At 38.5% G+C, this 72,089-nt stretch overlaps 3 protein-coding genes across 4 annotated transcripts; 2 read left to right on the top strand and 1 right to left on the bottom strand.

The window, feature by feature from the left end:
• Positions 1–33,448: 33,448 nt before the first annotated feature.
• LOC112164843 (la-related protein 1A) lies at positions 33,449–42,799 on the top strand. The gene is made up of 14 exons (XM_024301166.2): positions 33,449–33,880; positions 34,735–35,272; positions 35,399–35,570; positions 36,189–36,279; positions 36,422–36,493; positions 37,284–37,780; positions 38,308–38,377; positions 39,323–39,427; positions 39,498–39,838; positions 40,025–40,168; positions 40,332–40,395; positions 40,974–41,119; positions 41,305–41,409; positions 42,105–42,799. The coding sequence occupies exons 1-14, from the start codon at positions 33,689–33,691 to the stop codon at positions 42,265–42,267; spliced, it is 2,700 nt and encodes an 899-aa protein (XP_024156934.1). The 5' UTR covers positions 33,449–33,688; the 3' UTR covers positions 42,268–42,799.
• A 6,804-nt stretch (positions 42,800–49,603) lies between these two features.
• Positions 49,604–55,448, top strand: LOC112202650 (protein ALTERED PHOSPHATE STARVATION RESPONSE 1). 2 transcript variants are annotated; one of them, XM_024343652.2, is made up of 6 exons: positions 49,604–49,828; positions 50,657–51,820; positions 52,168–52,239; positions 53,320–53,534; positions 53,726–53,949; positions 54,373–55,448. In XM_024343652.2, exons 2-6 carry the CDS (start codon positions 50,716–50,718, stop codon positions 55,061–55,063), a joined length of 2,307 nt encoding a protein of 768 aa, XP_024199420.1. In that variant the 5' UTR covers positions 49,604–49,828; positions 50,657–50,715; the 3' UTR covers positions 55,064–55,448. The 2 variants fall into 2 exon arrangements, with proteins under 2 accessions (XP_024199420.1, XP_024199419.1); XM_024343651.2 differs by having other exon boundaries at positions 50,649–51,820.
• Positions 55,449–63,035: 7,587 nt separating this feature from the next.
• On the bottom strand, positions 63,036–64,979 carry LOC112166977 (NDR1/HIN1-like protein 13). Its single transcript, XM_024303914.2, has 2 exons — positions 64,611–64,979; positions 63,036–64,050 (listed from the first exon to the last, which is right to left on the bottom strand). The coding sequence occupies exon 2, from the start codon at positions 63,969–63,971 to the stop codon at positions 63,192–63,194; it is 780 nt and encodes a 259-aa protein (XP_024159682.1). The 5' UTR covers positions 63,972–64,050; positions 64,611–64,979; the 3' UTR covers positions 63,036–63,191.
• Between the last annotated feature and the right edge of the window lie 7,110 nt (positions 64,980–72,089).

Below are 72,089 nucleotides of genomic sequence, written 5' to 3'. Positions count from 1 at the left end.
AATCTCAAGTTCAAAATAAATAGGAGAAATAATATTACTCGTAAACCGGAACAAAATCAATTTCCAAAATCATCAACAAGGCATTCCCAATGCCAAAACCGAAGTCGATAACTAAATAAGCATTAACTTCATCGAAATCCCATTTCGAAAATCTTTCTAAAAAAAACTCATTAAAAAAAATAAATAAATGGGAGGGAAATAAGCATTCCAATGACGTGACCCCGCTCGCCATAAAATCTTCAAATAATCATAAATCCAAATCCATTTTCGAAAATAACCATATGCTCGAAAAAGTAAATTGATAAATAAATAGAGCATAATCAAGAAATAAATGCATGCATCATTTACTTAAAAACAAAAGTCCACTCACAGTACTATTCCGACGATCACGTATACGAGTTCCTTCATCGAGCAATAGCTCGGTACGTCGTCCTGTATACAATTATATTCCATGAATAATTCTTCAACAATTTAATACGATTCCTAAAATCAATTCCTAATAATTACATCTCCCATTCTCCTCGGATTCAGCCCAAATTATACCACTAATATCAATTCGTTAATTTAAAGGTTCCAAGGCAGAACCAAGAGATATCCGATGGTCGGATTCTCGTAATTCGATAATCGAAACCCTAAACTTCAAAATTCATAATTAATTCCAAGCTTCTCCAAAAATTACCAAACTTCACATACAAGCTCTACGCAATTTATAGGATTTAATGGGCTAAAAACCGGAATTAAAACACTGCCCTACACGCCTCCATGCGCCATCCACAGTGGTGGCGCGTGGGGCTCATGCGCCGGTGGCCACCACCTCCAATGGTCACCAAATTTTGACAACAGCACCTACTCAACACACTGATCATTTTTCTCAACTACAACACATCCCAATTTTACCTTTAAACAGTCGAATCAGGCCGGTGAAGAAAAACCCAGAAAACTCCAGGAACCCTAGAAATTGCAAATCGTTAATTCGACCTCTACACTGTAAATTGAAATGAAAGACCTTAGGGGAAATGATCTATGTCAAAAACCGAACCTTTGACGCTAATTTGGTGGCCGGAGACGGCCAGAATCGCCGGAAATCGACTGAAATCCCAATCTGCTACAGTAACCTTCACAGCTCCAAATCGAGCTCTTCCAGCCAAATCGCTGTAAAACACCACCACAGACGTGACAAGGGTGAAGAGGCGAGCCAGCTGATGCCCGGATTCCATCGTGGGGTGGCCGGAGGAGGAAGAAATCGGAGGAGAAAGAATCGGGCCGAAGAGGAAGAAAAGGTCGGGGGAGAGGAGAGAGAAAAGGCCGGTAGGTTTCCAAAAATGGAAACTTACCACAGTAAATTGGCTATTTATAGAAACTTATTACATGAACAGTAACTTTAGTATTTCGCTTATAACTTTCGCATACGGACTCCGATTTTTACGTACCACATATCCACGTGCTCGGTTTAACGTCCTCTACAACTTCCATGAAGAACATTTTCTCAAATTTTGACCCAAACAAAAAGTCAACAATTTAGGGCCACTAAAAGTATCGAAACGACGGTAAAAGTGAAAGTTATTGTCGTTTACCGTCCAAATGACTAGTAAACAGGTAAATTAAGATACGGGACGTTACAAACCAAGTCACTGATTTTGGAATGAAACCTACTTTTACTCTTCCTCTCTCTCTCTCTCTCTCTCTCTCTCTCTCTCTCTCGCTCGCTCACTCTGGCTCTGATTCTTCTTTATTTTTTTTTCTACATCTTCTCTTCTCCTCTCCCTTTTCCTGTCTCCTCCACTCTCCTTTAGTCAGCCACTGCTCCCTTCTTATTTTTCCAAAATAAAAAACAACCATATAACCATAACAATGGGTACCTCTTGAATCGAAGATGTAGAGAAGAGTGAGGAGGCTTCAGTTCAGAAAACAAAGTAGGCTTCGGTGTAGCTGTTATCAAAGAGAAATTGGCTGACGAGGAAGGCGATCTGGACTAGGGTGACAGTACACTTTCCCAAATTCTCCGATTTCTTGGCTTTAGATTGCTTCACCATTATTCTGCGATTGATGATTAGGGATCTGAGGAATGGGTTTCAGTGGAGAGAGGGTGAAATCCATTGGGCACTTAGGTGAGCAGCTGGATGAGGGTTGGCTATGGATGAAGAGGAAGGTATCTGTGTTTCGGGAAGAGAAGGAGACTGACGAATAAATCGTGTTTTCATGGTGTCTTGTATACTGAAATAAATGAAGTAGGATATACACAAGTTGCTAGCCCTAACTTAAGTTGTCAAACACCGGGCAGTTGACTCTTTTTATTTTGTATTCATGAATCACACAACACATAAATGAAGTTATGTTTTCTGATTCTGCACACTTTAATTTTGAGCTGAGGCAGCAAGGAGGGGAAGTTCCCGTTCTATGCAATCAAAGTTTCAATTTTAAGGGGGGAATGAGTGGTTTTTGGAGGCACATCCAAACCTGCCAATATATCTTCCTTGATCAGACAACACAAAAACAGAAACTGTTGTATGACATTTTGCAAGCTACACTCATACAATAGATATAACTATTCTGTTGTACAATGTAGTACAAATTTAAAGCCAAATCTGAGTCATGGTAGGAGGGAAATCTGCCGCTCATTTTTTTTTCATTCACACAACGGATCATTCTTGTAAGTGTGGTACAATTACCTTCTTGCTAAAAAAATTTGAATTTTAATAGCCTTATACAAAGAAAGTTTTTAAACGTGTTGTATGATTCACTTTCTCTCATCACACAACGATTGTTTTTTCTTCGTTGTGCAAAAAGTGTTGTGTTTAAGTTATTGATGTAGTCATACATGGTCCCTTGTTCTCCCTCTCCGTCTCAACATATTGTGGGCTGCAAATGGTTGTTCCGCATTAAGAGAAACCCGGATGGCTCAGTCGAGCATTACAAGGCCCGCCTTGTTGCCAAAAGATTCCATCAATAGCACGGGATCGATTATGGTGAAACATATAGTCCTGTTATCAAGTCTGCTACCATTCGAACCGTTCTCTGTGTCGTTGTGTCTAGGGGTTGGCCTCTCCGTCAGCTGGATGTCAAAAATGCATTACTCCATGGCTATCTTCAGGAAGACGTTTACATGACTCAGCCTCCTGGCTTCGTCCATTCCTCTCGGCCCTCCTATGTCTGTAAACTTCACAAGGCACTTTATGGCCTCAAACAAGCACCCTGTGCTTGGTTTCAACGCATGAGCTCTTTTCTGCTTTCTGTTGGTTTTCGACATAGTAAAGCTGACTCATCTTTATTCATATATCAACATGGACAACATACAATTTTCTTTTTACTCTATGTTGATGACCTTGTCATTACGGGCAGCAGTGATCAGCTTCTTCAAAGTTTTATTAATGCCTTGGGCCGTGGATTTGACCTTAAGGATCTTGGTCCCTTTCACTATTTCCTTGGTTTACAGGGCCTCATTCCAACGACCTTCACATCAATCAACTCAAATATGCTCATGATATTTTAGAGAAACATGATCTATTACTCAGTCAACCAGTAAGCACCCCAATGTCGGCAAAGGCTGTTCTCACCACACATGATGGTGATCTTCTTGAAAATCTAACTGCCTTTCGTGAGATGGTTGGCTACTTACAATACCTAACCATTACACGCCCTGACATTGCCTTTGCGATCAATTCTGTGTCACAATTCATAAGTCACCCTCGTACTTCGCATCTCATTGCAACCAAACATATTCTCCGCTATGTCAAAGGCACACTCGGCCATGGTCTCCATTTTAGTCCTCAATGCCAACCTGCCCACCTTTCTGCTTACTCTGATGCAGATTGGGCCGGCTGCCTAGAATCTCGCCATTCCATTTCCGGCTATCTCATTTACCTTGGCAATACCCTTGTCTCTTGGTGTTCCAAAAAGCAACCTACCATTGCTCGCTCCAGTGCAGAATCTGAATATCGATCCCTTGCTCATTCCAGTGTCGAGACAACTTGGTTAGGCTTCTTACTATATGAACTTGGTGTCCATATTTAGTACCCCATTCTGCTTTAATGTGATAACCTAAGTGCCACATACATGGCTTCTAATCCGGTTTTCCACGCTCGCACCAAGCACATCGAGTTAGATTATCACTTTGTTCGTGAAAAGGTAGCTCTTGGGAGTCCTCTGGTTCATTTTGTCCCTTTCATCGATCAACCACCTGATCTTCTTACTAAACCACTTCACAAGCAGCGCCATAATCTCCTGTGTACCAAAATTGTGCGTCTTGAGCCGCCCAGTTTGAAGGGGGGTGTTAGAGAAAATCACTCTCCTCCATTGATTTCCTCTCCACAATCAAAACTGATTGTGTAACTATAGATTAGTTTTGAATATTTGTATTTATAGCATTGAATTCTGTTGGTAACAGTAGAGCAGATCTTAGCTATATAATGGTACAATTGTAAACATACAGATCAATGAAAATCATATTCAACAATTACCATCACCTCATGCAGCGAAAGACTAAGAACAATGAACGGAAAAAACAAATCATGATGGAGTGCATACAGTAAACTCTAAGCTATAAACCATAAGAACATGTTCAATACTATTGCATGATGATAGGAGCATTTTAATGCGATGTTTTAATAGTTATTTCCTCATATTTTACTTAGTTATTTCCTTAAATAAATAAATTTTAATTTAGTTTCTATTTTCTAGGTACACCGGAGAAAATGACAAGGAAATGAGCTTAAGTCTACATGAGAAGGATGTGAGATGTTGGAGATGACAAAGGCAAGGCACAAGGGATGCAGAAATGAGCTGAAATGAAGAATTGGAGTATTCCTGGTCCGACTAGGAATCCCAGTCAAAGTATGAATCCTGTTGAGGCTAGGAAACCTGAGGGCACTAGGAGACCATGTGGCTTCAAGATGACTCAAAACTCAAGATTCTTCTAGAATATTTGGGAATTTTCAGCAAAATGAAGAACCCTAGATATTATAGGGGTCTTGGAGGTAAAAGGAGTAATTTTGGGGGATAAATACATGATTTGTCATGAAAATAAAAGAAGATTCTGGAAAGTGAAGTTTTGAACTTATCTTGGAGAAATTCAAGGGATTACAACAAGCAGAAAGGTTGAAAACAGGTCCAGATACATTTCTTGATGTCCACATTCATTCTTGGCAAAAATTGAGCAGATAAATCAGAAAATAATCATGCAATTAATTCAAAAATAATCTCCCTAGAATCAAGATGATTATTTGAAGACTTCTGATTGGTTGGATGACATAGCAAAGCTGACGTGACATTATTTGATTGGTTGACGCTGTGTGGCATGAGCAGATAATTCCTAGGAAATTAATTGAAGATTCATGAAGACTTGTAGACTAAGTTGCCATCCTCCTATAAATAGGAGCATCATACACACGACTTCACAACACCACTTCTCCCATAATTCTAAACAACAAAAATTCTCTCCACTCTCTAGTTTCAAGTTCCGCGTTTTCAAGCAAGGAGAAGAAGAAGGAGCCGTGAAGATCAAGCCTCCACCAATCCATCTTGAAGCCGTGAAGATTTGAAGACTTGCTTCCAAGATTCAAGTCCAACATTCAAGCTCTCCATCTCCATCTCCATCTCCACTCACGGTGTAATTCATTTTTTTTCCTTGTAACCACTTTTGGTTTTCCTTGTTAGAATTCGTAGGAACTTATTTCTAGTTAACAATAACATTTAGGGCAAAGTTTAAGCCCAATTTCTATGTTTAAATAAAATTTTGAATTCTATGATTGTGATTCTAAGTTGCTTATGTGAGTTTGTTCGATTGAATTTGCTTGATTGATATCTTTTATATGTTGATCTTATATGGTTCAAAACATCCAGGGTTTACATATAATTGGTGCTAGATTTAGGTTAACAATTCACCTAATAGTTTTGTGAACCTATTTCATAAGTAGTAAAGGCTTTGGACAAAAGTCGAAATCAATTAGGGAGGATTGCAAATAGATGAACTTTTTCATACTAGGTTGCGCAATTTATTTGACATCCTTTCTTTGTTCTTCATGCATTGAATTTGTTCTTGATTAGCTAACTTTCTAGACTATGATTGCATGTTCAATAGGTTTAATTTAGGTGCTTTCACTTATATTAAACATTCAAGGAAAGTAAAATATGGAAAATCGTTTGCTTTTAACATTTCACATGGTCAACTTCTTTCTCATGACATAGATAATCAACTATAGGAATTGTGATTGGATTTCATTCATATGATTGTGGTTTTGATCTTTGTTCCTTGCGTTCCACCCTTGTATATATGTTTTTACATTTTCTTTATTTTATTTATTTTAACTTTTGTTTTTATAATCCTAAAACCCCCTTATTTGTGTTTACTTTTATATATTCTCATTCTTTGTTTTATTTTTGTAAATAATACTTTATACTTGTATTAATTCTTTATTTGTCTATGCAATTACATGTGTACCCTTAATCCCCGGCTAGAACGATCCCTATTTATTCTATACTGACAACTACATTTTGCAGTGTTAAATTGCGCGCTTGCTTTTAGCGATGTCACATGAGAGAACGATGCCATAGGAAACCTGAACATGTTGATTTAGAGGCATGAAACCATACCAAAACTCCCAATATATAGATGCAATCAACATTCATCCAACACTTATTTTGAATCACCCAGAAACTTGAAAATTAACAAGTAGTACTCAAACCTCCCCTTAATAGATACATTTGATGACAAAAGGTAATATGCATGAAAATGACCATGAAACACACAATTAGGTGAGATGAGTCGCAGAAGTGAAAGGAAAAGAAAAAGCAAAGTATTTAGAGCAAGTGATTCGATAACTTCTCGGAGACAACAATGAGCCAATCATAAGTAACACTACACAGTAATCTTGAACAACAAGCATTTAGACACAGACTTGGGCTAAAGCATCTCTTAACTTTGTGGTAAAGTGATCAGAAGTCAATATGGGGCTTCAACTTAAACTAGGATCAACCAGAATTAGAGTTCACCGACAAACATTACTCTTCTTTTCTCAAGTCCTCCTTATATCACCGTGTGGGCACTTTTTTTTTTTTTTTTTGTGGTGCGACTCATATAGCGAGCCTTATGTCAGTGGCTCCCAAACCAGTTGATTTTAGGGCACTAAGTGTAACAAGGACACCCCAAATGACACATCAACTCGAGTCATTTAAAAGCAACGAGATAAACCACTGGGAGACCAAGCCATTCTTGTTTCTTCCCAATCCTCATATCATTCGTCACGACCGAGACTTGTTTACTTTAGAAATAGTCTGGCCAAGCTCCATATTGCAATGAATATTTTTTTTTCAAGGAGCATAGAATTATGAACACCAAAAAGAGCACAGTTTATGAAGGACTAATCCTAGATCACTTAGAACAAGATGTTACCCCCACAAGAGACTTAAGTGTGCAAGTGAATATAGCAAAGTTTGGAAGAGTGAGCCAGCCATAATCTTTGACTAAAAACCTGAGGTAGAAAGAAGAACATATGGTGCTCTGCAACCCTGACCCATGATTGAAAATGAGAGCAAGAATCAACGATCTCAATCTAAGGTCAATTTTCCACCAAACACTTCAGGATTGAAATCTCACATGCAATCCTAGTAGAGACAAATGCATTTAAACTACTGACATAGACCTTTCCACATTGAAGTCAACAGACATGCTGATGAACACCCTTCAAGTTGAAGTTCTTTCATGAAAATCCCAAAAAAAAAAAATTGTATTTCACTTACTGATGCATCTATGCTAAATGAAGACACACAGTGAGTATGCAATTGCAATAGCTAAAAATGGACATATTTATCGAGGGAGACTAATCAGACTATCAGTCCTAAGAACACACACCAATGGCATTTCTACGTGACTTAACACGAGCATTGTGATAGTTTACTTACCTGGAGGATGACCATATAAACTTTGACCATTTGCTTCCTCCAAAATCTCTCATTGCTCCAATTGTTCATAACCACATAATCTGTGACCTCTTCATGCCCCTTATCTGGCAATCTTGATCTTGATTTCTATTATAACACTTGTTCATCATCGATTTCTTCACAAGGTCATGAGATCGATTAATTGATAGGAGCATTTTAATGCGACGTTTTAATTGCATTTCCCTGCACTTTCTGCGTTATTTCCTTAATAAAACTCTGTTTAGGAAAGTTTCCATTCTTTGATTGGGAAAGTTCCTATTTGTAGAAAGTTTCTATTTTTGTAGTTTCTATTTATCATCTTTAGTAAGTTTCCATTTTCGGTAGTTTCTATTTTTCATTTTTTTTAGAAAGTTTCCCATTTTCAGTTTAGGAAAGTTGCCATTTTTCATTTTAGGAAAGTTTCTATTTTTCTTATTAGTTTCTATTTTCAGGACCTCCGAGCTAAAAAGTGGAAATGAACTCACAAATGGAAAGAGGAGCTTGCGAAAGTCAAGGGGAGCAAAAATGAAGAACAATGAGCCACAGAAATGAGCAGAAATGAAGAAAAGAAGTTTTCCTGGTCCAACCAGGAAACCCTGCGAAAAGGAGGAAAGCTTACCTATGAAGTTTCCAACGTTATCATGAAAAAGAAATGGAAAAATGAAGTGTTATGACGTTGAAAGGTGACAAGGCTTGAAGTTGAAGCAACAAGGCCCAAGAACTCTCAAGACTCATTGGATTTTCGGCAAATTGGATCAAAGGCCCATGAAGCCCATACATTTAGGGTTTATGACGCATGAATAAACCCTAGGGGAGTGTTGCCGTTCAAAGCAAGAGAAAAACAAGGAAAGTGGCGTAAAAATCAGAAATTAAAAGGAGATTTTCTAGGGAGATTTTCTAGGGCTATTTTTATGGAAATTCATCAAGAGATAAACCCTAGAATATCTTTTGCCGTCCAAGCCAAGAGGAAAAGAAGGAATTGCCGTGCACCATGAAGAAGAAACCCTAGAGAATTCGGCAAGAGAGATTCAAGGGAGAAATAAAAGGAAAGAGAAAAAGGTGGAGACCAAGAAAAGCTCAAAAGAAGTCTAGATACATTCCTATATTCCCTAAAGGAATTTTGGCCGAATTTAAAGTATAAAATCAGAATATTATCAAGGGAATTTCGGCCAAGATTGTTAGGGAATTAAATGGAATTTTGTGATTGGTTGGACCACCTCATAGGGCTTATGTGGCAAGCTATCATTGGAGGAAACTATGTGGCATTTTCAGAATAATTCCATGGAAAATAAAGAAGAAATACACGGCTTGGAGACCAAGTTGGCCGTCCCCTATATAATCTCTCCTCTTCTCAACGTTTGGGGGTTCCCACTTTTACGTTTACACTTTGAAAAAAATCAGAAAAACTCTCTCTAGCTAGCCGTGCTCTTCTCCATCCTCTAGGGCAACCACGAAGTTCAAGCAAGGCCAAGGAAGAAGAGGACAAGCCGTGCACATCATCCATCACCATCCTTGAAGATTGCTTTCGAAATTCAAGAGACCATTCATCACTTCATTCATCTCATCTTCATCACGGTGTAATCCGATTCTCCTTGTAACCTTTGCTTTGTAATTTTCGTTGGTTATACCTTAGTTGACACAATTGTTTGAACAAGTATTTATTTCTGGAATTTTATGATTAATTGTTAATTTTCAGATTCATATATTGCGATTTATGGTTGCTTTTGTGTGAGTGTTTGATTAAATTTGCATGATTGAAATCTTTTGTATGATAATCTTGAATGGTTCGAAACATTTAGGGTTTTTATGTGAATGTTGCTACGAATTTGAGAACATGGATCAACTTTTTGGTTTTGTGTTCTTGAATCAATAAGTAGTAAAGGTTTTGTACAAAAACCGAATTTAATCAAAGAAGATTGCAATTAGGTGGACTTTTCCATACTAAGTTGCACATTTGAGTTGATAGTCTTTCTAGGTGCTTAATGCATTAAACATGACATGATTGACTAGCTTTCTAGGGTTTGATTGCATGTTTGATAGGAGTAATCTAGGTGCTTTCACTTAGGTTAATTAGCATTGAAAGTAAAATATGGGAAATTGTTTGCTTATGAACGTTTCACATGATCAACTCCTCTTGCATGACTATGATGAACAATGATGAACTTGATTTGATTTTAATTATATATTTCGGTTTGATCTTTGTTCTTGCATTTCATTTGTATTTTTATGTTTTTGCATTTTAATTATTTTCTTAACTTAGTTTAATTTTCGAAAACCAAAATCAAAAATATTCCCCACTTTTTCGTAAATATGTCTATATTGTGTAAATAATATACTTTGTTTTAATTTTAATTGTTTAATTGTTTGACAATGACAGGTGTACCCTCAATCCCCGGAATAGAACGATCCATATTTACTTTATACTACTAATGACATTTCAGGGTTAAATTGGTCGCTCAACAAAAGCGACATCATTAATCTGCAAGTTGAGTGTCTCATTTATCTTTTATTGGACCTGCATCACTTCAACAAACACCCGTGAAGCATAGTATTGTATAGATTAGCATGGCCAAGATACACAAAACTAATTAGTTAGCAATGAATATTGATCAATAGAATACACCATGACAACCAATTCCATCATCTACCCACTCATTAACAAGGTAAAGGAAACAGAGGCGGACAAGTTCTAACCCAAAATCATCTTGACCTTGTAGTATCAGCCTTTCAAGTTAAAAGACAAGATAGAAGCTTACTTAAATCATATGATTGAATGCATTATAATAAACCCATGATTCTTGAAGGAATCAATCATAAAAAACTCAAGCACTTAGCAAAGAGGCTTGTCAGAACCTACCTGTTCAAACCTGCTCAATCACACTTTTATTGAATAAGTACTTGAAATAAATACTTTATTTCTAAGCAATAATGAGATGGAAAGAGACAATAAATTTCATCAAGCAAGTGACCATCAAACAAGGATAACCGAACAAGATTGTGCAGCTAGCAGATTATACACCATTGAAACATTAAAACTTCTTTGAACCAAGCTCCCCCTATGCGAATGCAATATGCAAGAAAGTAAAAAATGAATGCAAGATGAACTAATGAACATAACATCTTTTTAAAAAAAAAAAATAAATAGAATGCATACAATTCATGCTAGCTAGAAAAGACTCTTTAAGAAAAACTAAACTTAAAAGACAAGAAAAATCTTGGAAAAAATAATAATAATAAAAAAAATATTTAGACTGATGTAGTCCATTCAGAATTGAAGTCCTGTATGCAATCCTTAAAAAAATAAACAGCATACCATTTACTTATGCATCTACACTACATGGACACACAAAAAGATTATGTTACATATGCAAAAACACATAGGGAAGTTCAATCACCTGTACGAGAAAACGTACGGTGATGAGGTTCTTTTCTTTTCCAAATTTGTTTCATCTGAGGCATACAGGACGCTGGGATTGAAACCAAGTGAGCAATGCTGCCAATTTCTCTCAAGTGTTCTTTCAACTTTGTCTGTAGAAAGAGGTTTTTATTACTCTTTCTAGGAGTCCAGACCCTTTGTGCATTTCTCCAAAGATAGTAATACTTAGGTCTGATGTGACCTGGAGTTCCATAATGGTGACAAATAGGGGTGAACTTTCTAGACAAAGAATGATATCCAAGTTGAGGAAGAACGTAATTCTTTGCTAAACTTGAACGTCTATCATGCTCTCTAGAACTGGACTCTCTGCCTCTTCTATCATTGACATTTTCAGGTTGAAGGAAACCTAAACTCTTCACAAATTTCAAAGATTTAGAGCTCTCACCAGAACTAAAACGTATGCCCTTTTTGTCACCTTCAGATTTTCCCATCCCAATCATTCTAGACACTTTGTCTGACCCAATTGAGAATTTAGAGAACTTTTGCTGAGACTCTTTCAACTCAAGTTCAAGGCTTAATTTCTCAGAAGCAAGTGAGCCAACAAGAGTGGCCTGAGCATTAAAATTTTCTTCCAAAACCTTGATTTGACTAACGAAGTCAGACCTTTCGACCTCCCATTTTTTGACACAAGACTCCAATCTCTCTTCAACCTCCGTTTTCTCTCTCTTAATCAAAACAATCTCTTCACTCAATTTTTCATTTTTCTTAAGGATTTGTCTGGAGGCTTCATAAAGTTCCTTGTACTTACCATTCATCACTTCATCTGAATTCTCCTCATCATCTGATTCATTATGAAGAGTTGAGGTAAGTGCAATGTTCTCTTCTTCATTTTCAGAGTGAGTATCAGACTCACTATCACTCCAAGTGGACATTAAGGCTTTACCCACACGTGAGTTGTACCTTTTGTTCCCACAATCAATCGCTAAATGACCAATCCCACCACACTCAAAACATTTAGGTTTTTCACTAAAGTTTTTCTTCTGGGGATATTTACTATTTTTGGAGTTCCACCCATATGAGTTGTCAGGAGCTTGACTTTGTGTTGAATTAGACTCAAAAACACTTTTTGACCTTTGACCAGAGGGATTCCTAGACTTAAAGAATTTCTTGAATTGTTTTGTCAAGTAATCCAAATCTTCAGTGCTAACCTCAACATCTTCTTCCTTTTTGATAGAGTTAAACGCTATATTTTTCACCTTTTTTCTGGTTTAATTGTCATCTCAAATGTTTTGAGATTTCCTACAAGTTCATCTAGAGAATAGGTGTCAATGTTCTTAGCTTCCTCTATGGCTGTTTGCTTGGACTGAAAGCTAGGTGGAAGAGATCTAAGGAACTTCTTAACACTACGATGTTCTTCAAACGGATCACCTAAGCTATGACACTGACTTATTACATTGATAAGTCTAGCATGAAAGTCATCAACTGACTCATCGTTCTCCATTGTCATGTTCTTAAATTCTAGGACCAACCTTTGAAGCTTTTGTGCTCTAACTCTCTTATTTCCCTCATAAGTAACTTGGAGAATATCCCAAGCTTTCTTGGCAGTCTCACAATGACTGATCCTAACCCTTTCCTTTTTTGATAAGGCAGTGAATAAACTATTCCTTGCCTGACAACCATGATTACAATCACGAACCTCTTTCATACTCCACTCTTCTCTAGGTTTAGGAATCATTTTGGCCCCGAAGACTCAGTAGCCGTAGGATTTTCAGGTTTGGTTGGATGAATCCACTCAGTCTCAACAATCTTCCACATATTTTCATCTTGAGAGTACAAAAATGCTCTCATCATAATTTTCCATTGGGAATAATCTTCCCCATCAAACCAAGGTGAACTGTTGATTGAACCCAATGCTCGATCTCGTTCCATCCCTCCCACAAATCTTACTAAGAAACTTTAGTAACCTGCTCTGATACCAAATGAAAATACTGGGATGAAACTAAAAAGCCTAGATGGGGGTGAATAGGCTTTTCCTACAGAAACCACAGCTTTTCTTTAATTCAAAAAACCTCAACAAGAAACGTTAAAGGATTGAAACACATATATGAATCCCTAAATATAGCAGTGTAGATAAAGCGCATAAAAGAAAGGTAAACACAATCACGTAGCAATCAAGAGACACCAGAATTGGTTGTGCAGTAAAAACCTCAAAATGAGGAAAACAACTGCGGGGCCTTAACTCTCTAAAGCCCTAGTGAAAACTGATTCACTTAATGGAAATATACGAGTTCTCTTACAAACAACCAATAGCACTGACCTCGGCTATACTTACTAGACTCATTCTAGAAGGTTGTATAATCACGTCTTCTTACTTGTTAATCTTCTCCACTGATGAACTGTTCTCACTGGTAGGATTGACAGATATTGGGCACGACCTTCAATCTTCTTTGCACATCAACAACTCCAACTGACCTCGAGAGTACTTGATATGCAGTATATGATTGATAAATGAAAAAGTGTTTAACTCAACAATCTACTTTAACATGGAACAAGTAGATTACTGATATGATTTGAAGCACATCGCTATTCAAAGATGAATGAAGCCTTTTTCTAAATCACAATGGATGAATACAATCTTTTCCCCCTATCAAAGGCTAGCACAATGAATGCATTTTATTGCTATTTATAATATGTAGACTCCCCCTAAAACCTTGGACAATAAAGACACCAAAACCTAATTGACTCCTTATATGGAAGGGACATATCCTAAAAAGATGTTCTACAAATAAACATGATTTTATCCCTAATAAAAAAGATAGACTTAACTGAACAATGTAGAATAAATATTCTTTTACAACTTAATGACTGACAGCAATAATACACAAAATATCTCCTAACTAAAGAAATCGAACACATACCAACTCACATATTCTGACCTAATCGGGATTGCAACACATTCATCAATCCCAGTGTGCATAAAGACACAAAACGTATGAGATGCATATGCAATTACCTGTGAAGTACCTTGATGAGTCAACTGAAGCATTGAGTGCATTGAGGTTTTTTTTTTTTTCCATTCGACTAGGTCTTCACTCCAATGATTGGCACACTTCTAACTTATCCCTAACACTCTTAGGTTTTGTATTAGGAATGCCAATATACAATAAAATCTATACTAACACAGCATCAAATGGACAAAATAAGACAAAAAACAACAATCCAATCTTGTTAATCTTTTATATCGGTTTGATCTTCCAGCCTTCAACATTTTCTGGACAATTTTTCTTTTCTTGCTTTCCTCGAGTATGTCTCTTCAAGAATCTGCAATATTTCCCATCCAAGTGGAGCAAAACTCATCTCATTAGACAATTGCAATGAGCTACAGTAACTGAGATGATACCCAACAATATGATGCACTCACATGAAAATGATGAGACAGCTACAACCTACGTACAACTAGGTTCAATGATATTCAACACCTTGATGCATATGACTTGTACATGTCATTCATGCTATGTGTTAGGATTTTGATTATGACTTTTGAGACACAGTCCAATTCATATTTCAAAACTAGGAGATAAAAACAAACCCTAGACAAGAATGACCATGCAGCACAAACTTAAAATCCAAGACTATAGATTCAATGAAAGAAGCGACCACATGTGCAACAATTCTCACCATTAATCAACAATTAAAACAAGGAGAGAAGGGATGGGAAAATGTTCATACAAAATCACTAGGCAAGATCTCAACTCAAAGTTGATTCAAACTACACGTACATTGCTGCTACCTAACATAACATGCTATGAGAGAGAAATCATTCATGTATGCAAGTTACATTCCCCAACATCAGTTGATTCAAATGCAAGTACAACTCCAAAGCACACCATCAATGACGATGACCAAACTATATAAAACCCGGCATGCTTGGCGGGGGCTGATCCAGCTACAAACTGGGTTGGGCTCAAGCCCCACCAGGCTTTTTTAGCCCCAAAAAAAAAAAGGTTTACAGGTTTATTTATTAGTATTATTTTTGGATACTCCTCTCCTTTCAAGCCCCACCGCCGAACTCGGGGTTGGAGCACTTCCGAACACAGTAACCTGCAAGGCTACAACCGAGCAGGCAGCAACGCCGTTTATGACTTTCTCTTAGTCTCCGGTCTCCGAGCTCCAGGTATCTCTCTCTCCCTCTCCGTCTTCTTCGATCTCCTCCTCTTCTTCTTCTTAATATGAGTTTCTAATCTTCAATTCTTGATCTTCACTTATTCTTGATCAGTAGCTCTGTTGCTGCCTTATTCTTATTCTTCTTCTTCAATTAAATCTTGCTATTTTGATAATTGTATTGGCATGATGGCATTGACAATGAGTCGGTGATTAAAGAGTTTGAAGCTTCATGTACTCGTAGAGTTATATTTAGTTAGTTTATGCTCTTGTATTATATTGCATTGCATGTTTATTTTATTGTTAAATTTGTTCTTTAATTTTGTATATGCATTTGACGGGTAAGGCTCATTATGCCCCCCTCCTCCCCTCTGAATGTATATGCATTTGAGTTTCTACTTTTTTTTTCCTCTGTTAAGAAGTTCAAGCCCACTGAGCTTGAAATCCTGGATCTGCCACTGCTGTCTAGATCTTGCAACTATCGTCTTCGCATTCCACGGCCACGGCTAAGAAAAGCAGCTCTTCCATGCGCTTTACCTCCTATGGCACTAGCAGCAGCATCTCCCTAGGCACTCTTAAACTGCATTCAAGTGACATTAAGCATTAAACAGCTAACTTGTTTTATATAAGAATATAAAGATATGAAGTTAAATTATGCGGAGTGAAATCCACACTCCACATTTTACAATCCACTCTCTGTTTCTATCTTTGGTTGTTGTGATGCCCCAGAAATTCGTATTTATTTTCCGAGGATTTTCCAGAATTAATTTTATAACTATTGGACGGTTTCGTGGCTCGTGGATGGAGCGGAAGTGTTTCGGGCGAATAATTAATTGAAGAATATGGTTTTAGGGGGTTGCCAAAGGTTGAATTTTTATTCGTTGGGATTCTCTAAAAACTTCCTTCACGAAAGTTGTAGAGCGCGTCGATACAAGTTCGTGGACATATGGAACGCGAGAATCGGAGTTCGTATGAGAAAGTTATGGTCATTGGAAGGAATTTCCATTTTAGTATAAATAGAACTTTCCCGAAGGAGAAACTTACTATTTTCATTTGTTTCCTTTTTCGGAAACCAGCTCCTTCCTCTCTCTTCTCTCTCGGCTGCTACCTTCGGTATCGAAGATTTCAGACTGACCCGACCCGGACCCGGTCGATCCGACCCGACTTTTCCGGTGAACTGCGGCGGTCTCCGGCTACGAAACTTTCCAGATAGGATCGTCTCATCCGTCTGGTTGTCCCTCTGGTGTCCTCTAGCGCCGATTCTCCTCCACGGCAGCGCTGCAAGGCGGTGCAGGTTGGTGTTTTCAGACCCGGTCGGAATTCCTTGTTCCGACGTCGGCAAGGCTTCAAGTCTTCTTGGTTGAACTCAGAACAGCCTCGTCGATCGATCCTTGGTGGTTGTTTGGATCGATTCACGTGAAACTTCGATCAACTCGGGTTGGATTACTGTTCACGGCTTGTGAGGTAGTTTTCGACCCCTTATGCTTGTTTTTTGACTTCGAGCTAGTTATGAGAATTCACAAGCATGCTTAGATGAAGAACTTTAATGTTGGGAGTTTTGTGAAATAATGTGTTTTTGGCCGGCGGCGGTGCACCACCGTCTGTGGTGGCGTTCCGGCGGTGTTCCGGCCACTTAAGGAACTGTTTCTGTTATTATATATGTTCTACTCGTTGATACGAGCGTTTTGATATATAATATGCAAGTTTTGGAGTTCGTTTGGAATTGTTATGATTTTTGCAGTTTCATACCGATCGATTTATGCTATCCGTGAGGATTTGAGCGTCCGATCGACTTGTGGTTTGGTCACATCGATCGTGGACGTATTCCGGAGACTTTGGGAGGTCTCAGATGTGGTTTCGCCTCGATTGGCGCCACTTTGGGGATTTTAGTTCAAAACAAGGGTTTCCGACTTAAATCATTTGTGAATCGTTACTAATTTGAGATCATTGGTGATTAAGTGCTTCTAAAGGTGAATTGGACGAGTTGTTGGTGATAGTGTTAGTTCGGTTCTGTATTGAAGACGCAGCGGGATTCTGAGGTGAGTAATCTCACGAAGTTCATTCACGAACGGGAATACCCTTATCGTTTTGAGAGTTAATTGGTTAACTGCAAACTGTAGATGGTATTAGTGACATTTCTGAGTAAATGACTATGTGTGTGTGTGTGTGTATATTATGGGATGTTGATAGGAGCATTTTAATGCGACGTTTTACTTGTTTTTTCCCTGCATTTTCTGCGTTATTTCCTTAATAAAACCCTGTTTAGGAAAGTTTCCATTCTTTGATTGGGAAAGTTCCTATTTGTAGTAAGTTTCCATTTTCAGTAGTTTCTATTTTTCATTTTAGAAAGTTTCCCATTTTCAGTTTAGGAAAGTTGCCATTTTTTCATTTTAGGAAAGTTTCTATTTTTCTTACTAGTTTCTATTTTCAGGTCCTTGTCACAAGTGAGCTGAAACGAGCTCACAAATGGAGAGAGAAGCTAGCCAACGTTGGAGGGAGACAAGATGAAGTACAAAGGGAAGCACAAATGAGCAGAAATGAAGAAATGAAGCTTTCCTGGTCCAACCAGGAAACCTTGTCCAGAAAAGGAAAGCTTGCCAAAACAAGACTCTTGAGCCAACCATGAATGGAGATCGAATTAATGAAGTGACATGGCATGAGAGAAGCTTCTTGAAGACTCTAGATGATGACATGGCATAGAGGTGACGCATGGAGGCCCAAAAACTCTCAAGACTTGTTGGAATTTCGGCTACTTGGATAAAAGCCCACAAAGGCCCATGGAACTAGGGTTTGTGACGCAAACCCTAGCCCTAAAGATGTTTTGCCGTGAAATCCTAGAGAGAAACAAGGAAGATGACGTGGAAAATCAGAAAATAATAAGAAGATTTCGGTGGAGATTTTCTAGGGAGATTTTCTTGGAATGAGATATTCTTGGAAGAGTTATCTTGAGCCTTTGCCGTTTAAAGAGAGAGAGAAGCTAGGGATTGCCGTGAGAAATACAAGGAAGGAGAGAGAATTGCCGTGTGAATCAAAGAAGAACCTAGAAGATTTCGGCAAAGATATTTTCTAAGAGAGTTTTAAGGAAAGAGAAAAAGGTGGGAACCAAGAAACGGCTAAAAAGGAGTCTAGATTCATTCCTAGAATTCCTAAAGGAAGTTGGCCGAAATTAAACAAGAAAAATCAGAAATTATCTCAAGGAATTTCGGCAATATTTCTAGGGAATTAAAAGAGAATTTTGTGATTGGTTGCACCACCTCATAGGGCTTATGTGGCAAGCTATCATTGGAGGAAACTATGTGGCATTTTCAGATTAATTCCATGGAAAATAAAGAAGAAATTCACGGCTTGGAGACCAAGTTGGCCGTCCCCTATATATTCCTCTCTTCTCTCAACGTCAAGAGTTCCACACTTTTACGTTCTACACTTTGAGAAAATAATTCAGAAATCTCTTTAGACTAGCCGTGCTCCTCTCCATCCTCTAGGGCAACCACGAAGTTCAAGCAAGGCCAAGGAAGAAGAAGACAAGCCGTGCACACCATCCACCCTCCACCTTGAAGATTGCTTTCGAAATTCAAGAGACCACATCATCACTTCATTCATCTCATCTTCATCACGGTGTAATCCGATTCTCCTTGTACCTTTGCTTTGTAATTTTCGTTGGTTTGCCTTAGTTGACACATATGTATGAACAAGTATTGTTTTCTGAAATTTTATGATGAATTGTTAATTTTCAGATTCATATATTGCGATTTATGGTTGCTTTTGTGTGAGTGTTTGATTAAATTTGCATGATAGAAATCTTTTGTATGATAATCTTGAATGGTTCGAAACATTTAGGGTTTTTATGTGAATGTTGCTACGAATTTGAGAACATGAATCAACTTTTTGGTTTTGTATTCTTGAATCGATAAGTAGTAAAGGTTTTGTACAAAAACCGAATTTAATCAAAGAAGATTGCAATTAGGTGGACTTTTTCATACTAAGTTGCACATTTGAGTTGATAGCCTTTCTAGGTGTTTATTGCGTTAAACATGACATGATTGACTAGCTTTCTAGGGCTTGATTGCATGTTTGATAGAATTAATCTAGGTGCTTTCACTTAGGTAAATTAGCATTGAAAGTAAAATATGGGAAATTGTTTGCTTTTGAACGTTTCACATGATCAACTCCTCTTGCATGACTATGATGAACAATGATGAACTTGAATTAATTTTAATCATGAGTTTCGACTTTGATCTTTGTTCTTGCATTCCATTTGTATTTTTATGTTTTTGCATTTTAATTATTTAGGTAACTTAGATTTTATTTTCGGAAATTAAAACCAAAAACTCCCCCCTTTTCGTAAATATGTCTATATTTTGTAAATATTATACTTTGTTTTAATTTTAATTGTTTAATTGTTTGACAATGACAGGTGTACCCTCAATCCCCGGAATAGAACGATCCCTATTTACTTTATACTACTAATGACATTTCAGGGTTAAATTGGTCGCTCGATAAAAGCGACATCAGATGTATATATATACATACATATTCATGTATTAGTTGTGGATTTGTGAAACAATATGCATGAAACGATGCTTTTTATTGTTTTGGGTTGTGGCTTTTGGAAAACAATTGGTGGGAAATGGTATTTCTATTGTTTTGAAAAGTGTTTGAGGATTTGAGAGTCACAGGTTGTGATTTCTCCTTTTGAATTGATTTAACGTTTTGATCTGACGACCGGTGGTCTGAGGATTTGAGAGTCACAGGTTGTGATTTCTCCTTTTGAATTGATTTAACGTTTTGATCTGAGGGTCAGGTTGGCCTAAGGATCCGGGGTTGCAGGTTGCATCCTCATGGCAATATTATATCGTAAGATTGAATCTTGGCCGGGTGACAGGTTACGATTCAGTTAGAGCTCTAGTCTGTCTGCCATCGTACTTTAGGGATCTAAGTAGGTTACTTAAGACTCCTGGGTACATATTTTGTCTAGGTTGGACCGATTGTTGTTTTGTCCAGGTTGGACCGATTTATTGTTTTGTCCAGGTTGGACCGATTTGTTGTTTTATCCAGGTTGGATCGATTTATCATATTCTACTTGTTAGGTTAACAATAGGTATGATTTATTTGTGTTGATGTTTTGTCCAGGTTGGACCGATTTGTTGTTTTGTCCAAGTTGGACCGATTTGTTGTTTTATCCAGGTTGGATCGATTTATCATATTCTACTTGTTAGATTAACAATAGGTATGATTTATTTGTGTTGATGTTTTGTCCAAGTTGGACCTATTTGCTGTTTTGTCCAGGTTGGACCTAATTATTGTTTTATCCAGGTTGGATCGATTTATCATATTTGAATTGTTAGGTTAACGATTTATATGATTTTGTCACGGTGTGACTTTCGTTGTTTCTTTTGGGAAAAGAGTATTGATTTTGGAAGCATGGTATGTTTTCTTTATTCGCGAGTTGAAAGGTTTTCCTCGTTTTTGGCGTGAGTTGTGCATGTGTGTTTTGAGTTACTCATACGGGCTTGCAAAAGCTTACCGGGTTTGTTGTGTGGCAACCCGGTGCACCATTCCAACGGTGTAGGGGTTAATCCTGCAGGTTAGGATAATCGAGGTTGAGGCAGCGAGTTAGCAGCTTTACGGTAGGAAGCCATCTTTGTGACTTTACCTTTGATAAGGACTTCCGTTGTATAGTTACTCTGAGCAGCCTTTACGTGTTATTTTGTTGTTGACAATTTAATTCGTAAGCTTGTGTAATATATAACTCTTTGGAGCGAGTGTATAATAACTTTGAGGGTTCAGGACATCAATATGTGTGTAAGTTTAAGGGAAAAAGATTTCACGTATTTTGTATTGATGACTGGACGTTCACGCATATATAATTATGGGGTTATATATATCGATTTTCATGTGTGTAAAATCAGGGGCGTGACAGTTGTGGTTCTTATAAAGATACCAAAGTTAAATTACTAAAAACAAAATTAAAGTTACCTTAAAAGAAAACATGACGTGTGGATAGTAAAAGAAGGAGTGTAAATTTCAATTCTTAAATTATATGTTATTTGTAAGTATCAAATTCATTAGCCAATATCTCAATGACTCAATACAGTAGAAGTTCAAGAATCCTGAGTCCATTCTAAATTATAACTAAAAAAAAATGAAACTATTCTCCTTCAGACCAAATGTAGAGGATACAATTTTATTGACATGATGACCATGGATGACCAAGCTACTATCAAGGAAATATGAAATTTTGACTAAACATAATCACCTAGAAACAATAAATAGAACCCACATACCTTTGGATTTTTCACTGTCTCGTCAACACTTAAAAACAAGGCAAGCAACCTCAGTAGCAGTATTTATAGCATTGATCTACAGTAAAAGACACAGTTATTTCACATGCCAAATGACATTATAAAGAAGGGGGGGGGGGGAGGACAACAAGGGCACTCTATGATGTGGCTATGCACTCCTACATCTGCGCTGTTGAAATAACAAGCATATACCTTTACAACTGCTGGCTCCCAGACAAAGTTAGCATACAAATCAACAATTCCTTCGGTGTTAATGTCAACTCCATAAGGTGCACCCTCATCTAGAAGAAATTTATTTTTAGAATCTTTTGGCAGACAATTATCGAATGCCTAACGTAAATGCAAAAAACCAACAACTCCATATAATGCTCCAATACATCATGAATCCTTATTTTCAGTAAAAAGAGTCTTCCAAAGTCAATCTACAGTAATTTTTTCTGTTTTGACTCTACAGCATTCCAATCAATATTCCAGAAGTTTTAGGACTCCAAATGAAAAACCCTTATATAGGAAACCACAAGACACAGAGCTTATGCTCTCTGGAGGGGAGAACTGTAGGCCTCCAAAGTCGACTTATATGTCTGGCAGAAAACTACCTAGCATGATATAAAAGAACTCGAGAAAGAATTTGGCAACCTAAGATTTAGCCCCCCTCAATTTAATTTTTTGGGTAAAATGTTATTCTGGCACCCCGAGACGTAGGATACCACAGCGCCGTGACTTTAAGCCAACAAGGAATCGTCACGGCACAAGGACATTCCGAAAACCTCTCTAACCCAAAGCCAATAGGCCTTTTAAAAAAATTTGAAACCTTATTTCAGGAAATTGAATTTTGTTAAACACTTTATAAATAAACAACCCATTTATTTTAAGATGGAAGGTAGCGGTAAGTCGTAACGGAAAAACAAAAGTAAAGCTACGCCTTAAGGCTTACAACACAAATTGTCTAGAAATCCGAATGCGAAATACAACAACGAAAGAAGAGACACGCCCCAGGTATGCAAGCCTCTCAGAGTCTGATAAAGCTCATTTATTGAAGGTAGGAAATGCGATCGAGAAATGGAAATACCAAGTTGAAAACAGGATTCTTGGAAACAACACCAAAACACGAACACAGCCATGTCACTAGCTCCTAGTCCAGCTCCTCCACAGTAGGTTGTTTATTACCTGAAATGTAGGGGTAAGCAACTCGTCCTCGCTAGCCTAATAGGGGCCGACCCAATAGATGCTAGGTTTGAAAATACAATATGAAAACATACATATACTACATATATATATACCCGAGTTGTAAAAACAATTGAAATCAAGGCAATCAAAAATATTCATCATATTTTTCAGAAATCATTTGCAGTATGCTAACACCAAGTCTGAGCTTAGAGATACTTACCTGCAGGGTTTCCAACTTTCTCAGTGATTGAAACCTCAGTTTTCTGTACTCGGTAAACTAGGCCAACTACCAATCATAGCCTAAATCCATCAATATTCATAATCTATTTTCCTTACTGGCTATGGGTAGCGAGAGTGTCCATTTACTGGTCCAATGCCATATGACATCACTGTCGATTCCCTACGTACACTACTAAGGTGACATGGGCTAGCTCGACACAACATATGCTCATATTGCCCCTCCGGAGGTTCACGGTTTCGACACCATAGGAAGCATAGCTCCTATCACTCTCAGGTCACTAAATAAACATATCTTTGATATATAAGCATGTCTAAGCCTTGGATTTTATCTCAACCAATTAAATATCAACAACAAATAGGGAAACATTTATCTCGAGGCATCAACAATGACAACCAAAAACAATGCAGGATTTTCAGGCAACAATATATCTATATATATATATATATATACATATACATATATATATATATAAACAGTCCGGCTACGGTGCTGACATCTGTACAATGCGGATGGTACGGATTTCCCCTTTCCCCCACTTTCTGATCACATTTTCACATCTTAACCATTCAGGTATAGATCACCTTTGCAAAACTTAAGCCAATTTGGTGATCGTTAAGGCATCCAAAATTGCAAATTACAACAATGTACATGAACTATTCCAAGTTTGACAGATTCGATTCGTTCGTGTAAATATAAATATATATATATATAAGCATATACACACACTGGAAATGCCACTAACATGGGAAGAGACAGCTCACCCTACCTGGATGTAATAGGTGTGTTTGCTCAGGTGCGGATATCCGCACCAAAGCAAAAAGGTACGGATTTGCCATTTTTTCCCACTTTCCGATCATATTTTCACATCTTAACCGTTCAATTTTTAATTTCTAATGTATAGATCATCTCTACAAAATTTCAGCCAATTTGGTGATCGTTAAGGCATCCAAAACTGCAATTTACACGAACAGACCGAATCTGTCGAACCGGAACCGTTCGTATTTATAATGGCAAATTGCAGTTTTGGATGCCTTAACGATCACCAAATTGGCTGAAATTTTGCAGAGATGATCTATACATTAAGACCTAAAAACTAAAAGGCTAAGATGTGAAAATATGATCGGAAAGTGGAGTAAAACTGAAAATCCGCACCCAAGAAGGGCTGTATATATATATATATATATATATATATATATATACAGTCCGGCTACTTCATGTGCGGACGTCCGTGCCGTGCGGATGGTACGAATTTCCCGTTTTCCCCCACTTTCTTATCACATTTTCACATCTTAACTGTTCAGGTATAGATCACCTTTGCAAAATTTCAGCCAATTTGGTGATCGTTAAGGCATCCAAAACTGTAAATTACAACAATGTAGACGAACGATTCCAGGTTCGACAGATTCGGTTCGTTCGTGTAAATATAAATATAAATAAATATATATATATATATATATTTATATATATATATATATATATGTAAGCATATACACACATTGGAAATGACACTAATATGGGAAGAGACAGCTCACCCTACCTGGATGTAATAGGCGTGTCCCCAGTTTGGTCTGCTTTGCTAAAGTTTACTACATGAACTTGAGTCCCTGATTGAATAATTAAACCATTAATAATCATTCCTTCTTGGTATTACTTAGGTAATCAACATTTCGCGTATCTAATAATCTCGTTAATTAGATTGAGGCCAACTATTGCCCATAAATTCCAAATAGGCAACTTAAATTGAATGAAAGGCTTTTCTTAAGCAAGTATTCTCCTTTTAAAATCAACACCTAATCTTGGAAAGAAATCTTAGAATAATTCCTTTTACTTCTCCTTGACTCACCTTTGTCTCTGATTTAAAATTTAATGGGCTAACTACTGTTTAGTCCCTGAAGTATGGCTTTGTTCTCGTTTTAGTCCCTGCCTTTCTGATTTAATCCCAAAAGTCCCTGAACTCACAATTTTCAGTCCAATCGGTCCATCTCCACCATTTTCTCCTATTGCTTGATGACATGTCTGTCACTCCTTGCTAGCTCAGCGCCACGTAAGGCATACATTACATTGTGTAAAGTGGCGAGAATACCCCTGCTTCATTTGTTCAAGATTTCGCTATTTCGGGAAACATGTTGGTAGCATCATTTGTTGAAGTTATCCGAACTCTCATGACCATAGTCATCAGGGGAAGATGCAGACATTAGGGGGAGATGTCTACATGTATGGTCTTGAAATGTGAATGGTGTGTTGTACTCTTTTTCCCCTTCGACAGAAGTTATTTTTGTCCCACTGAGTTTTTGTTACTCGACAAGGTTTTTAATGAGGCAACGAGAGGAGCACCACGTTTGAGCGACACAAGGGGGAGTGTTTAAGTAAATCCAGAATATGTGTCTGGCCCAAACTCTAGGTTACTTGATCTAGTTGTAATAGGGTTTAGAATTAGAGATATTCTTGGAAATATTCATAGATATCTGATTAATTGTATGATTATCTTTCCTTGTACAATTCTGTATCTATGTCTTGTAATCCTCTATATAAAGAGGCCCCTATTATCAATGAAAGCACGACTCAATTCTCTCCTAATTTTAGTTTTCCTTAAACAATTTAGAATATTTTAATATTTGTTAAAGGAAAAACATATTGTGTGCCTTTGTCAAAGCAATTAACGGAGAGGGAATCAAGGAATCAGTGATTACCATCAATCAGCACAATTATAGATCAACCAGCATTCAATGTATTTAATGTAATTAATATTTCCGTTGTAATTCTATCCCTATATAAAGGGACTATGAAATGAAATGAGTAGACCAATTCCAATTGTGATTTTACTTTAACACGTTATCAGCACGCTCAGAGCAAATAGCCAATAAAAAAAAAATCTTAATTTTTTAGTTTTCTTTCTAACGAAAAGAAACAAACCCTAGAAGAAAAAATATTTTCTTCTGTTTCTGCCGCCACCAACATCCAATAAAAAAAAATTTTAAAAATCTATTCCCAACAGCAGATCGACCACCTCCAAGATCGGCCCTGACAGACCGGCCTTACCTCTTCCCGGCCTCTTCCTTCTGCTGCCAGACCACCTGCAGCCTGCCCATCCCCTCGCAGCTGCACCACAGTAACAACAAGCACACCAACGCACACCTGCGCGCGCTCTAGCCTCCATCAGACCTGCGCATCACCGCCTTTGATCCGACCCAACGCTGTGCAGATCCCATCGCTGTTACTCCTCATCCCCGCCTCAGCCCCGCGCGGCCTACTCGCCTGCAGTAGCTGCGCAGCCTCCCAGCCAGATCGGACGCAGATCCCAGAGCCCTCAGTCCACAATCCCCATCTTTCCCGGTGGCCTCCACTCTATCTCAACCCGATTCTTGCACAATTTCGGCCGGATCCCCTTCGTCTTCTCCAGGCCATCTTCTCTAGTCGCTCACCTGCAGCCTGCAGCACCAGACTTCAGCGTTCTAACCGGCCTTCGCATTTCGAGAAGCCCAGTCCTGCCGGAAACTCCCTGTTCCGTTGGAGGAGCCCAGCTCGCCTGCATCACTGACTGGCCTCGTCCCTCGTCCCAGATCAGCAACCCATCTGAAAAAAAAAAAAAAAAAAAAAAAAAAAAAAAAAAAAACAGAGAACCAGAAAGAAGAAGACACGAAGGAGGAGGAAGAGAGAAAAAAAAAAAAAAAAGAGGTGATCGGGCTCAAAGATCAGACCCGGCCCAAAGAAGAAAAAAACAGTGTGACCCAGCCCAAAGAAAAGGACCCGGCCCAATCAAAAAAAAAAAAAAAAAAAAAAAAACAAACAAAAGAAGTAGGCCTGAGACCCAGAAAAAAGAGAAAAAAAAAAGTCTTTGTAGCCCATTGCAGAAAAAATAGGAAGCGGCCCAGTTTTTCTCAAGTCCAAAAACGTCGCTACGCACGCCTGCATCAACACGCGCGTGTGCTAAGATTGTTTTATTTTCTCGAAATCAAGTATGTTTTCTATATTTTATTTTATGATTTTAACAAAGCATTCTTTATACTTTATTGTTTATGCTTTTATTATATTTTGTTATTAAGCATGTTTTGTTCGATAATATTTATCCTCTTACAACATGCCTTGTTATTTATGTTTTAAATAATTATGTTTAAGCATGTTTTAATTATGCTATAGTTTATACTTTATTTTGAACATGCCATATATATTTTGTTATATATTATTTATGCAATTCTGAGCATGTTTTGTGAATTTTATTTACGCTTATATAGTTATTCCTAAGCATGCCTTTAATTATGCTATTGTTTATATTTTATTTTACGCATGCTATATTATTGCAATTATTATGTGTAGTATATAATTTGTTGTATATTTGTGAAATTTGAGCATGCCATGTAGTTTATTTTTATATGCTATATTTAAATGTGCTATGATTATTTTTAATGCAACATATCAATACCGTTTGGCCATGATAATGAAGATTCATGCGCATTATACACACACTTACTATGATAAAGTATTTTCACATAGCATCGAAAAAAAATGTGACCATTACGAATCTTGGTCTTGAAATCTAATTCATACGTTTGGAAAATAATTCACGTGGATGTCTTTATGACTGCGTAATTTATATCTTCCCTCTTGTTTTATGTAGATGGCTGATCCAACTCGACCTGAGTTTGACATTTTGGACTCAGAAGGACTTGAGTACCATCGTTGGGTTTCCGATATGGAAACTGCCTTTGTGGCAAAAGATTACACTGCCACCATTACTGACCCTAAAGATGATGAACTATCTAATAAGGTGAAAGTAGATGCCTTAATTTTTCTGAGGCGACATATTGATCCTAGCCTACGCTGGGAGTACCTTCAGTTGAAGACACCCAAAGCACTGTGGGATGCCCTTAAAGGATGTTTTGGGAACATTCACGATACTTTGCTCTCAGGACTGGCTGTTCAGTGGAATGGAATCTCTCAATTTCTGTGGAAGGACATGTTGCGCTTAAAGGCACCTCTCAATTTCTGTAGAAGGGAAATCTCAGAAGATGATATGATCTACAAGACTCTTACCACTTTTCCTAATTCAACTTTTATACTAGCGAACCAGTATCAGTTGGAGTATGACAACAAAAGAATCACAACCTTCAATAAGTTGATAAGCCTACTGCAAGTGGCTGAGAGACAAAATGAGATTCTCTTGAATAACAATGCCAGGCCCACTGGGACAAAAAAAATTCCTGAGGCTCATTATGGAAAAATGAAAGGTGGAAATAACTCCAATGCAAGGGGGTTTAGACGTGCTGATCCCTACCCACGTGGCAACAATGCACCACGTGGAAAGGGACATGGGGATTGTGGAAACAAGATGCAAAAGGAAAGAGTTGACAATGAACCATGCTATAGGTGTGGATTCATTGGGCATTGGTACAAGAACTGCCAAGCAAACAACAGAGTAGCAGCCAATTACAAGAGGTATAGAGAGTCTAAAGAACAAGAGGCTCACTATATGGAAGAAGAAGTATATGGAAGAAGAAGGTCATGACCTAGACGTCAACCTTACAATTGCAGACTTCAATGGTAGAGAGGAACTTGCTAAGTCAATGGAAGCTTTCAATCTTGACTGATCTGTTTTTATTTTCCAAAGACAGTTGTGAAGGCATAATGCCTCACTTTTAATTAGACTATTGTTTGGTCTTAAAGTTTATTTTCAATCATGAATTGATGAATAAGATTTCTGAACAAGACCTTGATTTGATTATCGTTGGCTTATTAATAAATTTTGAATTTTATTCTGAAGCACTGAATTTATTCAAATTTATTTACTATACACATATTTACATGGTTCGACATAGCACTTTAAAGATGTAAAGCAATACATCTAGAGAAAAATTATTAGAATGAAAAGAATACCATTCTACGGAAATAGAAATACTCTAAAGAATATGAGTTATATTTTCTAAATACCTCCCATTTATTTGTAGGAATGAATGGAGGAGAACTTGAGTGCTTAGATGATAGTGGGACTACTCACACAATATTAAGAAATAGGCAATTATTCATTGAACTAATAGCCTATAATTCCTCTATGACTACGATGATTGGATTATCACAACTAATAAAAGGGCGAGGAACTGCCAACAATTTTTGCTGCCTAATGGCACAACATTTAAAGTCACAGACGCTCTATATGCACCAAGAGCTAATCGAACCTTGTTAAAGTTTCAAAGCTATTTGTGCCAACGGTTATCATGTAAAAACACACCGTGAGAATGGAACTGAATACCTTGATATTACATCTAATGACTGTGGAAGGAAACACATCTTAGAGAAACTTATGAGTCAATCTAGTGGACTGTACCTCACTACGATTCGGATCATTGAATCCTATACTGTCACCAACAATGAAATGTGGGACACTGACTCATACAGGCTTTTGCATGACCGCCTATGGCACCGAGGTCGTGACATGATGATCCTTATTTTTAAAGAACTCACACGGACATCTCTTCTTTCGAGTGAAAAATGGGAAAAAAATCCGCCACACTGCAAGGTGTCGGTTCTAGTATTGCTCAAATGCAGTCATTGCCTTTTGAAGTACCAGAAGCACTACCTCCCTCCCATTATGCCTCATTGACTATTTCAAAGGCACATCACTCGTTTTGCAAAGCCTGCTCTTTAGCAAAAACAGGATCGAGACCTTCCTATGCTAAAGATACAAAACAAAAAATTCCATTCTTACAAAGGATACAAAGAGATGTCTGTGGACCTATCCATCCAGAATGCGAACCATTCAAGTACTTTATGGTTCTGGTGGATGCTTCGACAATCTGGTCACATGTCATTTTATTGTCCATAAGAAATGCTGCAATACTCCTAGCACAGATTATACGTGTAAGGGCTCACCACCCTAATCACCTATCAAGTCTATAAGGCTTGATAATGCTGGAGAATTTACATAAAAAGCATTTGATGATTATTGCATATCTATTTGGATCAATGTAGAGCATCCTGTACCCCATGTGCATACACAAAATGGTCTTGCAGAAGCCACCATCAAAATGCTACAGATGGTGGCTAGGGCATTGGTTATGTTCGCCAACCTGCCTATATCTGCATGGGGTTATGCAATATTACACGCAGCTTTACTTATTTGTTTCAGACCCACAACTAGCCAACCATCTTCTGCGTACCAGTTGGTAACTGGATATGAGCCTGACATTTCACACTTACGCATATTTGGTTGAGCAGTATATGTGCCTATTGCACTCCCACAACGCACTACAATGGGTCCTCAGAGAAGATTAAGTATTTATGTTGGATACGAATCCCCAACAATTACCCGCTATTTGGAAACCTTGACAGGCGATCTATTTATCGCTAAATTTGGGGAATGTCACTTTGATGAGACAATCTTCCCGTCGTTAGGGGGAGATAGGAAAAAGGATTTTCCAAGGGAACGACAGGAATTGTCATGGTTTGTCCCCACTCTGTCTCATTTTGATCCCCGCACTTCACAAAGTGAAAGTGAAGTGAAAAGAATAATCGATCTTCAGAACGTAGCAGATTCGATGCCTGATGCGTTTATAGATATCGTAAAAGTGACGAGATCACATATACCAGCTGCAAATATGCCTGCAAGGTTAGAAGTCCCCAACAAGAGGCACGGTGCCGCAGATAGAGGCACTGCAACCGCACTTAGTGGAGGTGTGGTTGAGGCCGTGGCTCCCCAAGGAAGAGGGGGAGGTCACTTGGATTGATTGACACTCACCTAAGGAAGAAGAGGGTGAGTAAGGCACAAACCAATCATCAATGTATAGAATCCCTCTCATGAACTCTGATTATAGTTATGTCCATGAATCAATACTGGAGGACGCTCCGATGTTAAAAATGATTCCAGAGAACAAATAAATCTCAGAGGATTATGAGAGTGCGTATGAGTTGATAGAAAGATCTTCCATACACATTGATGATATATACTATTGCTCAAGGAATCATAGAGAACGATGATATCGAACCATGCTCTATTGCAAAATGTCAACAAAGAGCAGATTGGCCTAAATGGAAAGAAGAAGTCCAGGCAGAATTAGATTCTCTGACAAAGAGACAGGTATTTGGTCAGGTAGTGCTAACCCCACCAAGTTTAAAACTTGTAGGACATAAATGGACATTTGTTAGAAAGTGTAATGAGAAGAATGAAGTCCTAAGGTACAAGGCTCGCCTTGTGGCGCAAGGTTTCTCACAATGCCCTGGAATTGACTACAAGGAGACATTCTCTCCCAAAATAGACGTTATAACGTTCCGCTACTTAGTTAGCTTACTAGTTTCCAAAGTACTGGAAATGCAGCTTATGGATGTAGTTACTGCATATCTCTATGGAGATCTAGATTCAGAGATATATATGAAAAGTGCCTGATGGCCTTACATTACCCAAGTCAAGTGACTCTAAACCACAAAGTGCATTTGCAATTAAGTTGAAACGCTCACTTTACGGATTGAAACAATCCGAGAGGATGTGGTATACCCGTCTAAGTGACTACTTGATTGGGAAGGGATATAAGGACGATGAATTATGCCCCTGCGTATTCATAAAGAAAACAAGTTCCGGATTTGCAGTTGTAGCAGTATATGTCGATGATATGAATATAATAGGTACTCTTGATGAAATAAGAGAAACCGCAAGATACTTGAAATTGAATTTGAGATGAAGGATCTTGGGAAAACTTGATTCTCTCTAGGCCTTGAACTAGAACACTGAGTTTGTGGAATACTAATCCACCAGTCTGCGTATGTCCAAAAGTCAGGTGATATAACATGGACAAAGCGCATCCTGCTAGCACTCCCATGATCGGTCGAAGCTTGGATGCAAGGAAAGATCCATTTCGTCCAAAGGAAGATGATGAAAAGGTGTTGGGAGCTGAAATTCCGTATCTAAGTGCAATAGGCGCATTATTGTACTTAGCCAAATTTACTCGACCAGACATTACATTCTCAGTGAACTTGTTAGCTAGATTTAGCTCAGCGCCAACGCAGCGTCACTGGAATGGTATCAAGAACATCTTCGATACTTAAAAGGGACCATTGACTTGGGACTGTTCTTTCCCTACAGAGAGACAAGAGGGACCGCATATGGGACTGCAATCCCTAAAGGAAATGTTGATGGCGAAAGCGCCACTCACTACACTGAAACACCAAATGATGTTTTGGTTGGTTTTGCTGATACTGGGTACCTCTATGACCCACATAAAGGTCGTTCCCAAAATGGTTATGTACTCACCATTGGGAATATGGCGATACCTTGGAGATCAACCAAGCAAACCCTTGTGGCTACCTCCTTGAACCACTCAGAGATCATTGCTCTACTTGAGATGGTTCGTGAGTGTATATGGTTAAGAGCTATCATTACACATATTCGAGGGACTAGTGGTTTGAGTTCTACCACTAAAGAGCCTACTTGCATTTATGAAGATAATGCAGCTTGCATCGAACAGATGAAGCTAAGATATATCAAGGGGATGATACAAAACACATATCGCCAAAGTTTTCCTACAATCAGCAACAACAGACCCTCCTCAAGATTCAAGTGAATCAAGTAAGGTCTGAGGAGAATGCGGCAGATTTGTTCACCAAATCACTGCCTAAGGCCACAGTTGAGAAACATGTGAAAAACATAGGAATGTGAAGACTTTCCAAGCTCACTTGATTAATGTAAAGATCAGGGGGAGGTGTAGACGTCAGGGGGAGTCTAACACACACATGTCATTCTCAAATGTAGAAGGTACGTTGTGCTCTTTTCCTTTGACCAAGGTGTATTTTTGTCCCACAGGGTTTTTATTGTTACTTGGCAAGGTTTTTAGTGAGACAACAACTCATGCACCATTTCGTCTTTGACTTGGCACAAGGGGGAGTGTTAAAGGAAAAACATATTGTGTGCCTTCGTCAAAGCAACTAACGGAGAGGGAATCAAGGAATCAGTGATTACCATCAATCAACACAATTATAGATCAATCAGCATTCAATTTATTTAATGTAATTAATATTTCCGTTGTAATTCTATCCCTATATAAAAGAACTATGAAATGAAATGAGTAGACTAAGACCAATTCCAATTGTCATTTTACTTTAACAATATTTCAATAAATAACACTTAGTAACAGTACCGGCTCGAGCCAAGTGGTACGGTAAAGATGGATTTACCTCCTTAAAAAAAAAAAAATTACATCCCTGCCATTCAGCTTCACCCTAGGGCCCATATAGCCAACAGTGGAATATGCAAGTGTGTTGGGTCAGCGCTATATAAAGAAGCCGAAGAAACTTACACAAGGCTTTTCAACAGTAGCGCACTTTGTTTGGCAACTGTCAATCCCTTTTAAAACCCTAACAACAACAGCAACTACTCCCACCACCCATGTCCGAATGAACACTGCAAAACCCTACGACTGCGTTCTGCGCTGATCACGCTTTCTCTTACTCCACTGCTACTGCTACTAGCACCGGCTCTCAAGCTCAAGCTCAAGCTCTTCCATCCCGGTCCCAGAAGAATAATAAGATCGTCGATCGGAGGGACTGATGGTGATGGCTGAAACTGATGAGCTCAATGTGAATGGTCCCAAATCCCCGTGGAAGACTCCGGTCGCCGCCGAAGAAGCTCCCGTCAATGGCATGGGTGCCGAGTCCTGGCCTGCTCTGGCTGACGCCCAGGCCCAGGCCCAGGCCCATAGGTCCAAGACTCCCGACCTTGCCACTCCTCTGCCTCCTCCGGTACTTTCTTACACTCCAAATTTCAGTTATAATGACAATACCATTAGCTCACATGCTTACGTTCTTGATCAGAATCCTCTTGCATTCATTGACAGAATCATGGTTATGAATGTATGCTTTACTGTGTTCAAAGAAGAGAGACACCCTACTCTATCAGCCCTCTTTCTTTCCTTTTGGTCTTCTTTCAACAATTAACTATGCAAAAATCAGCCATATCATTTGATTACTATCATCATCATCATTTTCATTGTACATTTGTGCTTGTCTGTATGCGACACTTTAGTAATGGTGTCGGAGAGACAGACCTAAACAAATGGATGTTCTGATCACTCAACTGCTCTGGAATAATATTAGAGTTTCTTCGCTACCAAAATGCCTCCCTAGTCTTCAATTAATCTCTCTGTCCCTTTGTCCTGCCTCCGCGTTTACTTTTATTAGCTGTATTTACACTGAAGTTCTCCTCCGGAAAAGATAACTCTGGAGTTGGATATTCTTTTAGAACTCATACGAGTCATATATCATTGTTGGCTATTTTTCCTATCTGTTTCTGTTTGAGCATATAGAATGTTATCTTATAAAGTAACTTTACCACTTATGAAGACTAGTATAGAGTGTTGAACTTTACATTCTGTTTGAACCTGCACTTGATATGCAAAGCATTACTGTTTGGTGAGACAGAATACAATAGGCTCAGAATTGGATGGATTAGACTTTCCAATAGTTTTTTGCGATTCCCATTCTATATGAGAATAAGTTTTTCAAAAAAAAAAAAAAAAAGTATAACTGGCTCTACTTTTACTTCATCTGGCCACTGACTGTATTTTAATGGTAATATGTTTGGTTTGGTGAACCAGGGATTAATCTCGCAGCAAAAGACGAATCGGCCTGGAAACTCTAACGCTTCGCACAAGCATTCATCGTCACAATATCAAAAGGCAGGCCCTAAACGCAATCCAAATGTTGCACCTCCTTTCCCAGTACCCTTACCTTACCATCAACCATCACTTCCACCTGTTTTTCATACTATGGTACATCCACCACACATTGCTGCTTCTGGTTATGCTTTCCAGCCATACCCTGGACCCATTGCAAATGTTGAAAATCATATAGCAAAATCTGGATCTGAGACCCCGGTGCAAGGTTTTGTGCAACCGGTTCAGCCCCACCCACGAGGTAATCCAAATGCTTATGGTGTCAATTTTTCTTCTAGAAGACCCAATATGCAAGAGCCTGGTGGGCCTGGTGGCCATTGGAATCATGCTTGGTATCAGCAACGACCATTCAATCCCAGAGAGAACATTCCTATGCAACAGGGGGTTGGACCTAGGCCTTTCTTGAGGCCTCCATTTTTTGGTCCAGCTCCAGGGTTCATGGTTGGCCCAACCATTCCAGGTAATTATATAATGCCAGTGCTGGATGTCTCATCTGACTATTTTATCTGTCATCTTTATTCTCTGAATTTACTAGTCCCAACAGAGGAGAATTCAGTATGCTGAGTTAATTTATATAATTATGCAGGACCTGTCCCCATGTGCTATGTTCCAGTTCCGCCGACTGGTGCAATTAGGGGACCTCATCCTCCCCACTTTATGCCACATCCTTTAAATCCAGGGGCTCCATTACTACACCCGGAGACACATCCGGTGGCTTTGAGGGATAATATTATAAAACAAATAGAGTATTATTTTAGGTAAGTGTTCTGAGCACGCCTCTTTTCTTTCTTTGCCTTTAAATAATGTGATTAGCTGCTATTTACTTGATATGGACTTGTAATTTTTGATTACTCTGAAAGAGGGGTTTCGCACCGAGTTAAAATTTGTTGGCTTCATGGTCTTTGGTAACTGAACATTTTAGAGGGTCTTCTCTCTAATTAAAAAAACTAGCAGGGAGTCTACTCCCTATGTGTGGGAGATCAGAAAATGGAAACTGACAAATATTGGGTAGTTATTGTGAAGGACGTGTTTACCTGTTTTCTTTTCTATATTCTTTTTTGAACTGACAATTTTATCTTTCTTAAATTATTCAGTTTTAAAAGTTTTTGATATTTAAGGGCTGTAATGTAGAAAACATCAGATCAAGCCCTCTTCTCTTAACATGTAGTAGATAGATAAAGATTCTCTGAAAATGGGAACTGTTCAACCTAGGCCGACTGGCCAAAGAAGCTATATCTTTTTTCTTTTTCTTTTTCTTTTTCATCTTTTTGTTTTATTCTTTGATGTGGAAAAGTTTTAAGACTTAAAAAGTAATGAATTTATTATACAACGATTTCTTTTAATATTTATTGACTATGAGTTCCTCCTTTTCGCAGTGATGAAAATCTAAAGAATGACAAGTACCTAATTTCATTGATGGATGACCAAGGGTGGGTGCCAGTAACCACTATTGCTGACTTTAAAAGGGTATGTTTTGATTTGATGTAATAGAGTACATGTTGTAGAGGTTCAGACTAATATATGCTATATAAGGGTAGTTGATATATTTTTTTCTTGCTCTTTAGATTGTTATAATGTAAACTAGCTACTTGTTTGTGTTGTTTTGCAGGTTAAGAAAATGTGTACAGACATGGCATTTATTCTTGATTCACTGCTGGGTTCAGCTACCGTAGAAGTGCAGGTTAATATTCTTTGCACTGGTATTTTGATGTGATGTTCTCTTAACTGAATGTCTGATGGCACTCTGGTGTCAAGAAGTATTGATTTGTGATAATTGGTCTTGATTTATTCATGATTCACTGCTGGGTTCAGCTATCATAGAAGTGCAGGTTAATATTCTTTGCACTGTGGTATTTTGATGTGATGTGCCCTTAACTGAATGTGTGATGGCACTCTGGTGCCATGAAGTATTGATTTGTGATAATTGGTCTATCCTCTTTGCACTGTTTTGGTCTTTCTATGAGATGACTGTATGTCTGACTAGCCTCCATAACATTTATAATATAGAATTAACGGGTGTTTTTGTAATTACTAGTAGTGTCGGGAACCTTTGTGGAGTCAAATTAGTAAATGTCTTTGATTCAGCAAAATCAAAAGATATGCAATAAATTATGGAAGTTGCAGTTACTTATGTGGTTCAGCTACTGTAGAAGTGAAGGCTAATCATCTTTGCACTATGTGGTATTTTGATGTGATGTGCTCTTAACTGTATGTCTGATGGCACTGGTGCCACAAAATATATTTTTGTGATATGGAATGACAACCTAATAATTTGGTCTCTCCTCTTTGCATTGTTTGCTCTTTTTATGAGATGACTGTATGTCTGACTGGCCTCCATAACAATAATCTAGAATTAAGGGGTGTTGTAGTAATTACTAGTAGTCTGGGAACCTTTGTATATTTGGTGAGTCAAATTAGTAAATTTCTGTTCTCTTCTTTGACATGTACTTGGACTTGATCTTGTTTCTTAGGGCAACAAGATACGGAGACGAGTTGAGTGGTCAAAGTGGATTGCAACTTCTACAGACTCTACATCAAAACCGGCCCAACTTGAACAGAGGTCTATCAATGTTTTAGAGAATAGTGATGCCAGTGGTGATGGAAGGACCACTTGCGAGGAGAATGTTGAATTTTCATCATGTGAAAAGAATTTGATGGAGGACAAGCCATCAAATACCGAACATGGCCTTGATACTCTTGACATTGATGGTAGATTACCAGAGTTGACTTGTAATAATGGTGATAAGATTCGAAAGTCTACTGCCAAATCAAATTTTAAGTCCTCATATCTTAAAACGAATCATTGCTCAGACTGCCCTGACCAATCCAAGGGAACTGAGCCTTCAGATATGGATATGAAGAATCTTGGTGGTCTGTCAAGTGATTTTGCAAACACATTTATGCTCGACGAAGAGCTAGAGCTTGAGCAGAAAATAATAAAAAAGGATGATCTCTATCCCAGTAGAAGGTATACAACTTGTTTGTATTTGCTTGATGTGCTTTATCAAATATCTGTCTAGTTTCCTATATTTTTAGTGACACAAGGCTATTGTAGTTAAATTTGATGGAAAATCAGTAGTATTCTAGAACTTGAATTGTTAAGTCATGGCGATCTTTTGATCTTAAATCTAATTGAACGAATACACCTTTGTTGTCTTCATTTATTTCATTTTTTTCCCTTTCTGGTCTTATTCATTCAGTATAATCTATATATAGAGTTTTAGTCGATAAAAGTGCTTCTGTTCATACAGTTTTTGGTGCTGGAATAAAACTATCCTGGCGCCAGTCAGTTTTATGTATTCTGTTTCATACCATACATTCTTTTAAATTGGAGACTAGATTTGTGGCTTATCCTGACTGCTTAGTTCTTGCTTCAATAGCATTACAATCCATTATCACGCAATGTCATTTGCATTTGAGCTTACTATTTCGAGCTATGTTTTTGTGGTTTACTGACGCTACTATTTCGTGTTCTTGTGGCATTTCCGCCCAAAGGGTTGATGATGAAGATGATGAGATTGTCGTCCATGATCAGGATGTCCAGAGACTTGTAATTGTTACCAGGGTAAGTCCATTAAACTATAAAATTGTATATTTTAAAATGTTGGTCTGATCATAAAGTTGATGAAATTGCTACCATGATCTTTCATTTGTTTCTTTTCGATATATCTCTGTAGAAATCATGCTCAGTTCTATTTAATGTAATGTAAGTACTCTTTAAAATTCTCAAAAAGTACAATGATTTTTTTAGAGCACATAGGGAATGCAACCTCGTCGGTAGTTGGATGTATCAGTGAAATATCCTCTGCCTAACATCATACGTATATTAAATCTTGAAGGGCGGATGTGTCACGGCCCAATGAATACTCTTCCGAAAGATTAAAAAAAAGAAGAGAAAAAGAAAGACAAAGGGCTCAGTCACTTACCTTTCCCAGTTATTACAACAAATCATTATCAACAGGACAATATAGCGGGAAAAGAGAGAAGATACTTGAGTTCAATATTTTCAGCCTAGCAAATAACCAACTCTTCATGTTTGTTTGTCTGTTGCTATATGATTTATCAATTATTAAGAAGAAAGGTTCAATTAGTTTTGCTATTTTTACATTTAAAAGGAAATGATACGAACTGAACATCTTTTTCTTGCACTATGTCACTAAAATGGTTGTGTAATTTTATGTCACTTTTTGTGAATCTTCTTTACTTATCGAAACTAGGTTGTGTAATTTTTGGACACTATTTCAATGGCGTAAAAACCATCGGAATGCATGTTATCTGTATGGTGAGAAGACTTCTTGATCATATTAGTGATTTTTCTTTTAAGCTGCTAGTCTACTCTGTAATTACGCAATTGTTGCCTAATCTCTAGAAGAAGCTGTCCAACCATGTTATTGCTTATATAGGTCCTTATATGTTCATAAACTTCAGTTTCAGTATCTTCTCTTAATGATTCAGACTTTAATGACTTTGGCGTTCTGATAAGTGGGATTTTTTTTTGTGTGCTGCGCAGAATTGCAGAGTTGGTGAAGGATCTAAAACTGATGATAAGGAATCAAAAACCATTACCAATGAGCTCGCTTCTGCTATAAACGAAGGCCTTTATTTCTATGAGCAGGTTGAGAGAACCCCCTTAGAGTTTGTTAGTTTCTGTTCTTTCATTGTCCTAACTTACAATCAATTAGCAGGAACTGAAAACCAAGCGATCAAACCGTAAAAAGAACAACTCCAGTTACGAAAATAGAGATGCAGGCTCAAGAGTTTCAAATTTGGCCAAAGGATTTTCAAATTTGAAACGTGCTGAAATATCTGGCAGTAACAGTGGCACTGAAGAGTCTATAAGTGCTAATTCCCGAAAGAAGCATAGCAAAAACTTCCAAAATCAACAGTCATCCCATAGACAGCGATTCTTCTCGAGCAACTTTAGAAATTATGGAACCGGTCGGAACTCTCTAGGAATCATATCTGAAAGTCCACCAAGTAACTCAGTTGGATTTTTCTTTAGTTCCACACCACCTGAAAATCATGGGTTAGTTGTAAATGTCTGTTACTTTTGTTCATACAATTTTGTATTTTTTGTTTACTTGTTATTGAGATAATGAATTGTCACTATCAAAAAATAAAGGGCAATAACTGTAGCACCAAGTTAATGCCTAAGAATACTAGCTCTTATGGTTCTGCGAATCTAATCCATATATAAATTTTAAATTTACAGTCCAAGATCTTCCAAGTTGAGTATTTCTCCCCATGGGGTTCTCTCAGGGAGCAGTCCGCCAGTGGGTTCTGTGCCAAAGTCATTTCCACCATTTCAGCATCCAAGTCATCAGCTTCTAGAAGAAAATGGTTTCAAACAGCAGAAGTAAGGGGATATGATTTTGAGCTTGTGAACACGCTTTTCTTTGATTGGTAGATAGAGAGAAAAAGATCGGGAGAACGAAAAGAAAAAAAAAAAGAAAAAAAGAAAGAAAGAAAGAAAGAAGAAAGCATAATATGTTAGCTGACCTTGTTGCCCTTCCTTTTAGGTACCTAAAGTATCACAAGCGGTGCCTAAATGACAGGAAGAAGTTGGGAATCGGTTGCAGTGAGGTGGACTTTTATCTGAATTTCTGTTGTCTTATTAATTTCATAATAAAAGGAAAAGAAAAAGAAAAATATTTTTGTTTAAGGGGTGAAATCTTTAATTTTTGATTAGCTGGTCGTAACCTAAGCTAAATGCCTTTTCAATCAATTTCACATCAATATATGCTCTGATCTCTATTGTTATACGTTCTGCTAAAATTAATTTATTAGTATACTAATCTACATATAGCCCCATCTCCATGTAATTGTTGTACCCTTATGTTTGGATGAGAAGATGCCAAACTTTCATGTTGGATAAAGTTCTTGATTTGGTGTGGTTCACTTCTTGTCCGTAGCTCATTGATGTATGTAGTCTCAGCAACCCTGGATCCAAATTAATTGCATAACATTTGCATATAATTGAACTAAAGAATTTGACCTATGCTGTTATTCACCAAATTTATTTCAATTGACTTTAGGTGAATTCCATCGTCATTTTATCTTTCCCTGTCCCTTTTTATTTTTGTTTTTGTTACTTCTCTTCAATATTATAAAAATCTCTAGAGTGAGTAGTGAGATGCATGCTGTTGTTATTTCCCTTGCAGGAAATGAATACTTTATATAGATTTTGGTCGTATTTCCTAAGAAACATGTTCAACTGCTCAATGTATGATGAGTTCCGGAAATATGCACTTGAAGACGCTGCTGCTAGCTATCATTATGGACTAGAGTGCCTATTCAGATTCTATAGGTTAGTGATATAGTTTGATTTTTTTTTTTTTTTTCCAATTATATCTGCAATCCCCTTTTGAATCTCCAGCTTTTCTTGTGTTTTTTAATTATTTTGTCTTAGAGAGTTTTATCTCGACCAGTTCTTTTCTATAGTGTAAATGTATATATACTAATACATGCCTGTGGTTGTATGTTCTTTTTCAGTTATGGGTTGGAGAAGGAATTTAGAGATGACCTGTATGGTGACTTTGAACAGCTGACTCTGGAGTTTTACCATAAAGGAAATCTGTATGGCCTGGAAAAATATTGGTAACTATTATTTTCATTGGCTTCCTTTTTCAGAATCTTTCTGTAGGGAATAAACACTTCCCAAATTAGATTTAAAAAAAGATGGTGATCAATCTACATCCGTGTCTTTTATTCACCGGGTGTGATATGATCTGACCATTGCCTGTTTCTTTATCCCCTATATTTTGAAATTCAATATTTAGTGCATCAGATCCTGGGAAAGCCATTGCTTTACTGTGTGACTTCACTTTACTGGGACAAACCTCAGAACGAAAAGGGAAAAAGAAGGGAAATGTCTATATAATTAATCTAGTAAGAAATGTCTGCAGTGAAAACATTTGATCTATTAATCAAATTAAATAAAAAATTGGATTTGACATTTGAGAAGTCTGAGTGTTTGTCAGTTGTGGTCTTGTCTGTAATTAGTACTTACTGGATTATATAGGTTTTTATTCAGTGGTCCATATTCACCTTTTTATGATCAAAGTGTATATAAAAGTTTTGATTTTGCAGGCCACCTATCATTTACATGCTTTTTCTTATCATTTACATGCTTTTTCTTAGAGCTCATGTAGTAATGTTCATGTGTTGCTGCATTGAATTGATTAGAATTGGAATTTAGATACAATGTTCTATTAATTAATTACTCTTGTTGTGGTCCAAGCGATTGCATGCAATAGTTATTTATAATTTTAATTCCCTTTTTTATGTGGCAGGGCATTTCATCATTATCGGGAAAAACGGGGTCAGAAGGAGCCTCTTAGAAAAAATCAAGAATTGGATCGATTGCTTAGGGAAGTATACCGTAGCTTGGATGATTTCCGTGCCAAAGAGAGGACTACAACGGCAATCACTACCATGAAAGAGAGGAGTCATTAGTAGAAAGTAGCAAGTAATGCGAGTAACCTGTAATCAAAGCCCTGGCGATGACATTTAATTGATGGCATCCCAATTTTGAAAGATAAATCTGACAGCTTTAACAAGGGAGTCAGTTTGCAGCTATTTTGGTTACGGGCACAAAGAATGAAGATGGCTTCTGTATAATAGGCATTTGATGGATTGCACTCACCTTTGTTGAGGCTGCCAACTGCTGATTTTTTTGTGCAAGGTTTTTTTGGCTCCCTGGCTCTATCTTTTATTGGAGTTATCTGCAGCTTGAAGAGGGTGGTGCCTCTGCTTTTTCTCTATCAGTTCAAGCCTTCTCTGAATTGTAGTTGTACATAGTTAAGTTACTTTTTGTTTTTCTTTTGTGTTGGAAAAAGAAAAAAAAAAACAGGTGTGAAAGACAGGGATATGATGGGAAGAAGAAATCCAATAAGAAAAAAAAGAAGAGGAAGTTGTAGTTTATACCATGTGAAATTTGTGACCAATAAGTGATTGAAATTGAATTTATTTCAGAGTTAGGATTTTATCTTATTATTTTTATTTTTCTCTTTTCTGTTTTGATTGCTGGTTTTGAGAATGAGAAACTTCTTTTGTGAAGAACCCGGAAAGATTTCTCCAATGGGGGCAACCATTCAAGCCTCAATTTGGCAAGATCCCGTTATCTTGCTGTTAACTAATCTAAAGATCGCCTTGGTTTATTTTTTGATGCCGGGATGTTCAAATTGCTGGTTGCTATCAAATACAGATGAAATCCAAATTAGTTTATAATCTATTTGGGAGCTCTTAGATAATATTATTTCATTTTATTTGGTCTGGTAAAGAACATTAGTTTTTTTTTTTTTTTTTTTTGATACATTACCATAAAGGGTTGCTCACTCAAGAGATAGTTTTTGAAGGATTGTGAAAAACAAATAAATTTAATTAGTACACCAAAACCTAAGTTTTTGAGGCAACCAAAGGTCGAGTCCTCAGATCCGGTAAGATCGATCTTGTCCCGTGGCGGTCACCGTTTGGGTAGGCCTTTGGCCGTTTTGATGTGTGTGGCCGACTGCTGGACGGGATTAAACATAATTAAAAATCAATATAAATCTCATAATTATACTGGACGTGATGGTTCAGCTATTAATACAAAATACTTGAATTTTTTTTTTCTTTTAAACCAAGGACATACCGATGCCCTGAACACAAAATGTCATTACAAACTCACTTCGTAAAATCATATATTACATTACCCAAGTTTACGAATTAAGTTGCAACAACAAAATAATAAGTAAACGCTCCTCAGAACTTAATACATAGCGGAAGTTTTAATAACAGTAAAGCCATAAAATTAGCTTCCTACCCATACTAGTTGCAGTTGCAAGATCTCAGCTTCAGCCACAATTATCATGACCTGCAGGATTAACCCCTACACTATCGAATAGTGCACCGGATTGCAATAACAAACCTGGTGAGCTTTTGAAAGCTTGTATGAGTAACTCAAATATGTAAATTAGAAAACCACCATTTCAAACTAATGAAAACAACCCCCTCATTGATTCCTTTTGAAATCACAAATCCTTTCCTCAATGGAGATGCACATGTAACTCCGTATTTGATCACTCAAAAAAATAAATATGAAACCCAAAGTCCCCCATGGACAATAAAAGAAAGAATACTCTTACACTCTCTTTTAGAAACCAGTACTCATAAGTCCTAAGTAACTAAAGGAATTGTGTCCTAAAACAATCATTTTGATGTAATTATTATTATTATAATTATTATTAATCAAAAGCAAGTTTATTGTTCATTGCTTATATTTAATATTTGATTGAACAAGGTCCAAGGAATATGAGTTAAAGAGAAAGTAATCTAAAGAGTTAGATGTGTGAGACCTCTACTCTTTTACACTCTTATCCTAAAAGGTTCCTGGTCATAAGATTATCATTTGGACATTGATTATCATTTGGAAATTGAGCATATACTATGTATGCTCAATTTAGAGGATGATATGTCTTTTGTCATGTGTATAGAGACACTAATACAAGTATATGGTGCTCTTATCTTAAAGAGTACACTGAACACGATCATTAGAGTTTTTGTATGGAGTTTTACTTACATGTCAAACTTGAACTCTAAATTGCAATAATACAAATTAGTCATTCGACCTGAGACACCATGGTTGTCTTATGAGTGAGCATCTTGTCACACCCCGAACCCGGGTCAAATTTTTTTTTTTTAATAATATTTTCCAGAAATCTGAGGTATGAGTAAAAATGAAAATAAACGAATAGAAAATAAAATCGACACTTTGTTAATGAAATTGACTTCTCATTTCGATATAAGGATAAATCCAACTCAAGATCACTAAGAGTACTCACTTCTGGAATAATGATCTTACATATGCAAAACTCCAACTAACTCTAATTGCTTTAGATCACTAATCTTCATAGTTCTTGTGTTTAATAACCTGCAAGACTGTTAAGGGATAAGCTCAATTTGCGGCTCAGTAGGGAGCTATTCCTCGTCAAACAACGATAACCACACAATCATCGTATGGTATGCATGAATGCATGTTCTATTCCCGTTAATTCACATAGCAGAATAAACTGAGCCTACATGTCCCATACCATGTATTTTACCATGAAGGTGACTTAGAATACTCAACTATATGAACTAACCCCCACCCAAAACCAATCCCCCTGGCCCTCTTTTGCTAGTCATCTTGTCCATGCCCCTTTCGCCAGTCCTGAATTACCCTTTCAATACTATACTAATTGCGCATTAACAATGGGCATACTTGGGATCTGGTACCTGCTGAGGTTATGGACTCAACTACACAAAAGAAAAATTTCAAACTTTCTTATATCGATAACATTAACATATCACCATTGCCATCCTTATACTTCATATGTACTCAATGGATGATGCATCAATGGCGGAATGGGTTGGGTCGTATGACTCTGTTTTCGCTACTGTGGAGGGGGTCAAGGCAGAGCGGGTCATGGTGGCATGGTGCGCGGTTGCGCACATCATGGAGGCGTGTCCGATTACAGTGTGGGGGTGATGATGACTGGGTCTGGGCCAAAGCCCTTTTTGCTGGGCTTGGAGTGGGCCTTCTTTAGGGCTACCCTTTTGGGCTCGATAATTTAGGCCAAGTGCTTGCTTTTGACCTATAATATGTTATTAGCTTAGTCTATTTTCAATAAATCCCCCTTTTTTTGGGACCTATGCACTTGGTGTTTTTTCTAGTGAATCTTCTGGAGTAGTACCAAAGGAGGATGCAAGTTGTAATCTACGTATTTGATGTCTAATGAGTGGACCATTTTTATGTATCACTGTGGGTATTACCACAACTTTTTTATCTGTCTGTAGATGACAGCGGAATAGTATGTAATGGCCACTCTGATATGTGATAAATGAAATTGAAACCCGATTTGGGATTGATTCAAAAAGTAAATTTAATTATTATAATTTCAACCCATAAAATCTAATACATATGATTGAGATCCACTTCTCCTCAAAATTTCTTAAAATGATTCCTTATTATAATCATGGTGGGCAATTCATAAGCATAAAAATAACTGGGCAGAATATATGTGCCACATATGAAAGTTGAAGGGAATTTATCTCTTTTGCAATGGAGGAGGTCCCTTTGGATCCTATCATCCTAGTCACATGCATATGCTTTTCTTTTCATCATCTTGATCACCTAAATTATTCCCCCATTCAGCTTTTGCTTTCAGTCGGTTGTTTTAGTGGAAAAGAAAACTGTAAAGGCTAATGCCCGTACTAATTTGAAGTCAAAGAAAAAAAGGAATATTCGATGATTACTTACTCCTAAAGTTCATGTATCAGCAACGACAAGCTGATCCTTGGCTACAACCCACATGAAGAGCAAAAAAATGTGTAGAACATTAGAAATTATTCATCTAAAAGTAGTACTTTTGAGCAAGTAAGAAAGAAGGGACTAATTAATATTGTATCATATGACAAAGACGGAAGAATGGATATATCTAGACACAATTTTTGCATAGAAAAATAAATGATTAATCGTTGAAATCGATGAATTAGGTCATATACTAGTAAGAAATAGTACCAATTCTCAAATTATAAATTTATAGAGGTCTTATATATTTACAGGGTTCTTCTGGTGAAAGATTCAGTTTTTGCTCATTTGAAGATGTTTTTTTTGAATCGAAAGAAGTCAACCATTTTTTGAAATTGAAAGATTACAACGATATGATGCCAAAAGACATCAAGAATAGAAGCAAACAGTACGAAAAGAAAAGTACATATGAAATAGAAAAACTTAATAACGCAAGAGCAGCAACGTTAAGACACCACGTTAATTTTACACTACGGATTGCAGCCGTGTAGTGAATTGAGTAGTCGGTGGTTTGACTACCCATCGAACTCCAACGCACAAATTGACAAAAGCCAACTTGGTGCCGGAATGAAGGCACTCTCCCACCTAAAGATTGAAGCCGGCCAAGGTTGTCAGAACATGGCCATGTTGGCAGACGATCTTTCACGAACAAATACCATAGAATAGGGTCCTGGATCCAATACCAGTAAAGCACAAGAGCCCCATTCCAATGTACAAAACAAAAAGCCCACAAAAGATAATGGGTTGCAGTCCAAGCCCAATGTCCACCCAGATCATAGATCCGAAACCATTTGCAAACACCACCCAGATCCCAAATCCAGATCGAAAACTGCGGAGGCCCAAAACTTACTGCTCTTGTCCACCCATTGCAGCTCCGACCCGAGTCCAAATCAACTTGAGCCCAGAGCCCACTGGATCGTTTCCCAGTCCCCACAGCATCTGGCCAACCGACCCTGCTGCCAGTGACACTCCCCATATCCATCAAGCCACTAAACGATGGCCCGTCGTCTGCTACACCACCCTGGCATCGAAGAACGTCGAGGACCTAAAATCGGATTCCAACACCACCCAGGATAGATCCACCGGTGCGGTACGACACCCACACCGTTGTGCAATCCGGCTAGAGGACAGCCCCGTTTCGCACCCACCGAATCCCCACCGCTTCAGCAGCACCTCCGGGAAGAGGAGACCCACTGAGATCACCAAGGCTTCTACCCAGATCCCACTTCTCCTAGTAATCACCGCCTACCTCCGAACTCGTACCAACAGAAATTTGGCCTGCCGACACCGCCCCAGCAGTGCCCAAACTCCTCTCCAAAGATGCACTGTCTCCGAAGACAACGAAGACAAAGATGAATAGGCCGAAGCCGAAAGGTTTCTCCATGAATGGATTAGGTATAGGTAACAACGAACAATAGGGCCGCCACACCACAAACCCTAGCAGAGCGCTCTGCTAGGTCATATTTCATATTTTGACATAGTTTGGCCAAGTATACCATGATAAAGTAATTTTAGGTTCACATTCAAAACCAATTAGCTCATTTAAATATGTTATTTCTGAGATCTCATTTTTTATTATTATTAAATATCGACATCTCTATCGTTTAATTTTAGATGTCTGTGAGTTAAATTAATGATATTTCAGATTAAATTAATGATATTTCAGGTATATTTTTCTCCGTAATTTCATCTTGATCATTAGATAAGGTAGCACTAATTTATGCTCTACAAAATCCACGTAGCTAGCTCGTGGCACCTTGGCTACAATTGCTTATCAACTGTGTAAAAGCAAACCAATCCCAAGCAATGATAGTCAGGTATAGAATTATGATATAAGAGACCAAAGAGAGAGAGCTTTCCAGTTGTTCAACATCATCATTTCCAAGATTGATCAGCACTGTACAAGCACTGCCTGCAAAACCACGCTCTGCCTTCTCTCTAGAAACTAGAGAGAGAAAGTAGATCTGCAAAACCTCCTCCCCCTTCTCTCTTGCCGAGATCTAGATCCAACCGGATCCTGATCTCCGGCTTGAGAGTCGGGGGAGCACACTCTTGTTCGGGCTTCTAGTCCCAGTTCCTTTGTTGTTTTTGTTAGCGGCTTGTTTTTCCCATCCCACCTCTTCTCAGGCTAGTGGCGGTCCGGGAGGGGATGGTGGCTCAGGCTAGTGGCGTGGCTCTATGGCAGGGATGCGGCCCAGGGTTGGTGGATTCGTGCTCGATCTTAAACCGGGCAGATCGACCTCGATTTGCTCTTTTGGGATCGGGGGCGAGAGAAGGGGGAGGCCGCGTGGTCATATCCAGTGGCGGGTTCTGGCGTCTCCACTGTTTCTGGGATCGGGGAGGTGGATGGGAGCTAGCTCTCATGGCAGAGTCGATCCGGGAAAGGATCTGTTCCCTTCTTCCGGGTTCCAGGGTGGTCGGCGATGTGGTGCGGTGGTGGTGCGGCGCTGGGCTACGACACGGCGATGTGGGGCTATGGCACAACGGGGTGGTGTCGGCGGCGTGCGCTGCCAACCGGTTTGGTGTGCCACAGCGCCTTGGAAAGAGTGGTGGTTAGGCCGTGCATCCTTTTCTGGGCCTTGCCGGTGGTTTGTTGTTCCTAGTTGCTTAGTATTTAGTAATTTCTTTGTGCTCGTTGTTTTATTGTTAACAAGTCTATATCCTTTTGGATGGAATTGGTCACTATGGATTCCAGATTTGCTTCGTTCTACACCACCCCTAAACGATCTAACGCCCGTTGGCGGTTTATTCGTTCCTCAAAAGCGTGTGGCTCGATTGCTCCGGCAAACACACACTGCTAAGTTACTCGGTGTTTCATGGGCGTTCTTGAGCCCTATGTGTGTCCCAACCGGTGTCGAAGGAGGCAAGTTTGTGCTATGGTGGCTATTTCTCTTCCAGCAAGGATATGGAATCGGCGGCAGTAGGGTTCTGAGAAGGGAGATGTCTTCCTCTTGGGGTCTGATAGCTATTTTTGTAGGGTTTTCTTATTTCAATGTTTGCTGGGCCTGTGTGCCTCATTTTCTGGGCCTATGTGCCTCATTATCTGGGCCTATGTGCCTCTTTAGCTGGGGTCTTATGTACCTCTTGTATTTTGCTTGATCCTTTGGATCTTCTAATACAATCATTGACCAAAAAAAAAAAAAAACATCATCATTACCTTTAGAAAACAAGGGGCATAAGTGACTGAGGCCCAAAGAAAAACGATGTCAACTAATCGGCGGAGGCGATGACAATTCCGGTCAGGCGGTTGCCGGCACTCTAGACTAGTTTTTGGGTAAAAAAGGAAGAAGAAAGAAAGAAAGAAACATTTTCACCGTGGCGTCAAACAAAGTAAAGAAAAGCGGCGCTTAGGTCTGACGCAGTTAAATAAAGAGAGAAGTGGGGTGGTGGGGTCCAGAGTCCGCCACACTGATCTGATCCCACTCTCTGTTTGTTTTTGGTATTATATGCCTTTTGCATGGAAGCAGCTATGCAATTCCCCGATCAGATTCCTCTCCATTAACTTTTTCTCTCTCTTTCCTTCTTTCTTTCTAATTTATTAATCATCACAGATACATTATATTATTATTTTATTTTTCGCTGAAACTCATACACACACACAGAGGCTCTCTCTCTCTCTCTCTCTCTCTCTCTCTCGGTCTCTCTGTCGTTGCTGAAATCCAAGCTGCTTCACTTCAATTGTCTCAGGTATGCCCAACTCCCCAAAACCCACCCACTCAAACTCAAATTTGTTTGCCCTTCCTTGTAGAATTCAGGTTGCTCTTGCTCTTGCTCTTTTGTATTGGATTTGGGCTTCTTGACTCCTTTTCTCGATTGGGATCCATCAATAATCGAATTGTAGTCTGCATATGTCCTCCTTGTTCAACCGCACACAGCCTCTGATTTTCCTCTTACACAATTTGATCTACTTTTCTTTTGCAATAGTGATATTCACCTTGGGTTTAACTTGTTAATCAAACACAAAAAAAAAAAAAAAAAACAATGAAGAAAAAGATCGAGAATAAGAAGCAAGTTTAGTGTCTCATCGCTTCTGGATTGGTCTTGTAAGTGAGAGAACCATTCAATTGCTCTGCAACATGTTTATGAATATTCCTCTCTGCTTTCTACACCTTATGCCCTTTTTATTCCTTGGTTTTCTATGACGATTCGTGTAGGATTTTACAATTAGGACATAGCAAATGATTATAGGCTTTGCCCCTTTTCTGGGACCGTCTTCGATTTTCTTAGCTTTATTGCTGATATTGGCCATTTTGTGTGACTTGTTCGGTTGTATAAATTGTTTGGAACATAACAGTTCATCTCTATTATTAAGCAACGGTGCTCATGAAGCTTGATTTTCTTTTGTATATCTCTTCCATTGCATGTAAGATCTATCTTTAGATTCTTTTTTCACTACTTTGATGGCTACCACTAACTGAAGTGATTTCAATTTTGTGCTTCAAGTTCCACATGTTTCAAATGATTTTGTTTTCTGAAAACTGGTCATTTTGAATACTTGTTTCAATAGAATTTCAGGTAGAATTTCACGTCCTGATGATATATAATTGGAGGGATATTAAGGCAGATCTGTAGATATGGGGGCCTCGAACTCCAAAGTAGAGGAAGATAAGGCCCTGCAGCTATGTCGAGAAAGGAAAAAATTTGTTAAGCAGGCGCTTGATGGCAGGTGCTCACTTGCAGCAACTCACGATATGTATATTCAATCACTCAAGAGTACGGGAACAGCTCTTAGGAAATTTGTTGAGTCTGGAGCTCCTGTTGAATCTTCTTTGTACACTTCCACTAGTGCAACCCCTGAGCCTCTTCGTCAAATTGAGAAGGCCCTCTCTCAATTCTCATTTTCTTCTCCATCTGCGTCACAACACATCGATGCAGCCGATAATTTCTCTCCCTCTCCTTCTCCTCCACATTCTACTCTGTTTCATGCAAATCATATGAAAGTCAGGGGTAGCTTTTCTGAAAAGGTTGAAGAAAACCCTCCTGTATCTATTACTGCAACAGTGACCTCCTCTAGTACCCCACAGAATACCACACCTCGTTCTGCCACAAATTTATCACCATTTGGAGATTCTTCACAACCACTGGAGACTCCACCATGGGATTACTTTGGTTTTTTTCATCCAATTGACCATCAGTTCTCTTCTCAAGAAGGAAAGGCCATGAACCAGGGGTTTGAAAATACTGATGACATAAGACGGCTTAGGGAAGAGGAGGGAATTCCTGACCTGGAAGATGAAGAAGAGAAGGCCTCTTTTCATGGAAGGGAAGAATCTCAGGATTCTGAAGATGAATTTGATGAACCAGCTACAGATACTCTGGTTCGAAGTTTTGAAAACTTGAATAGAGTACATGACCGTGTGGAAGCTAGTGCTTCACCTACAGTACCTTCTGCAGAAAGTGTAACTTCAGAAACTGAGTTTTTGAAAGGAGAGAAAACTAAATCTCCTGATTTGTCGCCATTGAGAGACACGTCCTCGGTAGTTGCACCTGAAACTGACTCGAATAAAACTACAGTGAAGGAAGATTGCGTGGAAAGTAAGATTGCCCCGAAAGATCTTGTTTCAAGCATGAAAGATATTGAATTTCTCTTCATAAAAGCTTACGAGTCTGGTAAAGAAATTCCTAAGATGCTTGAAACGAATAAGTTGCATTTCCGTCCAATATTTGAAGCAAAAGAAAGTAAGCTCTCTATCTCTCTAGCTATCGAAGGATGAATAGTAGCAGTCGTTTATTCCAAGTATGAACTGTAGTCAACAGTCTTCGGATATTACTTATATTCTTTTCATTTTATCATCAGTGTATTGGTATTTCTACTAACTGAGTACTCCAGTAACTATTTCCTGGTTGCTAATTGGAGCTCACAGTATACAATTCATGACGTATATAACTACGAAAAAAAAAAAGGATAATCTTCAAGGTTTTGAAATAAGTCGAATTATTTCTCTATAGTTTTATTGGAAGTTTTTTGAGTTTTCTATTTAGTCCGTTGGTTAAACTTATGAACACTAGGATATATGTTGTTGCAGGTCGATCATTTTCATCTACATTCTTGAAGGCTTGTTTCTCCTGTGGTGAAGAACCTAGTCAAGTTCAGGAAGGTAGTCTTCTTGTTTTTAAGCTTCTTGATTGATATCTGCTTGTGTTCGAAGAACTATAGATGCTGTATCTGCTATGAAGGTCTCGTTATTGTTCTATTGAAATTAAAAAATCCAGACTAGTATATGACCGGAAAAAAAAAATCCATATTAATATACTTTGTGCAAAAACAAAATGGACCTAGTATGTTTCGTATGGAAGGGGTGGTAAGATTAGAGAAGAGTAAACTACCAAAAGTCACATTCAAGAAAGATACAGTATGGGGGAAGGTACGAGTTTCTGTAACTGGAATGTTTGAGAGATTATGGGTCCTCTTTTCTATGATATGTTTCTATGTATCTTTGTGTCTGTTAGTGATGTGTAGCCTTTTTTGTCGACAATAAATTGTGATACATGAAGTTTTGAATCGAAACTGATAATCAACAAAGGTTTTAACACTAATCAAGTGAGGACTGTCAAGACCACTTTAAATCTATGAATCACATGACAAAATATTGACAAAACACAGGCATTAAAATGTATGCTTCATAGATCACTTCACTGGAACTGGTGCAGGGGCAATTAGTTATTACTAGAAAAGTAGGAAGTTGTTGTTTGAGTGGAAGAGTAAGGAAAGCATGTTCATAATTATCTGGCATTGCAATGTTACGGAGAAATGAGAAATGAGAATGCTGATAAATTTATAATGGAATTATTGTATGTAGATTAAGTGTTAAAAGATATATGAAGAGTCTGACATGCATGGGATGCTCATGTATATATATTCTTTTTTTCAAAACTGTGAAAGTTTGGAAGAGGGAATTATGCGGTATTTAAATTTCAACAGGCAATTATGTTTTCTATTTTATCAAAATTTAATGTGTTTTCTTGATATGTCTTGTCCTATCTGACTTTATAAGATACATCACCAATGAAATTCATGTGTACACGAGGTACCATTTGATCACTGCTTAGAGTTGCTTTAGATGCTTGTCAGACTGTTCTACCATCTTAAATGACTATTCTTGTTATTGCTGCTGTTCATTTAAGGTAGTTCTCCATCTTATGATTACTGAGCTGATTTTTTATTTATGTTCCCTTAGAGCCTGCTCAAACTGCCGTGAAATACTTAACTTGGCATAGGACTACATCATCTCGATCCTCTTCGTCAAGGAATCTTTTGGGAGCAAACTCAAAAGATGATAGTGAGAATCTTACTAGTAACCTCTTTGATAACTTCTGCATGATCTCAGGCAGTCATGCCTCAACCTTGGATAGGTTATATGCGTGGGAGAGGAAGCTTTATGATGAGGTTAAGGTACTATTGACTAACTTAACAGTAGTTACAGCATTTATGATCAGCATTCTTGCGGTTGAAATTACTGTTGGGTTTATTTCACTATTAACCTTCAATGAACACAAAATAGATTCATAAAATCTTTTATAGAAGGGAGAGTATATGGTTACACCCAGATAGATTTATGAACTTATGGAAACCCTTGTTTTCAGGCTAGTGAGATGGTCAGAAGGGATTACGACTTGAAGTGTAAGATGTTAAGGCAACTAGAATCAACAGGGCAAAGTTCTCATAAAGTCGATAAAACTCGCGCTGCTGTTAAGGATCTACATTCAAGAATCAGAGTTGCTATTCACAGGATTGATTCTATATCAAAGAGGATTGAAAATATACGAGACAAAGAGCTCCAGCCACAACTTGAGGAGTTAATTCATGGGTAGGTATTTGTATGTTTTCCTTCCTCTAGTGCTTCCATTGATTTATCATGCAATATTTCCAAAAAATTATATCATGGTTTGCATAGATATTACTAATAAGAAAAATCTATAAATCTATAATTGTGGTTTTCAATGGAGCCAAGGGTTTTCAATGGATTAGGTTCATAGATTTTTCAAAGGTGTAGTGTAAGTGATGGTCAAGTATCAAAAACTTAACTTCAGCATGTGCACAACTCAAAGAACCTTGAAATTCACAGGAAAAAGAAAAAGACTTGAACTCATTGAGGGTTGTTGGATTTGTTTCAATCGTGTGGCTTGATCATGTATGTAATAAGTGTTTCCTTTATTTGATTTTACTTTGAAATTGGAACTCATTGAGTACTTTGAACTTTATTTCCTATATTTCTTGTACCATATTGTAGGTTAAGTCGGATGTGGGAAGTGATGCTTGAATGTCACAAGCTTCAGTTTTTAATCATCCCCATAGCCTACAACAATGGCAACACTAAGATCTCTGTACACTCAGAATCACATCGTCAGATTACTCTCTATCTTGAAGATGAACTCAGCCATCTATCCTCAAGTTTTGACAAGTGGATCAATGCTCAAAAGTCCTATTTGCATTCTATAAATGGATGGCTTTTGAAATGTGTCTCTATTGCTGTGAAGTCTTCCAAAAAGAAAAGGAGGCAACCAGAAAACCCCTTAAGATTCTGTGGCCCTCCAATATATGCCACATGTGGTGAATGGTTCGATAAGCTTGAGACCTTACCTGCAAGTGAAGTAACAGAGGCTATAAAGACTTTAGAAACTGAAATTGCCAGTTTTGTACCACGCCAAGAAAAGAAAGAGGGTAAAGATGCAAACCATTCAGGTTTAGCGCCTGGTAAGGATGATAGTGGTATTGATAATGCAGCTAATATGTTGAGAGATGAAGTTTCCCCTTCCTGGATCTCCAGTTTTGATCATTTCCAGACAAGTTTGGCGGACTTTTGTGGTAAGTTGAAGAAGTTTGCAGAGTCTTCTGTTAACATGTATGCAGAAGTTCAGGAGGCCATCCAACGTTCAAAGAGCAATTATGATCATATTAAATCTAAATCTGGAGTTGTATAGAGGATCGGATGCAGGGAAGATTAAATGCCTCTGACAGGAGTTCGAGAAATAAAGAAAATGTAAAGCATTTTGGGATACAAGTCGAAAAATAAACGGATATGGAATTTGTATATGAGGAGAAAAATAAACGCAATTCAGCATCAAGTTTGACATTGGGTTGAAGTAGAAAATAAAGGAGTTAAATAAAATTTGGAGCAGCTTGCATCTATTGTAGATGCAAGGGGCAACTGTAGGGTATAGTTGTAATTACAGGGGATGGTAGCAAAGGAGAGAGTGGTGTGTAATATACAAAAGAATTGTATAGCGTTTTCTTGTAGAAACTCTGATCTGAATGCTACTTGGATTATTGACGAATCTATGTTGTTTTCCAGAGTTTGTTCATCTATCCTCCCATCGTTTCTCAAACTCGTGCGCATGTTTGTGGATGACCAATATCAGTTTGCTCATCAGCTCTTGTTTCTTTTGCAGATTCTAGTTGCAAAGGTGCATCATGCATTCATGCCTCCGTTTTCATGTTATTTGATTGATGTCGCCAAAATTAAGAAAACAGGTGCTGTTGGCCCATACACTCAGTTTTTGACATTTGCTCAAGGGCTAAGAATAACCTGTCGGCCAAGTCCTCTTGAAATCGTTTGAACTTGTCAAGAACAGGGGTACTTTTCATTGTTTAGTTGAGTAATGCTTGCAGGGTGAAGTAATGTCCTAGAAACATGAACATTAATTATTCCAGATGGGAGGTCTGGTATGCTGATTGGTTATCGAACCTACAGCCAAGTCCAGCCAATAAGACCATTTCGCAATTCGACTTTTGCCGGCAAATTAAAGAAAGGGAAAAACATGTATACAAGAGTAATAAACATTTAAAATCATAATGTATAGAAGTATCAGGTAATAGAAATGTTCAGTTATCTGATTGTACATAAAGATATTGAATCGAACCTCTAAATTTATTCACTTGACTTTCTCTGTTTTTTTATACCTTTTATTAAATTTTCAAATACTAAATTTACTCATTAAACCTCACTCAAATTCCTCAAATAACCTCACTCATATAATTTGCAAATAACTATTATCTTTAAAATTAAAAAAATTTAGCCATTGCAATGATTTAATTACTGTATAAATAAATCTTAGGGCTAATAATAAAAGAGGTCATTTTAAAGTATCTTATTATAATTTAGGACACACAAATGTCCCCATGATAATTAAGGTCCACCTCTTAACAACCTGCATTAAAATTAGGTGTAATTACCAAAGCTGCCACCCGCAGCTCTCTCTCTCCCCTTTGGTTATCCGTGCTCATCTGAACTGTTGAGAATATATATACATCCCACATGGAAAAAATGGGACATTGCCTATAGGTTTATAAGGGTTTGGGCCACTCCATCCATTGCCAATTGGTTTTGGATGTGAACCCCAGATTACTTTATCATGGTATCAAAGCGGGTTACACACGTGTGCATGCCTAACGGCCACACGGGCTCCACGTCACCCAAGTTGTCCATGTTTATGGCTTTAAAATTCGCCATACGTGCCGGGGCGTGTTGAGAATATATATACATCCCACATGGGAAAAATGAGACATTGCCTATGGGTTTGGGCCACTCCATCTATTGCCAAATTGTCCACATTTATGGCTTGAAAATTCGCCACACGTGCGAGGGCGTGTTGAGAATATATATACATCCCACATAGGAAAAAAGGGACCATGCCTATGGGTTTATAAGGGTTTGGGCCATTCCATCCATTGCCAATTAGTTTTGGATGTGAACCCCAGATTACTTTATCATATAGTAAGAGCCAGATCTATATGGTATGGTACTCCACGCACACATATAATGAAAATTAGAAAACTACAAATTCAGGCTACTTCAGATTCTCCTACTTGGAATATTGCTGCTTTGTCTCCCTTAATTAGTCGAATCATAATTCCGGGCCAAACACCACCACAATCAACACTCAGGGTCTCCAATCCAACAATTAATTCGTAGTATATTATTACAATGAATTTGAAGTTGTCCTTAGTAATACTACCATGACCAACATGAGTAATAACTTAATTAATTTAATTCTTAAAAATGAAATCGTAGAGTTTCATGTAGAGTTAAGTTTAGTTTGTATATATTTTGTATTTATGGTAGAATAGATAGAGTTTTTTTTTTTTTTTTTTTTTTGAATATATAGAAGTTGATATCATTCAAGGAGGGCTTTGAAGGATTTAATCGTTCAGAATCGTCCTCAGATCGTCTTTCTCTGTGAGACAAAAATTAGTAGTGTTGCTGGCTTCCATGATCTGCATCGTGCGCTAGGATTTCCACACTCAAAGGAGGTGTTGAGTGTTGGGCAATCAGGAGGGTTAGGGATGTTCTGGAATGATGAAGTTAATGTGCAGGTTCGAACTTTTTCTGCCCACCATATTGATCTGGAGATTGGTGGTGGTCCGGGAGATCTGAGGTGGAGGCTTACTGGTTTTACGGGTATCCTACAACGGCGGAGAGAGATAAGTCTTGGCAATTGCTCAAAGACCTCCGTGATCTGGATTCTTTGCCTTGGGTTGTTATTGGGGATTTCAATGAAATTCTTAATAATAGCGAGAAGTTGGATGGACCTCCAAGAGCAGAGAGACAAATGCGTGGGTTTTGTGAAGCCCTAGGATATGGAGATCTTCTTGATCTAGGGTTTCAAGGAGTGATGTCTACATGGTGGAATTCTGAGACAAGACTCAGGCTGGATCGTGCGGTCTGCACCCCTTGTTGGTATGATATCTTTGGTTGTGCTCGAGTCCGACATTTGTCTCCGAGTGATTCAGATCATGTCCCAATATTGCTGCAGGCTAGTGCAGTTCAGTTGCCACATAAAGCACGTTAGCATCACTTCAAATTCGAACTGTTGTGGCTTCAGCATGGTGAGTGTGATGGGGTAGTGAAGAGTGCATGGGCTACTGACATTGCTGGCAGCCCTATGTATTCTGTTGTTAAGAAAATTGAGCACACTTGTCTGCGACTCAATGTTTGGCAGAGACAGACTTTTAAGGCTCGTCAACAGGAGATGCTAGGCATAAGGGAACGTCTGGAGGAGCTGTTAGGGGTACCGTTTTCGATGGGTGCTCAAAATGAGAAGAAAGATTTGATGGGTCGTCTACAGTCACTTCTGTCACAAGAAGAGTTGTTTTGGAGACAAAGATCAAAGGTCTCTTGGTTAAAGGAGGGGGATAGGAATACTAGCTATTTCCATCGAAAAGCTTCAAATCGAAGGAGGAAGAATTCGATTAAGGGTTTATATGATGAACAAGGTCAATGGTGTGATGACGATGATGGAATGGAAAAGGTTGTCACTGACTACTTCACAAAAATGTTTACTACATCAAACATTGATCTGGACGCTGTAGCGACTACTCTTGCAGCTATACAGCCTTGTGTCACGCATGGTATGAATGAGCAACTTTGTGCGTCGTATTCTCAAGAGGAAGTGAAGGATGCATTATTCCAGATGTATCCTACTAAATCTCCGGGACCGGATGGCATGCCTCCCATTTTTTTCCAACACTATTGGGAAACTATTGGAGCAGATGTTACAGAGGCAGTTCAGGATTTTCTGCATTCAGGTCAACTACTTCCTCAAATCAATTTTACTCATATTTGCTTGATTCCCAAAGTAAATAATCCGGAACACATGTCGGATTTGAGGCCAATTGCTCTCTGTAACGTGATTTACAAAATTTGTTCAAAGGTAATTGCTAATAGGTTGAAGCAGTTCTACCCTCTCTGATTTCCCCTTATCAAAGTGCTTTTGTTCCTGGGAGGTTGATCACTGATAACATTCTGGTAGCTAATGAGATTGCCCACTTTGTTCATAATAAGAGAGAGGGAGGGGAAGGTTTTATGGCATTGAAGCTCGATCTAAGTAAAGCATATGATCGAATCGAATGGACTTTTCTAAGAAAGGTTCTGGACCGGTTTGGTTTTAATCCTGATTGGATTGAGATGGTGATGCAGTGCATTAGTTCAGTGAGATACTCTTTTTTGGTGCGTGGAAAACCCCGAGGTTTAGTTATTCCAAGTAGAGCATTGAGACAAGGAGATCCATTATCCCCTTATCTATTTTTGCTTGGCGTTGAAGGTTTTTCTGCTTTGCTAAGACAGAAACAGGAGATGGGTTTACTTCCAGGTATTGAGGTATGTCATGATGCTCCTGCCGTAAATCATCTTTTGTTCGCGGATGATAGTATGTTATATGCTCAGGCTTCATTGGAGGATTGTTACCAGATTCAAGATGTTATTGAAACTTATGGGAGAGCTTCTGGACAACTTGTTAATTTCGATAAGAGTTCAGTGGTTTTCAGTAAGAATGTGTCAGGCTTTATGCAAGATGAAGTGTTGAGTTTATTAGGTGTTGAGGTGGTTGAATCTCATGAACGATATCTAGGGCTGCCTACTTATGTGGGGAGGAAGAAAACAGCCACCTTTCAGTTTATTAAGGACAATCTAGCTAAGAAGCTTTCTTGTTGGCAAGGGAAGATGTTGAGCGGAGCAGGAAAAGATATATTGATCAGAGTAGTGGCGCAAGCTTTACCTACCTATGCAATGAGTGTTTTTCAGTTAACACAGAACTTTTGTCTGGATCTTGAGCAGATGTGTGCCCGATTTTGGTGGGGAAGCACCAATAACAAGAGGAAAATACATTGGAAAACATGGAATGCATTGTGTAATCAGAAGGAAGAGGGGGGTCTTGGCTTTCGTAGCCTTTCGAACTTCAATTCAGCAATGCTTGCTAAGCAGGCGTGGAGGGTGATTTCTAACCCCAACTCTCTTATTGCTCGTCTTTATAAAGCAAAGTACTACCCTACAGAGTCCTTTTGGACAGCAGAATTACATACCTCTCCTTCTTATTTATGGAGAAGTATCTTCTCTACAAGGGAACTTTTACAAGAAAGTGTTTATTGGCAAATTTGGTAATGGGACGCAGGTAAACATTTGGTCGGACTCGTGGGTGCCTAGTTTACCAAGTGGGAAACCCAATGTGAATGCAACGGCCTTGGAGGAGGTGGCCGGGGTACAAGATCTGATCTCCACTACTGGAAGTTGGAATGTTGAGCTAATTAATAGGCTTTTTTTTCTGTGGAGGAAGCAGAAGCGATATTGAGCATACCACTAAGCTCAAGGAATGTAGAAGATAGATTGGTATGGAAGTTAGAGAGGGATGGTAAGTATTCGGTAAAAACTGCTTATCGATTCTCTCTTTCTCATTCTAATTCTAGAAGTCCATTTGAACTCTTTGTTGGTGTCGATTTTTGGAAGAAATTATGGAAGGTTGTGATGCCTAGTTCAGCGAAGATTCATATTTGGAGGGTTTGTCATAACATTCTCCCTTCAAAGGAAAGGTTACTGTCTAGAAGAGTGCCTTTGGAAACACAGGTTTGTGTTCTTTGTGAAAGTGCAACTGAGACATCTTTGCACATTTGTTGTGATTGTCCTTTTACAAAACAGGTTTTACAGGGTAATGGTGTGTTGGTTCACACTTGTTTCAGTCCACAAGCTTTGAATTGTGACTTGCTAGGGTGGTTGAGCATCTGTGTTCAGGCTTTATCGTTAAAGGATTTGGGGGATCTTCTGTTTCTTTTGTGGAGTGTGTGGAAGGAAAGAAATAGTATGGGATGATATGAAAGGTCAACCTTGGGATGTTCTACTTAAGGCTACTACAAGATTACAGGATTTTCGTTTTCATAATACTAGGCCGACATTGAGGGAGCCTAGCAGCTCAAGATTGGCTCGGTGGCGGGCTCCATCAGTGGGGATCTATAAAATTAATGTGGATGGCAGTTTTGATCATGTTTCAAGAAATGGTAGCGCTGGTTTTGTGGTGCGTGATTGCAATGGCACCATGATAGCAGGAGGAGGGAAACCGCTGTGTGGGTTGCTTTCAGCTGAACATGCAGAAGCATTGGCATGTAAACTAGCTTTTCACTTTGTCTTGGATCAGGTTTTGGTACCGGCCATAGTGGAGACTGACTCTCAGCTTGTGCAGCAGCAATTGTGCAGGTCTGGGGGGAGTAATTTCTCACATCTTGGGTGGCTTTATGATGATTTGGGCTCCATTTTGAGAGCTCACTCTAATTTGAAGGTCGTTTATACCTAAAGAGGTGCTAATAAAGCAGCTCATCTGATGGCTGCATCTGTTAGTTCGTTTTCTCGAGAATGTTTTTATTTTTCTCCTCCTCCCTTTCTGCTTGCTGTTATTGCAGCTGAGCAAGACCATATGTAATTCTTATTATTCTTAATAAAAGCTGACCTCTTCTTTTCAAAAAAAAAAAAAGTTTAGTTTGTATATATTTTGTATTTATGGTAGAATAGATAGAGTTTTTTTTTTTTTTTTTTTTTTTTTTTTTTTTTTTGAATATATAGAAGTTGATATCATTAGATCAACAACCAATAGGCTAGAGTTTACCATAACTTACATAAGCAAAACTCAGCAAGAAAATCCGAACTAAACTATCTAAGTAAGAGTAGATCATTAAAATCTCTGGGACGCTCACATTTAAGCGAGCCTGTACAAGAATGAAAAAACCTCGCCTCCTATGGAAAAGAAATCATTCAACTAGTTCCCACTTACCAATCACGCAATTGTGGTAGAAGTAAGATACTAGAAACGTCATAGAAGACTCATAGAAGTTAATCCAACCTCACACGGGCTCAATATCCTAATCTCATTAGGGCCCAGATTGCCTTAATTTGAGCCCAAGCCCCTAGGCCCAAACCCAAATCAAGTCTTGCTTAGCAGGATGCCACTCCTGCCCCATCAGCCCAAATTTGAGCCTAGGCCCAGAGACCCAGGCCCAAACCCAAGCAAACAGCCAAAAAGGAACACTGTGCTCCTTTTCCTTCACCGTCGTCAAGAACTCCGGCGGCATCCTGTTCGACCACAGCTCCGGTGGCCGATTGCTGGAAATAGACCACCGCTGCTGAGCTGTCTCCACCGCCGTTAGGTCCCGCGGCCATCCAATCCACCACTGCATTGGAACTGCAAATCTGAACCACTCAGCTGCAATCCGAAACACTTCAATCCCAAACCAAAGAAAAGCAACTCTCAGACCCGGATTCACCAAACTACCAATTTGAAATCTAGAACGATCGACCAACGACCTACAATAGATCTTTCCCCTGCGCCTGCTGGAAGTCAAGCAGTATTCCGACCTACAACCCAAAAGTCCAGATTAGAGCAATCTGATCGAAGCTTCTCAGATCAGAAACCACCAACACGACCACCAACGTGATTACATAGAGCTTTCCTCCGCAAACCTAGAACCAGGACAGTCTCACCAAGCCGTGACCGGTGCTAGACGAGATCGGATCTGGCGGCCGCCGCTTTGCAAGTCACCCTAGGTTTAGGGTTTCGACTATAAAGAGACTAATTAGTGACAGAAAGCTGCATATAAACGTGTTTAGCGTAGCCTTTGATCATTCTCCAATCAACATAACCTCTAAAAAAGAAAAACAGACGAATGAAGTGCAATAGATAGAGTTTATTTTGTATCTAGATGTTTAAATATTTGTTCTTCCTCTCTTTTCTATTTCAAAAACTATATCTTCTCTCGTGTACTCCTACAATGAACAGAGATTGAATGCTTTGATATGCACTTTACACTCATAAAATCTTCTCTGACTTTTAGTATTGTTAGTTTTGTGTTGTTGCACCACATATAACCCTCCAAATTTTCATTTTTATATGTTTGTTAATCCTTTTAGGAACTCCTTGAATTTTACCAAGAAGTGGTTTGAGTAGAAAAGAACATGTAAAACCAAGGGAATTTAATATTTGACTATGACGGATAAAAATTAAAGAAGAGAAGAAGTCCGCGACCCATGGATGAATTCTCAGCTCGATCTGCCACCAAACTTGTCTAGAGATATTGTTAGAAAAAAATAAATAAAAAGTGTTTATACAAATTCAATCAATCACTGTCCAGGACACGAAATTATTGTAAGAATATTTTCTATACCAGAGACTAAAACCCCAATAAATTCCTTCAAAAAATGCAAACCAATATGTTTCATAAGCAAGAAAAATGAGAACCAATACACAGGAGTAATATATATATATATATATATATCATGACGTACGATCCAGTCGTCTACCAAGGATCCACACCGTAGTTGCAGTCGTTAGAAACAATCTTGGCGTCTGAGGTCAGCTTATCCACCGTTAAATCACAGTCAACTTTAACGGTAATCGTCCACGTCTTAAGGGACCCCACTTTGATTCTAACGGGGGCTCGGACATGCAGAAGAAACGCCACCTTGCCGTGGCTCTGCGCCACCACCAGCCCGTTTTGCACCGCGCTCGTCAGCCTGATCCCGCTCCCCGTCAGCACCGTTTTCAACTCCGTCACGTTCTTCGGCGGCTGATAAAACGCCGGCAGAGCGCCGTCACACAACTGGATGTGAGTGTAGAACACGTTGGCCGAGCTGTCTCGCTCGTAGTAGATCCCGATTTTCCTGTTAGGGTTATCCGCACGCACGGTCACGTCGATCACCGGCGAGATGGTCGACGACGCGGAGGTGAAGTTGAAGCCTTTGAATGCGATTTTTTGGACGGAGTAGTTGGGGGACTCGGGGCGGACGACGAGGTAGAAGACTGCGGCGGCGATGGCGGAGAGGAGGATGAGAGAGGCAAGGATGCCGAGGATCCAGCAGAAGCAGACGCGGCAGCAGTTGCGGCGAGGCTTTCGGCGAGTGTAGTTCTTGTAGAGGGTGGCGTTCTCCGGCGGTGGGACGCGGTAGACTTGGTCCTTGGGGATTTGGACCACGTAGGTCCCCGGCTGAGGGAGGCCAGAGTTGTTGTTGTCGTTGGAGGCATGCAACGGCGCCGTATGGGCAGCCGGCGAATCGCCCGGGTGGACTCGGTCGGCCATTTTGAGGGGACTGAGAGTTTGAGGCGCTCGACTCTCCTTAATACTATTGAAACCCGCGTTAAGGGTATATTTGGAATTTCTGGAAGAAAATAAAACAGAGAATATTAGGCATTAATTTAATTTTAATAGTCTGATGAGGCATTAATTTCAGATGATTGAATATTGTTTTGTTTTTTTTTTTTTTATCGGGATATTTTTTTGCTTTTGAGTGTATTAAATTACCAGAAACGGGAAAACACGAATAATTATACTTTTTAATAATTATCTATAATTTAATTTTATATAGAGAAGGGAGAAAGAGTAATTAAATCAAGAAAAAAAAGGAAGAAGACAAAGGTTTCCTCGTCAGACAATAGTTTAAGAAGAGGCTAAGTGGGGTGCACGTTAGAGTAATAGTAAAACGAGTGTTTAGAGGGGAATGAAACTCCTGAACGGACGACAATGCATATTATTAATTAACAGCATCCTACAGATTACAATAACTCGGTAAAGGAAATTTCGAGAAATCAGGACCTGAGTTATGAGATTAACATAGTGATATTCGATTTTTGGATCGAAGAATATATAATCATCATGATGAAATGAATATATGATCGAGAAGAGATCGAAAGAATTGGAAAGAAGGAGATGGGGATTTACCTCAACTGATGGGTATGCTCCGATGTTGATCTCAGAAGCAAATGAAGAAGATTAGAACCCGTCTGGCAATTAGAGATTCAAGATTGGACCAAAGACGTCGATCGATCTGTAGGAAGCATATATATACTGGCCGGGATTAGGTAGCTAGTATATATGGTTGTGAAAATGATGTAGTATGAGACTGACTGAGTCTGTACGTGTTGAGTTGGATTAGCCAAAATTTAAACTGACCGAGTAATTAAGAAGAAGGATTGGGATTTGGCTGGGTTGGATACAGTTCGCTGTTGGGTGTCAAGAAGTAGTAGAGTATTAGAAGGAAGCAAAGCAAATCAGAAAGACGAGGGTGGAGATCGAGAATGAGTCAATTAGTGACGGGCCTGTCTCTCTTTTAAATATTAATGTTCGTGTGTGTGGACAGACTGCAGCGTTTCGTGTGTAATACCGAGTAAATGGCAGTTGGCACACGCTTCTTCTCTTTCATTTTCTTTTCCATTGCAAACGTATATGTATTTATTACCGTCTTATTACGTTTGCTTAAAATTGATTTCTATTTTTGGTTTTGGTTTCCCAAAAACATGTGTGTGCCATTTTACCACCTAAATCACCACCGTTGATTTTCAGATCGATTTGGGTCAGGACTCAGGATGGTTATGGGGCGGCTTGCGATGGAAATCAAATCACCAATACCATTCCCATTTTCATTTTCAAGTCCATTCTTTGCCCCTCTATCCCCAATAAAATTATCCGGGATTTCCTATCCCTATTTTCATTAGACATCCATAAGCCCGATCTCTAATAAGAATTTAATTAAGGGAAGTGAAATTTGCACCCCCAATATTACAATCTGCACCCCTTTCTTAATTTTTTAATATTTTCTGATGCCTTCTTATATTTGTTTCCCATATTACCCTTCTTCTCCAACCATTTTTCTTCAGTCTCTCTCTCTCTCTCTCTCTCATCGAATCCCAAATCCCCAACTGCTGCATTCAGTGCCCGGAAGCCTCCTCCACAACCGACCCATCATCAAGGATGGCAAGCTCTACCTCATCTCAGCTCACGAACAGCCCGATCGGCTTTTCAAGAGCTGGTATGCTCTCTACTCCACTGTCAGAACGAAAAGAAAACCACCCGATTGACTCCACCCGGGTCCATCGATTACAGTCCGGCCGTTTCTCTCTCGGCGAGTTCGTCGCATTCACTTCTTACGGCTCTCGTCCCTGGGACGGCGAGTTTCACCAACTCAATACTGACATCGTCGTCTTCCGAGCTTCACAACCCGGAAAGCTTGTGGTGGTCTGTGAGCGCGGCGGGTTGTCCGCCTGGTCCCGCGACTCCGTCATCTACTTTCATCGCTAAGACGACGACGGCTGGTGAAACCCGATTTCTGTCCTGACGCCGATCTCTTCGCGTTTAATCTCGATTTCGAAGGAAACCCAGGCGTCAAAATCGTCAAGTCCGATGGGTCCAAGTGTTGGACTTTAATCAAAGGCCACAGCCTTCTACAGCTGCTGGAGCCCCACAGAGAGACACATCATATACACATCCATAGGCCCAAGTTTTCCAGCGATCTTCTCGGCTGTTCGAGGTATGAACTTTCTTCTACTCATTGTGCTCTACACGTTGGTATAATTGGTTTTGAGTTTTGATGGATGGGTGTTTTGATTGTTTCGGCCTCCGTCGTCGTTCACTGTGCTTGGCTAGCCGTCTGTCTCACTGTGCTTCGAATGCTTTGGCCCCCTCTCCGATTGCTGCAGAAGCTTTGGCTCTGCAACTTCTCTCTTTCTGCAAAGCTTCCCACAACTTTTTGTTTTGTTGTTCTTGTTACTATTGGCCTGTGTGTGTGTGTCAGCCAACGAGGAGAAACGGGTTTGAGAGGATGAGATGCAGCTTTGAGTTTGAGTTGGTCGGAGAAGAAGGGTAATATGGGAAACAAATATAAGAGGGCATCAGAAAATATTAAAAAATTAGAAAGGGGGTGCAGGTTGTAATATGGGGGGTGCAAATTTCACTCCCCTTAATTAATAAAACATTATTTTTTCTTAATTTTCTTCTAAAAATTAAATTAATGTAACATAAATTTCTATTCTTAAATACATACTAAAATGGTTCTTAATCTTGCAAAATATATGATTTAATATGAAGTTAAACCATAAAAGAAAATGTAGGCACTAAAATATATATTCTTTAATTAAAAAAGGAATAAGAAAACTATTGTTGGGGCGGGTTTGAGAACGGGGATCACAATATCATCTTAGGTATATTGATTTCATAGGAATGAATTTAATCTTATATGTCTGCAAATTATTCATTGATGAATTGTAGATTTTAGAATTTGAATTGAAATTTAAAATTGAGCTAAAATTGTGATTCAACTAGTGAATTTGTAATTATTTACCTTATTTTATTCTAAGGGTAAAATGAACCATTACAAAAAACAAATGGATCGCGATTAATAAGAAAATATGCCTGGACTAATAACAAAAATGACTTGGATCGAAAAATCTTAGAAAAGAATTTGGTAAGTGTTAGTGATACAGCTATATATAAATTTCTGGTGTGACACATTTGTGATACACATATATGTAAGATTCTAGAGTGATACAATTGTCATACAACGAGCGGTCGAACGAAGAGGGAATAGAGTGAAGAAACTTGAGGACCACAGATTTAGGGCAGAGATCGGAGCAATCGGTCCAAATGTTCATTGAAGTTGAAATCAGATGGTAAGGGTTTGACTGAGGCGATGATGAAGGCACTGAGGTGCTCATAGAAAGGCGGATAGGAACTTAGGGCACGTTTACTTACTTGGAATGGAAGGGAAAATTCAGATCAGGGGTTTCCGAAAATGGAAACAAACTAGGGTTTTTTCTGAATTTATCCAAAAATGGAAACTTTTTCCGTTGGCCATAACTGCTTCATACGAACTCCGATTTTCACATTCTACATATCCACGAACTTGTATCGATACGCTCTACGACTTCCGTGAAGGAAATTTTTGGAGAAACTCAATGAATAAAAAATCAACCTCTTGACTCCTCGAAAATAACACGTTTCGAGTAATTATTCGTCCGAAATACTTTCGCTCCACTCTTGAACCACGAAATCTTACTAACGAACACTTTATTAATTTCAGAAAATTTCAAGAAATTAATAACGAATTTTAGAGGTCTTACACTTATGATGGGTCGGGTTTTGAACCCCATGTACCGTTCTTAGGTTTTGTAAAATATATAAACCTTAATTCTCAGTGGCCCATACCTCATGTACTGTTCTTAAAAATTTCCCTTATATTAAAGGATAAACTGTCCTAAAAAGATTTGGTGGCCTATTGAGCAACATAACACTCAAAAATGGCCTTATATGTCATTAGCCCCAAAAAAAAAAAAAAAATTTAACACTTGTGGGCAAAAAATCCTCTACTTCTGGGATAGAAATAATTTTTTTTTTTCCATTTAACTACAATGATAAGGAGGAGAAGGAATAAAATTGATGGCCTCTTTGATGCTATTGGAATCTGGACAGATAATCCTGCCACAATAAAGCAAATTGCTGCTGATTTTTTAAAAAACTTATTTACTGTGGAAGTTGATCATGACTTGAGATTCCACATTCCTTGGTTTTTCCCTAATATTGATACTAATAATTTTTTGTGGATGAATAGACGTCCCATCTCTAATCAAGATGTGCATGATGCTTTGTTTAGGAGTGGAAGACTAAAAGCCCCTGGAGTTTATGGTTTTCCTGCTTTGTTCTATCAGCAACATCCGTCTCTTTGTTCCTCTGGGATCATCAACGTTGTTAAGATTGCTTTCCATACTGGTAAAATTCCTTCTGGCCTTAATCTTACCTTGATAGCTTTGGTTCCAAAAAATGCAAGCCCCTCAGCACATGCCTTTGTTTAGACCTATTAGTTTATGTTGTACTGTTTACAAGATAATTTCTAAAAATTTTGTTGGAAGAATCAGATCTATGCTTGGGAAATGGATAAGTCGAAGCTTTGTTCCTAGTAGACATATATCTGACAACATGATGATTGTTCAAGAGATTATGCATAAGTGCAAAAACTCTAAAGGGGGTTAAGGTTTTATGGCTTGGTTGATTATCCAAAGCTTATGACAAGCTTAGTTGGTCTTTCATTGAACAGGTTCTGTATGAAATTAAAATCCCTAATTTTCTTGTTAAGCTATCACGCCCCCGATTTTTAACACAAATAAAAATCGATATATAATCCCATAATTATACATGCGTGATCGTTCAGTCATCAATACCAAATACCAAGAAACTTTTTTTTTTCCTTCAACTAAATACATATTGATGCCCTGAACCCACTATGTCAATAATGACCCGCTCTGTAGAGTCATATATTACATAAGCTTACGAATTAAATTGCTACAACAAAATAAAACGGAAATGCTCCTCAGAGTTAACTACACAGCGGAAGTCCAAATAACGGTAAAGTCACAAAAATAGTTTCCTACCGTAAAGCTGCAAAGGCGCTACCTCAGCTTCTGCCCTGATTATCCTAACCTGCAGGATTAACCCCTACACCGTTGAATAGTGTACCGGGTTGTCACACAACAAACCCGGTAAGCTTTTGCAAGCCCGTATGAGTAACTCAAAACAACTCACACAAATTCACTGACTAAACCCACACGAATCACGAGATAAACTCACATGTTGCAATCAAGAAACAACTCACACAAATCACGGAATAAGCCTACATGAATCACAAGATAAACTCACACGAATCACGGAATAAGCCCACACGAATCACGAGATAAACTCAAACGTTTCAATCAAGAAACAACTCACACAAACCACGAGATAAACCCACACGAAATCACGCAAATCACCAGATAAACTCACACGTTTCAATCACGAAACAACTCATACAAATCCCAGGATAAAACCACATGTATCACGTTTCAAACAAGAAACAAAGCACGAGATAAACTCACACGAATCACGTTTCAATCAAGAAACAAAGCACGAGATAAACTCACACGAATCAAGTTTCAATCAAGAAACAAAGCACGACGGACAGACTAGAGCTCTAACTGATCGTATCCACTAACCCGGCCAAAGGCGTGAATTCCCAATTTTTCCCACCCACGATCACATTTCGTGATCCAAGATCCTCAACTCATAAGTCTTTGGATTCACGGTATAAATACCAAAACATTAAAGGAGTTGCATTGGACCCAAAATGTTACACGAATCTAAAATAAAAGATTCCCCGTAATTGATCCCTATCAATTACTCCCGGTACAAGACCCACATTTAAATAAACCACCCGCGAACTAAAATGTTCCACAATACACAACACTCTTCAAAACAATAGAAATCAACCATTTCACAAAATATTGTTTCATGAACAGTCACACCCCAAATCAATAAAATGAACGCACCCATAATTATTGTTTTATCACACAAATCCACCTACACATATATATTTCACGTAAATATATATACACGTAGACATTCACTCAGGAATGCCTACTAATACCAACTATAGTTTGCAGTTAACTAAATAACTATAAAACGATAAGGTAAGCCCGTTTGTAAATGAACATTGTGAGATTACTCACCTCGAAACTCCCGCTGAGTCTTCAATATAGAAGAAAGCAGCCAATCCACCAAAATAACCGTCCAATAAATACTTCGTTAAGTACTTAATCACATACGGTTTTAACTTAGTAACAATTCACAAACGATTTAAGTCCGAAACCCCTGTTTTGAACTAAAATCCCCAAAGTGGCGCCAATCGAGGCATAACCACATCCGAGACCTCCCAAGGTCTCCAGAATACTTCCACGATCGACATGTCAAATTCACAAGTCGATCGGACGCTCAAATCCTCACGAATTGAATCATCAAACGGTCCGAAACCGTAAAAATCACAATATATTCAAACGATCTCCAAAAATTGCATATTATATATCAAAACACTCGTATCGACGAGTAGAAGGTATATAATACCAGAAACTATCCCTTACATGGCCAGAAGGCCGCCAAAATGCCACCACAGTCGGCAGTGCAACCACCACAACCACCACTAGCTAAAACTCAAAACTAGCTTAATCCAACCATCCAAAATGTCAAGAACATCAAATATATCAACTTTAATACTTGAGGTTCAAGCCACCTCGGCCTAGAACACTGCCTATCGCTGCTACAAACCGCCATGAACTATTCACCTTGAGTTGATGCGATTCCGACGTGAATCGATCCAAACAAACACCACAGATCGATCAAGGAGGCTCCTACGAACTCAACCAAGAGAACTTGAAACCGTGGTGTCGCCGGAGCTACATTTTCCGACCGGGTCTGAATTCCTCAATCTATGCCGCCTTGCAACGCCGCTGTGGAGGAGAATCGCCGTTAAAGGCCACTATAGGGAGGAGCAGAACAAGGAGGCGAACAAGGTGGCCAAGTTTCACGGCTGGAGACCGCCGGAGCTCCTCGGAAAAGCCGGATCGGATCACCGGGTTCAGGTCGGGTCAGACGTGGGTGAGGAGAGAGAACGGAGAGTTTCAGATTTCCGGAAATGGAAAGTGGGAAAAATGAAAATAGTAACTTTCCCGAAAGGGAAACCCTTATATATAGTAACTTTCCAAAATTTTAAACCCTCATAACTTTCTCATACAAACTCCGATTTCCGCGTTCCACATACCCACGAACTCTTATCGACGCGCTCTACAACTTTCGTGAAGGAAGTTTTTGGAGAATCCAAACGTACCAAAAGTCAACCTTGAACCTCCTTTAAATCCACACTTTTCGAATAATAATTCGGCCGAAACACTTCCGCTCCATCCACGAGCCACGAAACAGTCCAATAACTGATACGCTCAAAGCAAGCATATAATTTAACCCTATAAAATGTCATCGTTAGTATATAGTAAATAGGGATCGTTCTATTCTGGGGATTGAGGGTACACCTGTCATTGTACAACAAGTAAAGAATTAAAATAAAAACAAAGTATATTATTTATAAAAATAAAATAAAGTATATACAAATTATGAAATAAAAGAGGGGGGGGGGGGTTTAGGTTTAGGGTTTTCGAAAATTAAAAGAAATAAAACTAAGGAAACACAAAAACACAAGTACAAGAATGAAACATAAGAAACAAAGATCAAAACCAATTCCATAATCAAATTCAAATCAACCTACAATTATTCTTCCAAGTCATGAGAAAGAAGTTGATCATGTGAAACATTTGAAGCAAACGATTTCCCATATTTTACTTTCCTTTACTAATTAATCTAAGTGAAAGCACCTAGATCAATCCTATCAAACATGCAATCAAAGTCTAGAAAGCTAGCTAATCAAAACATGTTCAACGCAATAAGTAAGAGAAAGGTTATCAACTTAAGTGCACAACTTAGTATGAATAAGTTCATCTAATTGCAATCCTCTTCAATTAAATTCGACCTTTGTCGAAAGCCTTTACTACTTTTGATTTAGGTTCACAAAACTAT

This window comes from Rosa chinensis, chromosome 5 (genome assembly GCF_002994745.2).
Source record: "Rosa chinensis cultivar Old Blush chromosome 5, RchiOBHm-V2, whole genome shotgun sequence".
Classification (NCBI taxonomy): domain Eukaryota; kingdom Viridiplantae; phylum Streptophyta; class Magnoliopsida; order Rosales; family Rosaceae; genus Rosa; species Rosa chinensis.
This window is presented reverse-complemented; position numbering and strand designations above follow the sequence as displayed.

What these genes read in the sequence shown, in the direction of transcription:
- LOC112166977 (XM_024303914.2), bottom strand. Translation starts at nt 63,971, where the DNA reads ATGGCCGACCGAGTCCACCCGGGCGATTCGCCGGCTGCCCATACGGCG.
- LOC112164843 (XM_024301166.2), top strand. Translation starts at nt 33,689, where the DNA reads ATGGTGATGGCTGAAACTGATGAGCTCAATGTGAATGGTCCCAAATCC. An exon ending in GGTTGGCCCAACCATTCCAG is followed by an intron (nt 35,273 to 35,398) that starts GTAATTATATAA and finishes ATAATTATGCAG; the next exon opens with GACCTGTCCCCATGTGCTAT. An exon ending in TATGGCCTGGAAAAATATTG is followed by an intron (nt 41,410 to 42,104) that starts GTAACTATTATT and finishes TTTATGTGGCAG; the next exon opens with GGCATTTCATCATTATCGGG.
- LOC112202650 (XM_024343652.2), top strand. Translation starts at nt 50,716, where the DNA reads ATGGGGGCCTCGAACTCCAAAGTAGAGGAAGATAAGGCCCTGCAGCTA. An exon ending in AATATTTGAAGCAAAAGAAA is followed by an intron (nt 51,821 to 52,167) that starts GTAAGCTCTCTA and finishes ATGTTGTTGCAG; the next exon opens with GTCGATCATTTTCATCTACA. An exon ending in ACCTAGTCAAGTTCAGGAAG is followed by an intron (nt 52,240 to 53,319) that starts GTAGTCTTCTTG and finishes ATGTTCCCTTAG; the next exon opens with AGCCTGCTCAAACTGCCGTG.